Below are 69189 nucleotides of genomic sequence, written 5' to 3' on the forward strand. Positions count from 1 at the left end.
TTCCCACCTCAGCCCACCGGGCCCACGGGGCCAAGGGCAGGGGAGTGGGCCTTGCCCAGGGTGGGAGCGGCTGGGATGCCACAAGACCTCCTAGGGAGGGCCCCCCCCCCCCGCAGGTTCCCAGCCTCCTAAGTGTTTGCAGAAACGCTCAAGGCAAAGGCGAAGGTGGGCGACATTCATTAGCGCTTTTGTGACTCACTTCCCAGGGAGCAGGCCCCTGGATAAAGGTTCCCGGCAGCGTCACCTCCCCGTGGCAGGTGCCCGAGAGCGCAGCACGGCTCTGCCCCCTGTCCCACCCGGGGAGCCCTCGGCCATGTCTGCGCTCCCGGCCAGCGTATCTCAGCGGTGGGCGGCGGCTCACGGTCTTGGCTCCCAGCACAAAGCCGTCAAGTATTTAGGCCAGGACTTCGAGACCCTGAGGAGGCAGTGCTTGGACTCGGGGGTCCTGTTCAAGGACCCCGAGTTCCCAGCGTGCCCGTCAGCCTTGGGCTACAAGGACCTTGGACCACACTCCCCCCAGACTCGAGGCGTCGTCTGGAAGCGACCCCCGGTAAGCAGACCGGCTTGCAGCGGAGGGTCACACGGATGGAGAGTCCTCACTTCTGGTCGGAAGTAGTTGGGGGGGAGAAATCGTGCCCCTGGGCCCTAAGTTTCTGGGTCCCCTATTTTAGAGCAATCCCCCCCCAAGACTTTCTCAGAGGCAGTGAGGTATGGAGGGAACACCACACACAGGCTTTGGGACCAGAGGCGTTGGATCTGAGCCCGTGTGGCCGTGTGCAGAAACCTCACCTTTCTCATCTGTGGAACGGTGCTTCAGGGTGGGGGGTGCAGAACCGTCCTCCCCAAACCCAAGCCGTGACCTCCTGCTCCGGGACCCTTGTCCGGTGACTCAACCGGAAGGATGGGGGCCCCTCTGCAGGGTGAGAGCCGAGACCAGGGCTCCGTGCCGTGTCTGGCACATAAGGCGAGTCACAAGGGACCACGATCAGCGGCCCTACGCCAGGCGCCTCTGTTCTCGCCCACAACGGGAAAGCCAAGCTGTGGGAGCCATCTCCTCGGCAGGGGTGGGGAACGGAGCGCGAGGCAGGGACAGCGCCGCGGACGTGATCAGAACCGTCCTTCGGTTCCAGCTCCCGCTGCCCCAGGGTCTGCGTCCTGCCCGGTTTGCAGGACGGTCTCCTGGAGAAACCCGTCACCCCCACTCGCTCCTGCCAACCCGGCCCATCCTCCGTACCCGAGACCTGAGGGGCTAGTCGGGGGTGTTGGCAAAATCGAGGCCGGGAATCGGTTTTGGATTCTTATTTCGAGAGTTGACGGCCGTTTCGTTTCCAAGGACAGGTCGTCCAGCCTGAGTTTTGGGCCAGGCGTGGGCTCCGTCCCGGGGAAGGCGGTCGGGGAGACCCTGAGGAGGGAGCTGTGGTCCCAGCTGTGAATCGGGGACAATGGAGGCGCTGCACAGGGACGTCAACTGCGAGCCAGGGGACCCGGGGTGTCCAGAGGGGGCAGCCTAGTGGGGCTGGGGACTCCAAAGGGCCTGGGGAGGGGTGAACGGGGATGACGGGAGTTTCGCCGGGTGACCGAAGCCACGGGTCAGTTAACCTTTGCCAAGGTTTTCTCCTTCATCTGAGATTCTCAAAGCTCCTACCTCCCCGACCACTTTGCTCTGCCCTAAACCGAGTCTTCACCGGCTCTCACTGTCCACGTAAACACGGTCGCTGTAAAGCAGACGCGTGGGTTTGCGCGAGGCTGTGCTCACACACCGTGAGGTGTCACACATCCTCTGAGACCCTACCGACGTCACACAGGCTCCCGAGCTGGAAACGGCCCTGACCCTCCCTCCGTCGGGCACCTGCCCCGGTACCTGGGAAAACCAGCCCGGCCAAGAGGCTGGGCCCCATCCCCGGATGCCTCGGGGCCGCAAGAATGGGGGCGTCCCGACTGGAGCTGCACTGATGGGCCCCCTTCCCCCTTCTCTCCTTCCTTCTTTTTCTTGCTTCTACTTGTGGGAAAATACACATAGCGTAAAACCTCCCGTCCCAACCGCCTCTAGGCTTGCCCGCCGAGCACTTACCCTTTCATGCACTGCCAACACGCCATGGGCTCCCAAACAGCTTGTGAAACGGGGCCTCTGTCCTCACTAAACACTGTACGTGGAACCACACGGTATTCGTCCTTCCGTGACCGGTTCATCTCACTCTGTCCGATGTCCTCAGGGTCACCCCTGCGGTAGCAGGTGTCAGAATTTCCTTCCTTCTGGAGGCTGAGCCCCAGTCCACTGGGGGCGGACACCATGCTTCTCTCACTCATTCACTAATCGAGGGACGTTCAGGTTGTTTCCACCTTCTGGCTGTCGTGGGTCATGCCGTTACGAACACGGGTGTTCAAGTATCTCTTTGAGACCCAGCTTTCAATTCTTTTGAGTGTATGCCCCGACGTGGAACCTCCAGATCGTACGGTAATAGTGTTTTTTATTTTTTTTTTTATTTTTTTTTTAAATTTTTTTTTTTCAACGTTTATTTATTTTTGGGACAGAGAGAGACAGAGCATGAACGGGGGAGGGGCAGAGAGAGAGGGAGACACAGAATCGGAAGCAGGCTCCAGGCTCTGAGCCGTCAGCCCAGAGCCCGACGCGGGGCTCGAACTCACGGACCGCGAGATCGTGACCTGGCTGAAGTCGGACACTTAACCGACTGCGCCACCCAGGCGCCCCTTTTTTTTTTTTTTTTAATTTTTTTTTTTGTTTTGTTTTTGATTTTTTTTAAGGAAGTAAAATGTATTTTTTTTAGTTTATTTTTTAAAAATGTTTATTTATTTATTTTGAGAGAGAGAGAGAAAGAGTGAGAGGGGGAAGAGGCAGAGACAGAGGGAGGGAGAGTCTCCCAAGCAGGATCTACACTGCCAGCACGGAGCCCGACGTGGGGCTCGATCTCATGAACTGTGAGATCGTGACTTGAGTCGATATTGAGAGTCAGACGCTTAACCGACTGAGCCCCCAGGCTCCCCTTGTTTCTTTATTCTTTTGTTTTATTAATTTTTTTAATGTTTATTTGTTTCTGAGACAGAAAGAGACAGAGCACAAGCAGGGGAGAGGCAGAGAGAGAGGGAGAGAGAATCCAAAGCAGGCTCCAGGCTCTGAGCTGTCAGCACAGAGCCCGATGCGGGGCTCGAACTCACAGACTGTGAGATCATGACCTGAGCTGAAGTCGGACGCTCAACCACCTGACCCACCCAGGAGCCCCCCAACAAGTGTCCTCCTTAATGCCCATCACCCATTTAGCCCAACCCCCACCCACCTCCCCTCCAGCAACCCCCAGTTTGTTCTCTGTATCTAAGAGTCTCTTAGAGTTTGCCTCCTTCTCGGTTTTTATCTTATTTTTCCTTCCCTTCTTGTATGTTCATCTGTTGTTTCTTAAATTTCACATGTGAGTAAAGTCCTAGGACATCAGTCTTTCTCTGCCCGACTTCTTTCGCTCAGCGTAATACCCTCCAGTTCCATCCGCGTTGTTGCAAATGGCAAGATTTCCTTCTTTCTCGTGGCCGAGTAACATTCCACTGTGTGTGCATACAACGCCGGCTTTATCCGTTCATCGGTTCCTGGACACTTGAGTTGCTTCTGTATCTTGGCTGTTGTAGGTGATGCTGCGGTAAACACCGGGGTGCCTGTATCCCTTTGAATTAGTGTTTTTGTATTCTTTGGATAAACACCTAGTAGTGGAGTTGCTGGGTCGTAGGGTAGTTCAATTTTTAACTTTTTGAGGCACCTCCACGCTGTTCTCCAGAGCGGCCGCGCCAGTGTGTATTCCCACCAGCGGCGCACGCGGGTTCCCCTTTCTCCGCGTCCTCGCCAGCACCTGCTGTTTTCTGCTCTTTGACAGTGGCCGTCCTAATGTGCACGGGGTGGCCTCTCACTGTGGTTTTGGTTTGTGTTCCCCTGATGATGACGCTGAGCGTCTCTGCATGTGTCCGTTGGCCACCCGGATGTCTTCCCTGGAGAAATGTCTGTTCACGTCATTTGCTCATTTTTAAGTTGGGTGATCGGCTTTTTGGTTTCACTTGCTGCTTTGGAGGGTGATGCCTGACTCTGTTTGTACCAGGGACTTCACGCCAGCTGCCCGGCTGTGGCTCTAACGCCCCTGCCTCGCACCAAGCTGTCAACTTGTACCTGTCCTGCGGGGCACGAGGATGGGGTGGGCTGAACACGCATGCACATATGCTTTGGTTCTCTTGACAGGAGATGATGCTGGCTACTTAGATGTTTCCTGAAATCATAAAATTTGGCATCCTGACCCTTTCAGGGTCTTTGCCTGTTTTGTTTTGTTTTGTTTGCCTATTTTTACGCTGCTGAGCAGAAGGTCTGCTTGGGCTCTCGTCTCGGTGGTGGAAGACGAGTTTGCCCAGATTGAAGATCTCAGGGTCCAGCTTGTAAGCTCAGGATAAGCTTTGGCTATTCACGATCCGAGTGAGATTTTCTCCGCTGGGGCTGGACACGGACGACAGACACAACGGCGGCCGTGTGAGACCCGGGGCCTCCCGCCGCCCTCCCCACGCTGTCCACCCTCGTGTCCCCACGGCGCCCGGGCCCGCCGCCTGAGGGACGCCTGGCGTGCGCGGCCCAGCTGACGATGTTCTTTTCCGCCCATTTCTTGGCAGTTGAGCATTTGGTGGATCCTGAGGACAGACTCCGGGGGAGGGGGTGATGCCTGCTGCGTAGTGAGGACCCAGGGGAGGGGTGGAGGGCGTGGCTCTTGGGAGGTTGGGGTGCAGATGAGCGGCCGGGCCTCTCCCCGGGGCTGCCACATTCCCTCCTGCTGCTGTCTCTGGACTAATGGATTTGGCCGCATCTATTAGCACTGGTCACGCACAGATGCCGGTGTGCAGCTTATGCAAACCTTCTCTAGTGGGGGGCGGGCAGCGTGTGGCTGAGATCCTGGGTCTGGGCGCCAGGCACATCGGGATTACGGTCCCCTCGGTGCCGTTTCCTGGCCCTGTGACCACGAGTGAGATGCTGACCCCCCAGGACCCAGTCTCGACATCTGTAAAAGGGGTAATAACATCACTTACCTGGTGGGGTTATCCGGAGGCTTGGATGAGAGAGCGGGAGTGGGTTGAGCACGGCGGCGCTCGGGGCTGGGAGCACCCCTTGGCTCACGTCAGAGGGCGAAGTACAAATAGGAACAGAACACACGGGGCCAGGGCAGGGGCGTTAACCTGACCGTGGAGTCCGGGACGGTTCATCACTGCGGACATTTGAGTCAGAAGGTGGGGTTGGGAGCAGGAGCAGGAGGGCACGGGTGGGAGCGAGCAGGGCTGTGCAGGTGTGCGGGAGAGAGGGGGGCTGTGGGAGACAGAGGTGAGGCCGGGAGGTCAAGGGGGCCGGCCGCAGGGGTGGGAGCGCCAGGCAGGTGATGAGGCCGCCACCCTGGCGGTGGTGACCGAGGTGACAGCACCGTGGGCTCTGGAAGCCACGGCCGGAGATCCTGAAACTGTCAGACGTGGGCTGATGCCCCGGGGCGCTGTGTTTCCCCGTCACCGCTGTCACCGTCACCGTCACCTGGAGTGTGCCGTCCAGTCACTTCCTGCCTGGGCCTCCTCAGGGTGCCCGGGGGTCCCTGTGCCCTGCACCACAGGCTGATACGGGCTGGAGTAACGTATGTGCGTGTTGAGATCCCTGCCCCAGCGGCATTAACACCATTACGGAGCAGGGGGAGGGGGGGGACGCGTGCCTCTCCGAAACCGCCCGGGCCAGCGCGTTCCTCGGTATCTCCCGCCCGCATTCCGGCAGCAAGCCGTGTGGGGAGACTTCGGGAACGCGCTGCGGCCACGGCTCCGAGCCGAGACGCAGTCTGCTCACGGAGCTGAGGGTCCGCACGACCCGGGAGTCGTGGCGTTTCTTGGTGCCCGTTTCCGAGGAGGCGTCGTGAATGATGCTAACCGACGACGCGATAAACCAACGTCCCCTCCGCCTGTAGGCCACGCGGTGCCATTCGTCCGACAGGGTACGCCGCCTCCGGGTCTCGCAAACCACCGTCTCCCAGACCGAGCGCAAGATCTTAGCAGAACTTGGTCTGAGTCTGCTTAGATCTCAGTCTCATGAGCTTACGTCACAGGAACTGTGACTTGTGCAGCTGGGGACGTGGCCATCCTCCGTGGCTGGGGGTTGAAGCCAGGGGTTTGGGTTGGCGCGACTTGGGACTCGAACTCGCGGACCTCAAGAACAGGACCTGAGCTGCAGTCGGATGCTCAGCTGACTGAGCCACCCAGGCACCCCGAGAGTATGTTTTTAATGTTTGTTTTTGAGAGAGAGAAAGTGTGAGTGCGGGAGGGGTCGAGAGAGAGGGAGACGGAGTCCCAAGCAGGATCTGCCCCATCAGCACAGAGCCCGACGCGGGGCTCGATCTCCTGAACCCTGAGATCATGACCTGAGCCGAAGTCAAGAGTCAGATGCTTAACTGGCTGAGCCGCCAAGCACCCTGGGAGGGGACAGTCTTTCAGGAGGGTTTTCAAGGAGCGAGATTCTGTGAGACCCTGCTCGGTGCGTCCTCTCGTCTTTCTTCTCGACGTTTTTTGTCCCTCTCTTTTTAATTTTTCATTTTCCAAATCTGTCCCCCTTCTGCTCCCCAAGAGCTGACGGTCTGGAGGCCGGGAGCCCCCAGCACCTGGCATCAGCATTTGCAGCTCTGAGAACCCCTGGCATGGCTGACACCAGGGCGTCTCTCAACTGCCCCTGGAGGTGGCCGAGAGGGACCCGGACAGAGCTGCAGGCCCGCCAGCGGCCCAGCCGCATAACCTGCGGTTCTTACAGCGAGGTTGTGAAGTCTCCACGTGCTGAGAAAGCGCGGACAAGACACGTGTGATCGAAAGCCGGCATCTACCGCGACCTCCTGCCTCCCCCCTACCCCAGTCCTTCTGCCTCCTGCCTCCACACACACACACCCCATCCTCCTGCCTCCTACCTTCCCCCCCCCCCGCCATTTCCCCATGGTCGGTCACAGAAGGGTCTCTGTTCCTTGAGGGTCCACCCTCGCCTTGGACAGTCTGCCGGAGGCAACGCAGACCCACCTCTCCCTTGGGGACAGAGCCGTGGTCAGCCCCTCGGACAGTCTGCATCCTCTCCCACCCAGAGAGCCCCAGACACAGTCCCTCTCGGGTGTTTCTCGTTCCCCCCCCCCCCCGCCCCGAGCGTACGCGGCCTACACCCGGCTTTTCTCCAACTCTTCCGTGAGGGTCAGTCCTGGTTTCCCGAGCAAAGGCCGGAAGCACCTTGAGTCTCAGGACCGGTTCTCCCTTCGCTCCCGCCTTGCCCTCTTGCCCGCCTGCCGAGCTGTGCGTGGAGCGGGCTCCCGGACGAGTTGGACAAGCTGCTCGGGGGAGTACACTGGCCCCGTGGTGGGGGGGTTCACAGGAAGGAAGGACTTCTCGCGGGGCCCGGAGCTCCAGGCGGATGCCCCGCGGAGGCGCGTGAGCGCAGGGAGCGCGGCTGGGGTGTGTGGGTGCATCACCGCGAGCTCTCGCCTGGGGTCACACCCCACGCCCCAGCGCCTGGGTCAGTGCGAGGGGCCCCCTTCATGCTGTCAGGCGGTTAATGAGCGTCCGCGGGTGCACAGCACTAGTTGGGGCGAGGAAACGCTTCTGTAAGCCTCTCTGTAGGTAGGGGTGCTGAGAGGTGAGCTCACGAGTCACCACATTATTGCCGGGGCCACTGCCTTTCGTCCCTCCCTGCCCTGCATCTCCGCTCTGCACCCTGACCGCCTTCCCCCTCCGCACCCCTGCTCCGCACCCCGGCTGCCTCCTCCCTCCTCCCGGCTGCAGAGTCCTCGGCAGGTGACCGTGACGCTCCCTGACCTCCACTCCTTCCGGCACCGGACGACCAGTGACTCATGTTTTGTCCCCTCGCTTTCAGGAGCTGTGTGCCAGCCCTCAGTTTATCGTTGATGGAGCCAGGCGCTCGGACATCTGTCAGGGAGACCTGGGTGAGTACGGGGTCAGCCACAGCCCTCTTTGTCCGTGGTCAGGGCGTGCGTGTGGCCGTGTGCTGACTGACGCGAGATCAAGCTGTCGGACGCGCCATCGCCTGTGCGATTTTCTGCGTGGGTCTGCGTTTCTGGGCGGTTGTCTTCACTGTGAGTCTGCACAGCTGGGAGTGTCACTCCCCCGTGGGGTTCCCGCGTGGCACCCGGCCCCTCCCAACGCGAGAGTCACGAGCCGGGATGGCGGGCGCACGGTGGCGACCGTGCTGCGATGCGTTTCGAGGCTGGTTGCCTGTAAGTGGACGTAACTCGCCCATGGAATGGCCACGTCCGTATAATTGTGGTCTGTCCACGGGACAGTTCTAAACTCCGTAGGAAGACGAGGATCCCGTTTTCTCGCCAAGCTGTGTCTCGTAGCCTGGAATCCTGGGAGAACAGCGTCCACCTCCCAACCTCCCACGCTCCCTCCGAATCAGATGCACTTACACTTAGAAAATCGTTTATCCCAAGTTTTTGCTAAGTTCTGGCCTCGGGTGGGGGGCCGAGGCTCCCCTTGAAGGTGCCTCAGCGCTGCTGGCCTCTCAGCCGCCCCCGGCCCGTGGGGTCTGCGCACGGAGTCGCCCGACGCCGACGTCTCAGGGGACGGGGTGGCCCTCGGTCGAGCTCACTGGGCTCCTGACCGCCAGCCCGCGCCGGCTGCAAGGCCAGAACTGGAGATCAGGCACCGGGTGATCCAGTCCCACCCGGAAAACCAGCAAAGCAAAAGGAAGCATCCACACAGGCCCGGAAACCCTGTCTTCCCAGGAAGCCCCTCCCTCCTCTCCTGCTGGTTCCAGCCGAGAACACCTGCTCTCCTCAGCCTGCCAGGAGGTTCTAGGAATTGGAAGTTCACGGGGCATTTTATTTTAAGTGTTCCCGCATCCTGGCTGTTACACGTGGAGCAGACACCGCCTCGGCCGGAGCCCACAGAGCGCGAGAGCAGAGCGGCTGGGACGTGGCCGCGGCCTCCGTGTCCCAAGCCCTGTGACTTCTGTGCCCCTTGTGCCCGGACTCACGGCCCTTTTACTTCCAGCCAAATGTTTAACCTAATTAGCATGCGTCTCAGGGACACAGCTTTGAATGTCCACTTGTAACAGCTCCTCGTTATAGACGCGTTAACTTTGGGAAAGGTATTTAGTAAGTGCCTTTTAATCGTCGGCCTGAATAGAGGCTCTTGAGTAGTTTCGAGCAGGGAGAGGAGAGGTTTCCAGAGGAGGCCTGCGTGTTGCCATGGTGAGCGCATGCAAATGTGGAACCAGACATGGACCGACTGCCCTCAGAAGCCGCCTCCCGGGTAGTGAGCGGGGCCGCCAGCCGGTGCCCCGGGGGAGCCCAGCCTCCGCGGCGGCCTTTCGAGAGCGGCGCGTAAAGGGGCTGGAGGGCGCGTGGTGGGGGCCTGAGGGCCAGCCGGGCGCCCTGGGCCCCGGGTGGAGGCCCCTGGGGGAGGCTCCCCATCCGACCAGGAGCCCGGCGGTCCTGGCGAGTCAGGGCGCGCCTCCCACGGTGTTCGTCCAGTGCTGAGAGTCCGATATAGCACAGGGGGCCCTACTCTGGGTTTACTACGTTTTTATCACCATTGCTACCCCCGGTCTGTCATTTGTTATTTCGGATGCACGCCGTTCACCAGTGGCGAATCCCGGAGAGCGTGCGGTGAAAAGCTAGCTGCCCGCCTCCCCGGGGGCCCGCCGCCCTGTCACCGCCTCTTGTCCGGCCCGCTGGCTTATCGCGTCCTTGCGCTGGCGGCAGAAAAGTGTAGGCACCGCTGTTTGTTCTCTTTGCGCTTAACCAAGTGCTGGTCTTCCCACAACGTGTCGCGACAGCTGGGTCCCCTTCCTGCTCAGCGCTGTCCCGTCTTGACGTCGCCTGCCGAGCCGTCTTCCCCTTTGCTGTTACGACACGTGTAGCAGCGGATGTCCTTCTTCCTCGGCCCTGTCGCGCGTGGGTGCCTGTCCCTGGGCCTGCGGCACCGCAGGTTCGGTCCGCGGGGCGCCGATCTGCCGCCCGCCGGGCCGGGCCTGCCTCCCGGAGGCGTGAGCCGCTCCGCACCCAGGGGAGACTCTGGGCTCACCTCCGGTCCAGGGCCTGGCCTTGTCTGGAGGCACAGTTTTAGGAGAATCAAGGCTGGGAAGCGAGTGATGCTACCCAGCTCCTAGCGCCGCGGGCCAGGAGCGCAGGAAGCGCCCGTTCTGGGCCCCTGGGCTCCGCGACCGCGACTATGGGGCAGACGTCTCCGGCAAGTGGGTTCTGACGCTCGCTGCCTTCAGCAAATGGGGAGCAGAGACGTCCGGAGTCCAGAGGGAAATTAGATCACTCCTTTTGTTTTTTGTTTTAGGTTTATTTATTTATTCTGAGAGAGACAGAGAGAAGACAAGTGGGGGAGGGGCAGAGAGAGGGGGAGAGAGAGACTCCAAGACACACTCCCCACTGCCAGCGCAGAGGCCGACGTGGGGCTCGAACCCACAAACTGTGAGATCACGACCTGAGCTGAAACCAGGAGCCGGACGCTCAGCCGACCGAGCCCCTGGCGCCCCGGAATTAGAATGGTTTCCGAATCACGAATCCTCACCTGCAGGGTGAGGGAGAAGGGCCCCCTACGAGGCTCTGGTGGCTCTGGGGCCTCTGCCCTGCTTCCTCTCTGCCCGGCAGCGGGCGTGGGCGCTGAGTGTGGGCGTGGGCTCCCCGGGCGCTGCCCGCACCTCCCTGGAATCGCTGTCCTTTCTTCCTGGTTGTCTTTCTTCCGGGTCAGGCCCTGTGTTCTTGTGAAGGGGGCGTGGGTGGCCCGTTCCCCACGTCTCCACAGAGAACGAGCAACAGGTCCTAAATCCCGGCTCCTTCTCTGACGCGTTCCCCTCATGGATTTTTCCGCGTGAGTCAGCGCTCCCGCGAGGGGGCCACGGCGGACTGGTGTCTCCATCCTTAAAACGCTCTCCGGGACGCCTTAGATCTGTGGCCTCCTTTGAGGAGGGCGCGAAGAAAGTCAGTTCATCAGGACTGGTGACCAGGCGGCCTCAGCACGTAGACAGCCAGACCCCTCACGGACTCTGGTGGGCGCGGGTCAGGCCTCCAGGAGGCGCTCAGCCGCAGATGGCCGTTCCCGCAGCCAGGCCTGGGTGAGGAGGGCGAGGTTCGCTTTTGCCAATGGGGCCTTCTCCTACTTAGGGTGGTCCCCCTTCCCTCCATTTGATACCTAGTGCTCAGTGCCCCTGCGCTCAGACCCACTATCACAGTATCCCGTCTACTCTGAGGAAGGGGCCCAGGACAGTCATTTACACGTTAGTATGAATCTGAGCCACTGGTTACAGGAGGATTTGTGTGTCCTGTGTGGTCGGAATGGTTGCAGGCAAAGATGTGCAGCAGTGGCAGCCGCGGATCACATCACAGTGGCCGTAAATCCCTCAAAATACCGTTTCAATTTCTACTCATTACCACCTCGTAATTAAGCTGTCACCAGGCCCCACCCCAAACCTTTTACATCGAACGTTGGCAGAGAAACACAAACCTTCCTGTGTCGTCATTGAAAAAACATTTTAATAACGGTTTTGATACAGTTTATGATGTCCTGTTTTTCATGTTATGCATTCAGAAACATTATTCTATCTGTCCCTCACGGGCAGAGGTGCTGCTCAGCTCCGCTGGGGTCACTGGGTCTGAGGCCCGAGGCTCCCTGGCCCCCCAGGAGCCCTGCCCAGGGGCTGGGGAGTGACGCTCACCGAGGCCAGTGTAGAACTTTGGTCCACTAGCAGAGAGAGGCCGTCTGGGGTAACCGCTTGGTCTTCCAGACGCCTGTCCCCCTCCCGTCTCCTGCCCCCGATGCTGCTGGGCTGGCCTGGCCGCACCCGGCGGGGCATGTCTGCGGTGGGCACGGTTCCCGCCTGGGCCTTCTGCCGCCACGCGCCTCGGGCACCACGCTCCTGGCCTCTTGTGCTTTGCTGAGGCCTTGTAGGTATCTCTGCCCTCCCAGGGCTTGTCTCCACCTCGCCGGCTGGAGGCCGCTGGGTCCGTGCAGATGGTCCCTCCTCACCGGCTTCCGTCTCAGTCCCCGTGCCTGTGGGCTCTCGGTCCCTGTGCCCACGCAGCCCCCCGGCACCTCCTCCTTGCTCTGAGCTTGGAGCCCCTGTTCCCACTGATCCCCACCCGCCTTCCCAGAAGCTGTATCTGGGGATGGGGTCGGGGTCGAGGTACCCTGAGGACATTACGTCTGCTGTTAACCCCGCACACGCGTGCACCTGTTATGTCCCGATCCCCTCTGCCAGCTGGGGATTTATATTCATATGTATTCTTAAATGTTCCTCTTGTTACAAGTAAGTCCTTTCTGCTCAGTGCCAAATGACCCTGTGCAGTGAATCGTGAGGTACAAACCCATTTTACAGATCAGAAAACCCAGGACCACAGGAGTTAAGCGGGGGCTGCAGGTGGCTCAGCAGACAAGTCCGAACCCACGTCATTTCTGCTTTTCTGAGCTTGTAGGGACCGATTCTCAAAGCTCTGGTCCCAGTGTCCTGCAGACTGTCCCCCACAGTGTGGGGTTTGGTGGTGACACACAGAGCAGGGCCCCCAGCCTGAGGGCGGGAATCTCCCACAGGTGGGTTCTCCTGGAGGGGGGCTGGGACTCTCACCCTGTGACTATAAGGGCCCAGAATGTCCACGGAGGCTCCTGCTCGGGTCCCTTGGGGCACAGGCACTGCTGACTTGTTCGCTCGCGGGCCCCGTTCACCGCCCAGCCCTCCTGGGCAGATAATGCGGCCAAGTGGCAGTGTGGTCAGGGAGCAGGTGACGATGACCAGGGTGAACAGGAGACGGGGATGCCCGAGGTCGTGTCCCAGCTGCCATGTGTCCCAGGCTGCCGGGCATCTGGGCTCTGGGCAGAGCCTGGGAGAGGGCAGAGAGGTGTCCGTGGGGGCAGAGGCTGGCCCCAGAGGAGGCCGGGGCTCTGGGGACCCGGTCACCCGGTGACTCCGAGGTTTGGAACCGTCTGGCTTTGTCTCTGCTTGCTGGGGTGAGGGCTGGCATCAGCGTGCCTTGGAGGGAAAGAAGAACGGTATAATTACAGGGCTCGGAGGGCCTGCAGGAGGCCACGAGGCCACGTTCCCAAATGCGGGTGGGCCTGAGACGGGTCCTGCTGTGACAGCATCTCACGTGGGCACCCGGGTGAGACGAGACCCCTCTGCTGGCCTGGGCACCAAGCCAGAGCGGCGAGAGCGAGAGGAGGAGCAGGGGAGCGGAGCGGGGCTCCCGGAAAACTCTGTAGTGACAGGGTTAGAAGGATCGTTGTCACCACCAGGGACGTGTTGCCACAGAGCCACATCAAGCTCTCTTGTCCAACCTCCCTCCAGCGCAGACCCCTCCCGTGGGGCTCTGGCTTGTCAGCCCCCCGGTCCCCGTGCCAGCATGCCCCTCCCCCAACCCCGGGGACGTGTGCGATGTATGGGGGCCTTGTGGGTCGTCACCGTGGCCTGGGGTGGGCTGAGCATTCTGTCACACACAGCGGGATTCACTCAGGATACAGGGGCTCAGAGACCCACGTCTGCTTCTGGTCTTACCCGGCTGTCTCCGCTGTCCCCCGTGTGCAACGTCGTTGCACAACAGCTAAGGCGTGAGACCTTCTCCCCAGTAACCAACACACGGGTTTTCGAATCACTTCTGACAATTTCGTGCCAACCCACGTGATTTCATTCAGGTAGCATTTTATCCTGGGGTCTGCGAAAGCGTCGGGGCCCGCTGCCCGCCTCCACTGGGCTGTCCGTGCAGCCGGGGGAGGCTGGGAACTGTGCGGGAGGCCTGGAAGGCGCCAGACGCGGAGGGGAGGAGGCCCGGTTGGCTTTGCGCCAGCGGCAGAGCTAAAGCAGCACCGGCTGGTGACGGCCCGGCAGGCGGAGGCCTCCGTCGAGTCTTGACGGTGGACTTTTACAAGGTGGCGCAAAGCCCTCCACGCCCTGCGCTGTTCTCAGAGGGACCCTGGCTCCCTGACCACGAGTGGGGGGGGATCGCAGACCGTCCGATTACAGGGGTTCCGCCCTGTCTCTGAGGGGCTCCCATCTCTTTTGGGCCAACGCTCCTCGTTCAGTCGCCCTTTTGGGGGCGCTTTCTTGCTTCATAAAGGCCAGCTCCTCCCCAGCCTCCCCGAGACGCCTGAACACAAGGAAGGCCAACCGTCCCCTGGGCGGGGGGAGAAGGGCCACGAGTTTCTGACTGCGGTCCCGTGTGTGGCCTTCCCCCGGGCGGTTCTGCGACACCCATGGGCCGTCCTGTGATCCAACTCAGTTCTGACGTTGTCTAGGTGGCGTCAGACCCACCAGCCCCGGGCTCAGCCCTACGAGACCGTCCCCGCCTCGGACGCCAGGCTCAAGTCCACGGGCTGACCTGTGCTTCTGACCAACTGGCTGGGGGTGGGAAGGTCCCACGACCCCTCCTTGGGTCAATGTGCCGGAGCGGCTCTCACTGCGCAGGCAAGCATTTTACTCGCTGGAGCTGGTTTCCTAGAAGAGGATGCACCTCACGAACAGTGACGGGGGAGAGGCGCAGGGTGAAGTGGGGACGGGGCGGGGGCGCCGGTCTCCCCGAATCTGCATGTGTGCACCAGTGACAGACGCCTGATGGATAGGATCATTGGCTGCCGGGGGATGATGGGCTCCCAGGTCCGCGGGGGGGGGGGGGGGGGGGGGAGGGGAAGGGGGGACTGAGGGCTCGGTTCCCCTGGCAACCAGTTAGGTAGGTCACCTGCCCCGGGTGGGGGAGGGGGACTGAGGGCTCCGTTCCCCTGGGAGCTTTCAAAGCCACCTCATTACCGTAACAAAAGAGTGAGTGACACTGTCTCCCCCTGCTTCAGCCTGGGTTACCATAACCGAAGAGTGACACTGGGTTTCCTGAGCCCTGAGCCCAGAAACAGGTCCGAGACCGATTGTCATTCGTTACTATAAACGTCAGAGCATCACAGGCCGGCTGGTGCCAGTGTGGTCCCTGGGCTGGTCCCCGGACGTGGGACTCTGTACCCTCGAGGTTCTCTTGCTACAGCCCGGGGTTCCCACGCCCGACCCCGCAGCCACCACAGCTCTGGGGGGCGGGGGTTCACCTGCCTTGTTCCCTCCCGGCTCCCAGGGGGCGTCCCGGTGGCTGGGCCTGCTCCCTCCTCTCCACCCCCCCCCACCCCCAGGCTCTGTGCATCCTGTTCCCAGAGTCCCGGGGGCCCCGCCCTCTGCTGTGGCTTTGTCTCAGCCCTTCTGCTCTTTACTCTGGTTCCTGCCGTTCAACTTTGAAGGGGCCCCTGCAGGGGCTCGGGCACCTCACCTTTCTCTGTCCTTCCTCCCCCCTCCTCCCTGCGCCCCCGTGGCCCAGACGCTGCCCCCCTTCTCCCTCGGTGTCGAGTTCTTGACACGCAAGGTTCACAGTAACACTGGGTGGTCAGACCTCAGGCTTTGACGCTGACGTGTCAAGGGAATTTTTGATTTAGCGACTTCTGTGTCAAAAGCCTGACTCAGGATGGCTGTCTCTTCGCGGACTTAGAGCCTCTTTTGACAGAGCGCCTCATCGTTAGGGCTCGGGTCTGCCTGCTGCTTCGTGGCCCCGAAGCCCGTGGCTGCAGGGGTGGAGGGCTCCCGGGCGTCCTGATTTCAGCGGGATAAAAAAATCACTTTGTTATTTTAATAGACATTAGCCCCCTTACAGTATAACCTGAGTGAGAGTGGGAGGAATGAAGCTCAGGTGTCCCCGACTTCCCCTGAGGTCAGAGACCCGGGACCCCCCAATTCCAGCCGCCTCGTTGCTCCAAACTCTGCCCCTCCCGCGGCGGGACCTTGCTGGAAGGTGGCTGGCGAGGAGGGACTTGTCCGTCACAATTTCCCCCTCTTTCCCGCCCGCCTTGTTCGTCACCGAAGCCTTGTGGCTGCTTCTGGAAATGGGAACACGGCCACAGATCACAGCCGTGTCCCTCTTGAGATTCACGTGGCCCCGGCTTCAAGGAAGGTCCCCAAACAAGTGCTGGAAAGTTCTGAGCAACAGAATACATGTCCCCCCAGGAGCCTCTCGAAGGGGAACATCCTGGCTCGGCGTGTTCCTTAGAAAGAGCATCCGCTCACGCCTGACCGGGGCTGGTTGGAAGCCCAGAGCCTGTGAACCCACCGCGTGCACTCCGAGCTCTGCACGAGCACGAGGGGGGGCCCGCGAGATGTCAGGACTGAGGCAGATGAAAGGAAGATTAACCTCCTCGAGCCGGGCAGCCCCGTTTGATGTCAGCCACTGAGGGACGCTTAGTTTCCGTGACTTGACTTGTAATGTCTGAGGTGTCGGAGGCGGGCAGCCGGGAGCGAGGTCAGTGCCAGAGGGAGCGGGGGGGGGGGGGGCCGCGCCTGGCCGTGAGGGCACCTGCCTCCCGGAGTGGCCACCCTGTCAACCCCTCCCCGGGGGCACAGGCCAGGGTGACTTCCCTTGTTATCTCCCCCTGCCCCCAGGTTTAGGGGCAAAGGCCCCGACGTTGGCGGAGGTGGGACCTGTGGGCCCAGAGCGTGTTCCCTGGGGCCTCGCTTCCCCACAGACCCGGGAGACTCAGGAGCAAACACGGAAGGTGCTCCTGGGGATTTGCACAAGGACAAGATGTAACCCATTCATTCATTCCTTCGCTTGCTTATTTATTTTTGTTGAACACTCATTGAGCCCCTACTATGGGTCAGCCACCTGCGGGGGATGCCAGGCAAGGAATCCACATCCCTGCTGGGGCTCCAGGAGGGTGCGCCACCTGAGGGGGGGGGCGGGGTCACGCCTCCGCTGAGCACCTGTCGTGCAGAAGGAGCTCTGAGTCCACACTGGGTGCTGACCGTGACCCCGAGGTGCACAGAGCGGTTTAGATACGCTCTTCGGGAGACACAACGGAACAGAGTGACGTGTGGCTGGAGAGGGGGCGGGGGCGTTGCAGCGACTCGCAGGCAGAGGGACCAGGGACCGAGGGGTCAGCCACCCAGGGGGAGGCGAGGGCACGCTCGTGCACATCCGAGTCTGACCGGAGGTCAGGTTCTTGGTAGGAGAGGAAGGAGGAAAGCTGGAGACGTGGGTCACGTTCGCGTGTTTTCTGTCTTTCCACTGTCCACCCCACCAATTGGGTGCGTGGAGGTGAAACGGTCAATTTTCAGGGATGGGTGGGGAGCAGAGAACTTCCCAGGACTCCCAGGGAGGGTGCAGGGGCCGCCGCGACCTTCAGATGCCGGAGGACGGGGTCCATCTGACCCGGAAGGGTGGACTGAACAGGACGGTGAGGGTCAGAGAGGGCAGGGACCCTGCGGGCCGGCCTGACCAGCGTCCCTGTGTCACGGCACAGGTGACTGCTGGCTCCTGGCGGCCCTGGCCTCCCTCACCTTGAACGAAGAGCTGCTTTACCGCGTTGTCCCCAGAGACCAGGACTTCCAGCAGAACTACGCGGGGATCTTTCATTTCCAGGTATCGTGCTCTGCTCGTGGCCCTTGAACAGCGTGGGGATCGGGGTGCAGCCGGAAATCTGTGGATGACGTTGGACCCCCCCCCAGATGTCACTACTTTTAACTTACTGTCGACCTGAAGCCGTCTCGATAACGTAACCAGTCGATTCACACGTAGTTTGTGTGTTACATGTATTTACACACTGTGTTCCCAGAATAAAGTAAGTCGGAGAAAGGAAAATGTTACTAGGAAAATCATAAGGAAGAGAAAACACATTTTCAGGACTGTGCTGTATTTATCGAAAACAGTCCACGCGTGAGCCGTTCTCACTATGCAAACCGCGTGGCCCAGGAGCAGCTCCCGCCCAGACCCACGGAATCTGCGGGGGGCCGGGGGCCCGGCGGTCCCCCTGGGGGCTTCTGGCGCGCCCCTGGGTCTGAGAACTGCGGCCCCCCACGCTCCCCTGGGTCTGAGAACTGCGGCCCCCACGCATCCGCGCTGCCCGGCTTGTGGCCTTGAGGAGGAAGCCCCTTGGGGGGAGGGTCCCGGGGCGTGGGGTCCGGTCGCCCGCTGCGCCACGCGGGCAATTCGCGCCTCCTGCGTTTCCTGCTTTCTCGTGGGTGCGGAAGACCAGGGCTCGCCCTTGCGGGAGCTGGGAGCTCAGGGGGGGCGCTGCCCCGTGTCTGTGCGCCCGCAGTTCTGGCGGTACGGCGAGTGGGTGGACGTGGTCGTGGACGACAGGCTGCCCACCGAGGACGGGGAGCTGCTGTTCCTTCGCTCCGGGACGGGCGGCGAGTTCTGGGGCGCCCTGCTGGAGAAGGCCTACGCCAAGTGAGTGACCCAGGAGCCAGAGGAACAGACCTCGGGGCCAGGAGGTCACGGCTCAGTTCTGTCCCCCGTGACCGCGTGAATCGGGCGCGAGCCCCTCAGCCTCCGTGCCTAGTTTTGTCCTCTTTGGGCCCCACGCTCCCTTCTAGGTCCAGGCGTATCTTTACAGGAGTGATGAGGCCGAGTAGACGGGGCACTTAGACGCTGACCCCTGCCCTGCGGCCGCCCCCCTTCCCGTGGGCTCCCCACGTGTGATCTGACGCGTGTCACTTTCTGGCTCCCTGTCTCCAGCCCCCTTCCCAGAGCAGGCGCCTGGGGGACTCCCAGCCTGAGGGAGGGGCCCCCTCATCCCGGCCTGTGCTCCCTGCCCCCAGGGTCAGCCGTGCAGAGGCTGAACTTTGCTTTTAAAGGGGCAGGTGGGCGGCTTGGTGACAGATGACCTGACATTCGTTCCTGCGCCTTGCTGGTCCAGGGCAGACTCGGCAGAGGGCCCTCCCTTACCTTCTGGTCCACCCCAGCCCCCGCGGTCCCCTCGCTTGTGAATGGCGCGCTCTTTCCTTCTTTCACAGGCTCAACGGCTCCTACGAGGCTCTCACGGGAGGGTCTCTGGTGGAGGGGTTGCAGGATCTCACAGGCGGCATCTGTGAGTGTTACGACCCGAGGAAGCCTCCGGCCGGCCTGTTTCAGATCGTCCAGAAGGCCCTCCGCGCGGGGTCTCTGCTGGCCTGCTCCATTGATGTGAGTCAGTGCGGGCCCCTCTGTTCCCCTCGTGCGGCAGGGGAGGGGCTGGGCAGGCGAGCGGCCAGGAGGCCTTGGGCCAGAGCAACATCCAGGCTGAAGGGCAAGTCTGGTGACACATGGGTCCCAGCACGCGGGGGCGGGTTGGGACCTGGTTAGCGGGTAGAACGGGGGCTCCCGTGAGGAGTTAGTAACCGGGGAGCAGCCCTGAGAACGGAGATCTGCTCCCGGGTCCCAGCTCCCTCCTGTGCTCCCCCCTCTCTGCTGAGTAACCGTGGGCTGTAGGAAACAGATTTAGGAAACAGATAAATGACGGACACACTCGACGGGCTTTGGGACCCCCGAGGAAAAGGGAAGCGGTTCTGGAACCAGGGTGCTGGCCGTCCCGGCCCCGGGGCGGCGTGGACGGACGCACTTTTCCGCAACGTCTCTGCATTAGTGTGTCTTTGGTGGAGAGAGACGGTGCAGGGCCTGGAGAGAAAGGGGGGAGAACCAGGCTTGTTCAGGGCAGCCGTCCTGGATCGGCGGCACGGGGTCACCCTCGGGGAGCAGGTGACGCCCCAGTTTCCGGGGGCGTCTGGAGGCCGTGAGCCTGGAGCTGTGCGCCTGCTTGGAGGGGCGGGATGGGGAGGGCTCTGCTCCCTGAGGTCACTGCCGCACCCGCACCCCAGCACCGCACGGGGCCCGTCTGGGCGGCGTGTCCTTGGGAAGCCCTGTAGGGGCCACCCGGACAGGGTCAGGATCGGGGTCCTCATTCCCCCTCAGGTCTCCAGTGCAGCCGAGGCAGAAGCAGAGACCACAACCTCCCAGAAGCTGGTGAAGAGCCACGCGTACTCGGTCACCGGCGTCGAAGAGGTAGAACCGGGGAGGGGAGGGGAGACTGCACGTGCCCGGGGCGCCCTGGGAGGGGCCACCTCTGGGAGGTTCCCTGCCCCCCGAGGTCCCTCTCCGGCCGCCCCTGACACTCACAGCAAGGGCCCTTCTGGCCTCGTGGATGACGTGGCCTGTGTGAGCCACAGCTCCGTGGGCTCCGAGGAGATGCGGCCTGGGGGGCGGGGGTGGGGGAAGGCCCTGGAGGAAGTGTAGAAATTGTCAGATTCCACACTCATCCCAAGCGTGTGTATACAGGTGAAGGGGTGGAAACCCGCACGACCCCGAAGGGGATAGAGGCAGTGATGTCTGCTCTCAGGACGAGGCGTAACAGCGGGAAGGAGCGCGGGTTTTCCCTACTCTCCAACCCGAGCGGAAAGCAGGGGCTGTGGTTTTCAGTATTTTTAGTTACTGGACTCTGCCCACTTCCCTAAAAGGATTTGCAGCTGTTTACAGAGAAAAACACAGACACTGTCAAACCATAGCACGAGGGTAAATACATCAGACAGTCCAGGCAAAAGACAGCGCTACCGTTGAGAGATGAATTTTGCTTTGGGTTTCCCGCTGGCCAAGGCAAAAAGGGAAATGCGATGGGTATCTCAGTTTTTGTTATTTATTAAAATGAAACAGGTGTTCGTTGCATGCGTTTGTGTCCCACAACTATCCTCTTTAGTGAAGCCAGTTCTCTAGCACAGATTGAGCGTGAATGTGTAAGCACAGGGCTGGGTGTCATGGGAGATACAAAGGAAAGCAGGACACCGAGGACCTAATGATTCGTCGTGTCTGTGTGTGCGGATGCAAATGCTGGCATGAGGGCTCCTAGTGAGTGTTCAGTAACCACCAGGGAGGCAGGAGGTGTGGGCTTCATAGACAACTGCCCAGATGCCCACCCTCCCTCCACCACCTGCTGACCCTGGATGACTTAACCCTCTGAGTCTAGGATTTCTGAGCTGCAAAATACAGGTGCTAGCAGCACCCAGCTCGTAGGACCCCCATCAGGTTTAAATGAGGTGATAATGCCCTTGAACCGCTTAGCGCCCTGCTTAGTCCGGAGCACATGTTCGTGAGTACTGACTGCCATGCTGCTGGCATTTGTCTGGAGGGCGCCTGTCACCGTTAGGTTCGTTCCAGCCGATACGGACTTGTTAGACACACTACATGTCCAACCCAATTGTGGAAAACAGAGCAGTTGGCCGCATCCTGAAAATGTGTTAAAATAAGGGTGTGGTTGTTTAGGGGCGTTGAAAGTTGAGTGGGAGACCCCTCTGGGCAGACGTGGGGGTGGGGCAGCCCAGACACAGCAGCTCAGGTGCTCTCGCGCGCGGGGACCTTGCAGGTGGATGTCCGGGGCCATCCCGAGAAGCTGGTCAGACTCCGGAACCCGTGGGGCGAAGTGGAGTGGACGGGGGCGTGGAGTGACAGGTAGGCTCTCCCTCTCCGTCCTCGCCTCCCCCTGCAAGGGCGGCTCGCGGACACGGTCCTCTCGAGACCAAAAGCGCCGTGAGCACCGCGGCACTTTCTGTCCACGGGCAGCCTGTTCAGAGCGTGCCGCGCGGCTCCGGGCTGGGAAGGCACAGCTCACAGCACGTGGTGGGGTCTCTGCCTGGCGTTTGCAGGATCTGGCAGCTGGGTTGGAATTCTGCTTGTCACTGAAGTCTGCCTGTTTCCCAACTGCCACACCGCGGTGACCCCAAGGGAGGCCAGACCCTCAGGTCGACGCCTCCCGACCCACAGACCCTGGTCTCTGACAAAGGCCAAGCTTGGGAAGTGGGGGTCCATCCCCAAGGGCCAGCAGGCAGTGGTGGGTGGACGCGAGCGAGGCTCTCGCTCACCACGGGACTCCTAGTGGTCCTCCCGGCAAGGTCATGAAGGACCGGACAGGCTCCCCTCAGGCAGGCCTCCCGCCCTGGACGAGGGGCCACTGGAAATGGGAATGAACTCACCTCCCTCCCCTCAGTGCGTCCTTAACCTGGGGGGGAGGGGGGGCAGGGATCTGAGTGCTGTCCGAGCTCCGCGATCGCGCTGGGCTCTGGGGGGCCTTTGGCACGTGCAGCCACACGTCACCAGTGCCCACCTGCCTGCCTCCCTTCAGGTGTGCGCCACCAGAAACAGGTGTCCCTGGGGCCACAGATTCTGATGCCCCTGCCTGAGCCTGAGCAAAACCCAAAACCTCCCTTCCGCCAACGGCCCAGAAAGGGCAGAAACCGAACGAACCGAAGCTCCGAGTTTGGGCCGTTTTGGCCGACGGCTGTTTGGCCGGAGGGCTTGCTTGAGCCCGGCTCCTTGCCTGGCGGCTCTCGGTCTCTCAGGGGTTGGGGCAACTCCGAGCGGAGGCGTGGGCGCAGGTGAGGGTGCAGGCGGGGACCTGGCAAGGACGTGGGCGTGGATGTGGGTGCGGACACGGGCGTGGACAGGGGTGTGGCCGGGGCTGTGGGTGCAGGTGTGGTGTGGGTGTGGACGCGGGTGTGGACAGGGGTGTGGCCAGGGAGTGTGGGTGTGGAGAGTCGTGTGGACGTGGGTGTGGGCGTGGCCACGAGCGTAGACCGGGGTGTGGCCGGGCGTGGGCGTGGCCAGGGGCGCGGCCACGGGCTCGCATGCCTGACCGGCTTCCGCAGGCCTCTTCTCTCGACCCTCCTGTCCTCCGGACCAGGAGCCTCAGTCAGACACGGGAAGGGGCCCGAGAGTGAACTTAGGGCAAAGTCCCTGCCGCGCAACTGGGGTCGCCCTGCAGGTGCCGTGGGGTCCGTGTCCCCGGCCGGCGTCCTGTCCCAGGCGCGTGCCCCCCGCCCCCACTGTCTGTTCTGCCTCTGTCTGCTGGGCTTCAGCTCCCGTCTGTCTGTGGCCCTCGGGGGACATCTGTCTATTCTAAACAGCGTGCCCTGCAGGTGACCTTGCTTGGACGGCCACCTCGGCTTCGATTCAAAGTATTTCAGGGCGGCCTGGGGGCTCCGTTGGTTAAGTGTGGGACCCTTGATCTCGGCTCAGGTTCATAGATCGAGCCCAGCGTTGGGCTCTGCGCGGACAGCACGGAGCCCGCTTGGGACTCTGTCTCCCTCTCTGCCCCTCCCCCCACTCACACTCTTTCTCTCTCTCAAAACCAATAAATAAACTCAAAAACCTAATTTTATGATTTCCACCAGTGCACCAGAGTGGAATCACATCGATCCCAGGAGGAAGGAGGAGCTGGACAAGAGAGCCGAGGACGGGGAGTTCTGGTGAGTGCCGTCTGAGGGAATGTTCCGGAATGCGACAGGGTCTCCTCGGGGGCTGTTCTTCCCCCCTTTATCCCCCTTCCTGCGTGTCGTAGCATCGAAGACGTACTGTCTGGGCCTGTCCTCCCACGTTCCCGCATCCGTTCATCGGGCAGAGCGCTAAGCTGGGCTTAGCAGTGAGGCAGGGGGACTCCCTCATGGCGGGCGGAGGCAGGTGACAGGGACGCCATGAACGTGACGTGGCCTGGGGACGTGTCTGCAAGTCATTGCTTGGAGTTAGGTCGGAGGACGCCTGCTCAGGCTCCCAAGTGGCCGGCCCGGAGGCAGCACCCGCATGCGGATGGGTCTCTGCCTGGTCCTTACTGCGCCCGGGGGCGGAGGGGGGCTCCCTGATAACACGGAGGCGCCGACAGTAGCAGGGACTCGGACAGCACCCCCGCGGGTGCAGACAGGGTCAGAGCCGGCCGCAGCCGCCCCTCTGTCCTGCCCGCAGGCTCCCCCTTCTCTCCTCTCAGCCCTGCTCTCTTGACCCCCAGCCCTCTGCCTCTTCCGCCCCCAGGATGTCATTTTCGGATTTCTCGAGGCAGTTCTCCCGGCTGCAGATCTGCAGCTTGTCCCCGGACTCCCTGAGCGGCGACCAGCTGCACAAATGGAACCTGGTCCTGTTCAACGGCCGCTGGACGCGGGGCCCCACCGCCGGGGGCTGCCCGAGCTTCCCAGGTGAGGCAGAGGGCCGAGGGGGCCCAGGCCCTTCTGGTGCGCCCTCCCAGGGCTGGCTCCCGGCACGGGCCCCGCGTCTCCCTGGGCTTGGGGGCTCCGGCAGCCCCCCACCCGAGGCCTGAGCCCAGCTAACACCGTCCCTCAGCTTCTGCGTGTTCAGGGTGTCCTCAGGCCCCCCGCCGCCCCCGCCCCCCAAGGGCCTGCTCCTTCTTGTTTAATGTGCCCTTGGCCCCCGGTGCCAAGGCCCCCTGCCCTTTTCTTGGGCTCCTCCCGGCCCCTGGCGGACAGCCTCCCGACTCCGAGAACCTCTGCTGCTTCAACACGCCGCATCCCCCCAGGGTGCGTGTGCGCCTGGGCGGGCAGTGGACACGGAGGCGGAGGGGCCTGAGCCTGGGGGTCCGGACGGCCCCTCCGCCCTCTCCCGGGGCCACCGGAGCCCCACCCCGATGGGGACAGCCTGGTACAACCATCCACGTCTGCACCCCCGGGCCCTCGTCCTGCTGCGGGTGGGGGGCCCTCCTGGCTCCCAGGACGGCACCGACACACGGGCGCACTGAGAAACCCACCGCACGTCTCTAAGGAGAAGTGGAGGAAAGCAAAGCCCGCTGTCTGCGCCCCTCCCTCCCCGGCGCCCCACCCACCCAGCCCTGCCCGGTTCCTGCCCTCCCTGCTCTGAGGCCTACGGCCCCACCGGCTGGTGGAGACCATCGGCCCCCCCCCAGGCAGAGCTGGGCCAGGGCTGTGTCGTGCTGTGCACGCGGCCCCGTAATAAAGTCCCGCGTGCGTGCAGGCCACGTCTCCTCCTTCGTCACCCGCCTCCCAGACCCAAAGCCCCACTCTGGCGGCAGAGACAGCGGGCGCCCACCTGGTTGAACAGGTGCCGGGCCCTGGGAGCGTCGTTTGGGTTCCGGAGCCTCGTGGTACCGCGAGAACACCCACCTCGGAAGGCGCTTTGTAAACTGGGTAGTGTTCCGTGAACGGGGTGTAATATTTTTACGGCCCATTCTGTTCCTCCGGTTCCGTTAAGGAGTGAACAAAAAATGGAGGGATTGCGGTAAAGTTGCATTTGGGAGAAATTAAATATGCTCGCCATTAGCAAGCTCTCAGAGAATGCTGGGAGATTTACAAGGATCACTTAGGGGCTCAGAGCCATGGGGGACAGAGGTCTCTGCACACAATCCCCGTCACCTCCGCATCCTTCCCGCCCTTCTGCGATGGCTTCCTGAAGCCACAGGGGTTTGCCTTTGAAATCCACACACTTGTGCCCTAAATAAACAGTCCTGATGTGGGGATTGGGAAGGCGGGGTCGAGTACGTAATATCACCACTGATAATCCGCGATTCTTGGTCCCCTGCGTGGGCCGTGTCATTTCGTCCAGTTGGGCCCTTCCAAGAAGGATGTGAGAGCCCCCCCATCCCCTCCCCGCCAGGGCCCTTCCCAGAGGATGTGAGAGCCCCCCCTCCTCACCCCCCACCCCCGTCTTCTCCCCCCAGGGCGCTTCCCAGAGGATGTGAGAGCCCCCCTTCCCCTCCCCACCCAGGGCCCAGCCCCCCCCATGGTCCCCTCCCCCCAGGGTCCTTCCCCAGAGGATATGAGAGCCCCCCCATCGCCTCCCCCCCCAGGGCCCTTCCCCAGAGGATGTGAGAGCCCCCCACCGTCCCCTCCCCGCCAGGGCCCAGCCCCCCCAATCCCCTCCCCTCAGGGTGCCGCCTGGGTAAAGCGGTTGAGGCCCCGCGTGGAGATGCCCGTCGGGCCCCTCTTCGGTTGCGCTCTGCCACTTTACTCTGTCACGGAACGCTGTGTGCCCTTGGATGACCCATCTGACCTCTCTGTGCCTTGACTTGTGTAGTCGTGCGCCGAGAGAGTTTTAAGAGTCAAGTCGCAAGTGAAGCGGTCTTTCAAAATACCCGTAGGTGGTGACACAGGGGTGCTTCTCAGCTGCCGACCATTACCCCTCCTGCGCCATCGAGCGAGAGCGTGACCCCGGCCACGTAGGGAGGCCCCGGCCAGGGGATGGACGGTCAGCCCCCCGAGCTGCTTCGGGCCGTGATCTGGGGCAGGGGCCCCCTCTGCGAATGGACAGATGCCCATCAGACAGGTTGTCTCTATAGCCTGTCCTGGGGCGTGACTCCTCCCCCCAAACCTCCTTCCTCAAGGAGGTGGGCCTGTCTCCACAGGCCAGGAGCTGAGAACAGGGGGTGTTAACCGATTCCCCGGGGAAGGCACGGAGGTTACTTGCCAGAGTTCTGGTGTGGCCCCGGGGCCATCGGACCTCAAATATTCCCAGTCCAGCATGTCTGGGCCCCCGGTGGCTCAGATGCCCCCGTGCCAGGTTTCCCGATGTTACGGGATGTGTCTGCTGCTGTGTGGGAGGGGGAGGGGAGGGAGGGGAAGGCTGAGCACCCCGAGAAGACGGCTGGCGGACACCTGCCTACACGCGGCTGCCGTTCTCTGCGATGACCCAGCCCTTCCCTCGTATCCTTCCCTTCCCCCCCGCCCCCCCCATCTCCCGGTGACTTCCAGCCACTCACTGGACCAATCCCCAGTTCAAAATCCATCCGGACAAGGGAAGGGGGGCTCGGCGAGCCCCGCTGCACGGTGCTGCTGGGTCTGCTGCAGAAGAATCGCAGGCGACGGGAGAGGACAGGATAGGGCCTGCTCAGCATCGGCCTCAGTGTCTACAAGGTACTTCCGGAGCTGGGCCGTCCTTCATTCCACACTGGGGGGGTCTTTGCTTGGGATGTTTTGGCCAGTAATTGGGGTGCATCTTTCCTATCACTTGGATATTTCTCATCAAGCACTCTTCTTGCTCCCCCAAATGCCTCTACTGAGGCTTGAATTCCACCATTAGAGATTCATTCCTATGGCTTACACCTCTGCTGTTAACGTCGAGATGTGTAATTCCTTGAAGTTTGCTGGTTATCAAGGGCTCAGTGTTAATGCACTTACTGGACTCTCCCAGTACAGGCTTCTCAGGGGACCGGAGCCAAGAACATGGGGCATGAGGCGCTTGGGTGGGGGGAGGGAGGCTGGATGTGGGAGCCAGACACACCTTTCCTCCCATGCTGGGCAACCTTGAGACCCTTCTCAGAACCCACAGGCATGGCCGGGGTGAGGGCAGCCACCTGGCCACATTTGGTCCTGTCTCTGGGTTAGGGACACCCTCTGTGTCAGGCGGTGCCCTGCTCGGGTTTGCAACAGAAACCACCCCCTGTGACTCCACGGCCTCAGGGACATGTTAAAGCAAGGCCTCGCTGGGAACGAATCGGAAGCCGCCTTTTTACACAGGCAAAGACTCCTTGCCGCAAATTCCGGAGGGGTTCCTGGTGGTGGTTTTTTTTTTTTTTGTAATTTTGTTAAGAATGAATTTCTTGGGAAAAACGCAATTTCAGTCCGGAAGAACACGAGCTGGCTGGAGGCCCGACACCTCAGAATAAAGTGACGCACGAGAAAGGAAGCCCACTGCCGAGCTCCGACCACCCCCTGCCCCTTTCTTCCTCCTGCTTTGGAACGTGAGGGTTTGCAGTTCAGGGTGTGGTATGTGTGCGTCTTCTATGGCGGAAGCGTGCCCGTGGAAAGTGGCCGGTGGGCTGCTGGCCGGAGACCAGAATGTCCGGTAAACAGGCCCAGTGTCACCCCAGCTTGGCCTGTCCCCCCCCACCTAGAGCGTGCAGAGCCCCAGACCGGACTCCTTTTCTGCAGGGATGAAAATCGAGAAGGCGTTTACGAATGTGTGTCAATTGCACGTGCTTTAGCGAGCGTCTGCTTCGTGCCGGTGCTGTGCTGGCGGCTGGGACACGGTTATGCTCTCAGGAGCCGTTAAAACCCCAAATTCAGGGGCGCCTGGGTGGCTCAGTCGGTTGAGCGTCCGGCTTCAGCCAGGTCACGATCTCGCGGTCCGTGGGTTCGAGCCCCGCGTCGGGCTCTGGGCTGATGGCTCAGAGCCTGGAGCCTGTTTCCCGTTCTGTGTCTCCCTCTCTCTCTGCCCCTCCCCCGTTCATGCTCTGTCTCTGTCTCAAAAATAAATAAAACGTTAAAAAAAAAAATTTAAAACCCAAGTTCAGCTGAGTGAACGTTAAAGACCGTACTGGCTTTGTTCAGTGACTTGTGAATCGGGCAGCGTCCCATTTGGCAAGGAGGGAGGAGCCCTGGTTACAGGCACAGGGTGGGAGAGGGGAGTTCCAGGGAGGGGCGGATCGGTTCAGGCTGGGTCACCTTCCTTTGGGGGACAGCTGGGGTCTGTCAGGTGGGTCACCTCTCTGGTGCAGCCCAGTGACTACAGATGAACTGGGTTGAGATTTCATCCCTACAAGAGGATCAAAGTGTCGTCCAGTCAGGTATCAAGTGTCACTGGTTGTGGGAACACCTAGGGCTGCGGGGAGCACCTGACGTTGTAGGGAGCATCTGATGTTGTGGGGAGCACCTGGGGTTGTGGGGAGCACCTAGGGATGTAGGGAGTACCTGGGGGTGTAGGGAGCACGTGGGGTTGTCAGGAGCACTTGGGGTTGTAGGGAGAACCTGAGGATGTAGGGAGCATCTGATGTTATGGGGAGTACCTGATGTTGTAGGGAGCACCTAGTGTTGTGGGGAGCACCTAGGGATGTAGGGAGTACCTGGGGGTGTAGGGAGCACGTGGGGTTGTCAGGAGCACCTGGTGTTGAGGGGAGCACCTGGCATTGTAGGGAGCACGTAATGTTATAGGGAGCACCTGATGTTATGGGAAGCATCTGATGTTGGGAGCACCTGGGGTTGTGGGGAGCATCTAGGGATGTAGGGAGTACCTGGGGGTGTAGGGAGCACATGGGGTTGTCAGGAGCACCTGGGGTTGTGGGGAGAACCTGAGGATGTAGGGAGCATCTGATGTTGTGGGGAGCACCTAATGTGGGGAGCATCTAACATTGTAGGGAACACTTGATGTGGGGAGCACCCGGTGTAGGGAGCACCTGAGGATGTAGGGAGCACCTGGTGTTATGGGGAGCACCTGATGTTGTAGGGAGCATCTGATGTGGGGAGCACGTATAACTGACTTGGAAAGCTCTGTGCGTGTGCAATCTGGAGACCTGTGTAGTTTGAAAGCTGACACTGTTTGGGAAGCAGCCCTGACACCCCGAAGGCTAAAGAGCCCAGGTGTCCGTTCTCTCTGTCCCCTGTTACCTTCCTGCTGTGACAACAGGCTCAGGCCAGGTAGGCCTGTCATTTGTACCCAGGATCCTGCATCTCTAAGGTGACCGTCCCTCTCCTTCCATGGGCCTTGCTTTTCCTGGTCTGTGCTCTCCGTGCCAGTCTGTGAGATATCATCTGCCCCTGGGATGTCAGTCCTGAGTGAGGGACGTGGGGTCCCGGCCCCTGGGGTATCGGTCCTGAGGGACGTGGGGTCCTGGCCCCCGGGGGTGTCAGTCCTGAGTGAGGGACATGGGGTCCTGGTCCCGGGGTGTCAGTCCTGAGGGACGTGGGGTCCTGGCCCCTGGGGTGTCAGTCCTGAGGGACGTGGGGTCCTGGTCCCCGGGGTGTCAGTCCTGAGTGAGGGACGTGGGGTCCTGGCCCCCGGGTGTCAGTCCTGAGTGAGGGACGTGGGGTCCTGGCCCCCGGGTGTCAGTCCTGAGTGAGGGACGTGGGGTCCTGGCCCCTGGGGTGTCAGTCCTGAGGGACGTGGGGTCCTGGTCCCCCGGGGTGTCAGTCCTGAGGGACATGGGGTCCTTGTCCCCGGGGTGTCAGTCCTGAGGGACGTGGGGTCCTTGTCCCCGGGGTGTCAGTCCTGAGGGACGTGGGGTCCTGGTCCCGGGGTGTCAGTCCTGAGGGACGTGGGGTCCTGGTCCCGGGGTGTCAGTCCTGAGGGACGTGGGGTCCTGGCCCCTGGGGTGTCAGTCCTGAGGGACGTGGGGTCCTGGCCCCTGGGGTGTCAGTCCTGAGAGACGTGGGGTCCTGGTCCCCGGGGTGTCAGTCCTGAGGGATGTGGGGTCTTGGCCCCTGGGGTGTCAGTCCTGAGTGAGGGACATGGGGTCCTGGCCCCTGGGGTGTCAGTCCTGAGTGAGGGACGTAGGGTCCTGGTCCTGGGGTGTCAGTCCTGAGGGACGTGGGGTCCTGGCCCCCAGGGTGTCAGTCCTGAGTGAGGGACGTGGGGTCCTGGCCCCTGGGGTATCAGTCCTGAGGGACGTGGGGTCCTGGTCCCCGGGGTGTCAGTCCTGAGTGAGGCACGTGGGGTCCTGGCCCCCGGTGTCAGTCCTGAGTGAGGGACATGGGGTCCTGGTCCCGGGGTGTCAGTCCTGAGTGAGGGACATGGGGTCCTGGCCCCCGGGTGTCAGTCCTGAGTGAGGGACGTGGGGTCCTGGCCCCTGGGGTATCAGTCCTGAGGGACGTGGGGTCCCGGCCCCCAGTTGTCAGTCCTGAGGGACGTGGGGTCCTGGTCCCGGGGTGTCAGTCCTGAGGGATGTGGGGTCCTGGCCCCTGGGGTGTCAGTCCTGAGAGACGTGGGGTCCTTGTCCCCGGGGTGTCAGTCCTGAGGGACGTGGGGTCCTGGTCCCGGGGTGTCAGTCCTGAGGGACGTGGGGTCCTGGCCCCTGGGGTGTCAGTCCTGAGAGACGTGGGGTCCTGGTCCCCGGGGTGTCAGTCCTGAGGGATGTGGGGTCCTGGCCCCTGGGGTGTCAGTCCTGAGTGAGGGACATGGGGTCCTGGCCCCTGGGGTGTCAGTCCTGAGTGAGGGACGTAGGGTCCTGGTCCCGGGGTGTCAGTCCTGAGGGACGTGGGGTCCTGGCCCCCAGGGTGTCAGTCCTGAGTGAGGGACGTGGGGTCCTGGCCCCTGGGGTATCAGTCCTGAGGGACGTGGGGTCCTGGTCCCCGGGGTGTCAGTCCTGAGTGAGGCACGTGGGGTCCTGGCCCCCGGTGTCAGTCCTGAGTGAGGGACATGGGGTCCTGGTCCCGGGGTGTCAGTCCTGAGTGAGGGACATGGGGTCCTGGCCCCCGGGTGTCAGTCCTGAGTGAGGGATGTGGGGTCCTGGCCCCTGGGGTATCAGTCCTGAGGGACGTGGGGTCCCGGCCCCCAGTTGTCAGTCCTGAGTGAGGGACGTGGGGTCCTGGCAGATCGTTCAGTCAGGACACAAAGTAAAAACCTAGAGGCTTTCCCCCTTCGGATTTCTGGGGTTTGGTGGTCCAGACGGCCTTCCCATCAGCGACTTTGCAGTGTCAGAAATGCAGTCTGTCTGCAAGTTGTGGGGAGGGCCGCGAGGCACGGAGGGGGGCCCTGCTCCGGCGGGTGACCTGCCCTCTTCTTCTGCCCTGCAGGTCCCCAAAGACGTAAGCCAGCACCTGCAGAGGCGTCTTCCTCCCACACCATCCCAAGAGCTGCTGACCCTGGCAGGTGGCAAAGACCAGGTCGGCTCCCGCCCTGCCCCCGAGGCGGGGGGGGGGGGGCAGTGGTGACCTTTGCTCCTGTGTGCCGGTGACCTGATCTGAGCCAGGTGATTACTGAGGGCACCTCCTTATCTAGCTAGCAAAATGAGCACCCTGATCGCTGATAAGAGGAAGAGGCACCAACTTTATCTTTTTGGCTCCCGGCTTTTCCTGCGCGTCCTCAGTGACACAACATCGTTGTCACCCTCACGTCGGGGTTCCCCCAGCTCCCCGTGCGCTGGGCCGGCCGCAGGCAGAGCCCCAGACAGACAGCACCTCCGGGGAGGGGCCGGGCCTGGCTCCACGAAGTCCGGCCCCTTCCTTCCGGCCCCTCCCGTGAGCCCCTCCTTGGCTGCCCTCGGCCACCCCTGGGCAGCTGTAAAAAATCGTCACGTCCAGGCCGCACCCCAGACCGCCTACGCGGTGACCCCAGCGTGCAGCCGAGCTTGAGAACCACGGCTCCGTCTGGGGGCCCTCGGGGTCACACGGAGGTGCGTTTTCCCACTGCATCGCACCCCCACTTTCCTGGGGCCGTGAGCCGGGCCGGCTTCTCAGGCCCCAGCCCGTGCCTCGGTCCAACGCCGCAGACCCCGGCCAGGTCCGCCCGCCTGCTGGCTCCCAGACGCGGGTCACTGGTTGTGGGCGTCACGCGGGACCAGTGCAAGGTGGGGAGCCCGGAGCTGTTCCCATGAGGAAGTAACTAAATCCAGATCTGTGTCAGGTCTGGGGACGCTGGCTCCCATCAGACACGTCCCCTTCAGGAGAGAGAGAGAGAGAGGTCACTCGAATGCACAGTGTGCATCCTGGGGCCCTCCACGGTCACCATGGATCCCTTGCTCTGCAAGTGTGGGCTCCTCGGGGTCCCCGGGGTTGTGAGCACGCGGCCACCCCAGGAACTCTGGGGCAGGCTGAGACCGTGCACTTCTGACACATCCCCAGGGACGCTCCTGCCGCCCTGGGCCCACCTGCCGTTGACATGCACCGTCACTGGGCCACGCCTTGATGGCACGTGTGGGCCAGGGACCCGGTGGCCCACACCTGTCTGGGGCCCCTGGAAGGACAGAGGGGCCCCTGTTGCCTCAGTGTCCTCCAGTTCAGAGGCCGTGGGCTCTGTACCTGCCCCACTGGCTCTAGGACCGTGTGTCCCCTTCCTGACCCGCTCTGAAAGAGTGTGCGTCCCCAAGTCGGCTTTACTGCTGGTGCCCTGCTCCCCCCACTGCCGTCATCAGGGACGGCGACAATGACGCTCTGCCCTTGGCTGTGGCCCTACTGGCTGCACCCCTAGCGTTCTCTGGCCCAGAATAGGACAGTTCACGGGGGCGGGGGGGTCCTAAGAGCGCCGTTGACCTCGGACCCAGGTCGGCAGGGCCTGCCTGGGGATCCCTGACCGGGCAGTAGGGGGCAGGTGGCCCCGCTTTCCACCCCCGCTTCGCAGACCTGTGATCCGAAGAGGGTCTGGAGACTGTGGGTGGACACTGTCCCCGCCGGGGTGGGCGCTGCAGGGCCGGGTCACATAGAAGGTCGCAGCCCTGCAGCGTCACGTGCAGGCGTGAAGACACCGAGCGCGGAGGCTGAATCACAGCGGTCCCAGCGGTCCCAGCGCCGGCACCTGCGGCCACTAATTAGCCTGTGACACACACCAGCCCCTCCCACCACACGTAGACGGGTCACCGGGTCACCGGGGGCAGCGTGCTGGGCCCGGGGGCGGAACTGGCAGCTCGCCCCACCCCCCCACCCCGTCAGCTTGCAAGACGGTTTCCCCCAGGCCAGCAGGCCCTCTTGGCTGCTTCTGTTCGCCAAGCAGGATTTAAGCGCCTCTGGGGCCAGGCCTGAGCTGGGGCCCAGCACTGCCCAGTTACAGCCGCAGAGAAGGGTCAGTGGGACGGGCGGTGGGTGGTTTGCGAGGTCAGATCCCCAGCGGGAAGCGCGGCGCACCCTGGAGACCCCGCCGTGCTTCGCCGGGGAGGGGCAGGGGTCTGCACCGAGGCCCCAGCAAGGCAGACCCTCAGACGGGGCCCTAAATACATGTGGGGACCGACACGGGTGAGTCCCCAGCAGAGTCCGGGCCTGCCACTCCTCGGGTCAGCCATCCCCAGGTCCCCAGATCAGACCGGGCGACCAAACTCTCGAACCCCGTCCCCCACGATGCTCCCCAATTCTCCGCACACTGACCCTACCCCCGCTTTGTGCAACAGCAGAGCCCAGCCGACGCGCCCCCGGTCCGGGACTTCTTCCTGGGCCGCCAGCCCACGGCCGGCTCCGACTGCAGCTGCCCCCGGGGGAACCTGCTGGTGCGGCCCTTCCAGGACGGCGACTTCTGCCTGAGGGTGTTCTCGCAGGGCAAGGCCACAGCCCTGTGCGCGTCCTGTCCCTCCGTGATGCCGGGCAGGCGGGGTTCCCGGGCGGGGGCGCACAGGGCCGACAGGTGACAGCCTGGCTCACCTCCACTGGCCCCAGAGGACTCTGTAAACTCCCTGTTCCCCGGGCCCTTTACGCCGTCTACAGGGTATATACACCCCATAGACTGTTTGCTTAAAGACGGTCAAGGCCGGAGAGAAGGGGCGCCAGTAACATCTGGGCCCAGGGGTTTCTTCAGCAGAGAGGCCCCTGGGCCCAGAGAGTGGGAGCCGGAGGGAGCACGGCCTCCTCCACCTCCTACACGTGCATGCGTGTACACGCATGCACATGCACACACACATACACACACATGTATACACACACCCACTCCACATGCGTACACACATATGTGCACACACAGACGGGCACACACATACCTGCACACACATGCACACACACATGTACGCACATACATATGCATGTGCACACACACACATACACGCACATGTATATACACATGCACATGCATGCATGCACATATGTATACCCTCCACAGTGCACACACATACATACACACATGCATATGCACACACACGTATATACACACACACACAGAAACCCCCACTTGTGCGCACACACACACTCACATACATATACACATATACACACATGTATACACACACATGCACACCCCCACATGCGTACACACATGCATACACACACGGATGTGCACACACATGCACACACACATATACACACATGCACACACATACATATGCATGTGCACATACATACATACATATACGCACATGTATATACACATGCACACACATGCATGCAAATATATACCCCCACACGTGCACACACATACATACACACATGCATATGCACACACACGTATATACACACACAGATACCCCCACACGTGCACACACATTCACATACATATACACACATACACACATGTATATACACATGCACACACATGCACACCCCCACACACATACACACACGGACGTGCACACACATGCACACACGTATACACACATACATGTGCATGTGCACACACATACATACACATACACACATGTATATACACATGCACACGCATGCATGCACATATATATATACCCCCCACGTGCACACACATACATACACACATGCATACGCACACACATATACACATGTGCACACACATACACACATATATATCCCCGTCCACCACACACACACACCATACCACACACCACATACATGGTTGCAGGTGCACACGGCTGTGGGCTTGCCGGCTCCTTGCCCAGAGACAGTGACTATAGGATTCACAGAGCTGGGTCCCCAGAGAGGACAGAGGGGACTGGGTGGGGAGAGAACTCTCCACGACTGGGGGCCAGCAGGGCCGAGATTTCAGAATTCACGAAGGGTCACCGAGCTGGGCGTTTCTGTCTGGTGATGACCCGGGTGGGGAGGGGACCGAGGTGGGGGAGGAAAGCTGGTAAAGATTCTGTTTATGCAGTTTGGGTGCCAGTAGGGTCTGAAGGTCTTGGGCGGGAAGCCCATCCTGCAGAAAAGTGAAATACTTCCTGAAAGAACGTGGCCGTCAGTGGTGCGTTTCACTTACCGGTATTTGTTTTTCCTCCTTTTGTGTTTCAGGGAGACGGGAGGTGTGGTAGCTGGAAACCCACAGGAGGTAGGAATCTCTCGGAACACCGAGCTCTGGCTCGTGGGGCTTTCTTGTTGATTCGTAAATGTTCTTTATATGTTAAGGATCATAACCTTTTATTCATCAGGGCCACAACACTTCCTAGGTTCTGGCCCTTCCTGCCAAAGACCAGGCGGCGTCAGTGGGACCCAGGTTTGGTGGCACCTCCGTCCCTCGGGGGGGGGGCCGGGCCGTATGTCCCCCACGTGCAGTGGGCAGGACCCTCAGACAGAACAGCCTGGGCCCTTCTGTGCAGGGCAGAGAAGGCGGTGGGTGAGAGGTAGGCCCCAGGCTTTCAGGGACAGATGGTGGGAGCGAATGAAGCCGCTGAAGGAGAGCTCATCCAGAAACGCCAGACACGGGCCACTCCCTTTACCCTCTGTCCTCACCCCGTCCTCCGTGCGCTGTCCCTTTTCTCCCGCGGCGCGTGTGGGGGCAGCACGCGGAGGGGCTGCTCCGTGAGGGGTCGTACTGTCCGTGTCCCGGGCACTCGGGGTGGGAGGGACGGCCTCCGGGGCACTGCCGCCATCTGCCCCGCGGCTGGGGTGTCTGCAGACGCGCACGGGTGCCCCGCGGCTGCGGGTTTGGGTCTCGGACCGAATGGGGCAGACGTGCTCCGTCGCCGGCACCTGTCGAGTTTGTGAGCTCGTGTTTCTGCAGGGGGAGGAGAAGCCGGGGCTTCGCTCGATCAGTGCCATCCTTCTGTTTGAACTCCGGCAGGGTCCACGCACGCTGTGGGGCTGGTGTCAGGTGAGCCGTGGCGTTTCTGTCACGAGTTCGTGAGGCACTGTCCGCGCTCGCATTCCGGTCACCGCCCCTGCCAGGGCTCAGCCGTCGCACCTGCCCCGAGGCGCTTTCCCGGCTGGCGGCTCTCGGTCACCGGAGCTGCCCGGGCCCCACCCGCAGCAGTGGCCCAGCCTCCTGGTGGACCTCTCCCCAGCCCCCCGCCGCCTCTCTCGCTGCCGTCCCGGGGGGGTCCGAGAGGCCGCTGTGCCCGCGTGGAGGGAGCGGGTCGGAGCCCGCAATTCAGGTGGTTGGACCCATCCTTCACTTTCACCCTTTTTGGTTCCTGTTAAATCAACTTAGTCCTGGCCCTACGCCCCCCTGCATCAGGCGGGTGGGAATTCAGCCCAGAGACTGTGGGGGCTCCCCGCGGCCCCCTCCCGTGGTCTTGGGGTTTTCCGAAGCACAACACAACGGAAGACTCTTCCGGTCCCGGGTGCTCGCTGCTGTCCCCAGAGACGCCCCGTCAGCTCACGGCGCTGCCCCAGGCCTTCTGCGCGAGGTCTGGGGCTCCCACCCTTTGTGAACCAGGAGCCCCCAGGCCTGGGGCCCAGCCTTCCCTCCTGAGGTCCCACGGAGCCGTGAAGGGCTCCCAGGACCCCAGGGTCCCCGACGCACACGCACACGGGGATCACGTCTGCAGGGGACTCAGGACTTACAGAAGACAGGGACAGTCCTTGCCTTCAAGGACTTCCCTTCTCCTCCCTCCAGTCATGACAGTCGGATGTTCGAGAGCCCGACTGTCCGCCTGGAGGGGGGCGAACAGACACTTGGGATTTAGGTGTGGTCTTGGTCTGTTGGGTGACACGCTGACCACGGTTTCTGCGTGGGTAAAGCGTGGTAAAGCAGGTAAAGCGTGGGCAGGGGTGAGGCCGGCCATGAGTGGTGAACGAGATGCTGGCACGCAGCCCGTGGCCATCGAAGGACAGCGTCGCCAGCACTCTGGCACTCTCTCCAGCGCGGTGTTGGTTCGTGCTTTTCCGAGCGGTGGTTCTAGAACACCGACTTGGCTTTCTGGAAACTCCTGGAGACATCCGGGACGCGTGTGACGGTTGGAGGAGAGCCCGTGTCAGGCTGGAAAGTCTCTGGACAGACCCGTTCGTGGAATGATCGGTCATTGTCATGGGACGTTGACACACACCAGCTCGCATGTGCTTCTCTGACCCGCCCCCCCCCCCACCGCCCCGCAGGCCCAGTCATTTAACAACAGAGGGAGGAGGGAAGGGGGCTCGGAGCCTGAGCCCGAAACCACCGAGCGACCCCTGTGGTGTTTGAACTCCCGTCTTCCGGCTCCGACTCCCGCTCCTCCCACTGGGCTGTGGCCTCGGCCAGTCTCCGATCCCGTGGCTGCTTGAGAGCCTGCTGGATGCTAAGAAAACACATACAGACACTACATACCCGAGGGTCTCGGCGGGGGCGGGGGAGGGGGGGCTCTGGGATGGAGATTCTCTGCTGTCAGTGTTTCTGTCCTTCTCTGAGAGCAACTCAGGACTGAGACTGGAAATTCAGGGCTGGTGGGATCACTCCCCACAGCGGAGAGGGGACGCGCCTGCCCGTGGCGCGTGTGCGGTAGGAACGGGCAGCGAGGGACGTGGGGTCTTCACTCTCCCAGCGACCCCGGCCTAACCCTGGTCGTGCTTCCCGCCAGCCGCACCCCCGGGAGGTGGGCCAGGAGGACAGCCAGCCCGGGAGCCTGCTGGGGAAGGTTGCGGGGAAGGTGAGCGGGGCCCCACGACCTCCCAGACAGGCAGGGGGTGTCCAAGAACTCAGGCCACCTCAGCCTTTGTCCCCTAGAGTCCCTGTGAGCCCAGAGGGTGGCTCCACCCTCATGGCCTGGTCACCTCCCACAGGCGCACCTGCTGTTAGCATCACACTGGGGCTCAGGCTCCAACACGCGGATTTGGGGGCACAGACGTTCTGTCCTTAACAGGAGGAGAAAAACAATATTCTCCACCCCCCGGGGAAGTCCAGGGGCACTTAAAAATTTTTTTAAATGTTTTTATATTTTATTTTTGAGAGAGAGAAAGAGAGAGAGAGTGGGGGGAGGGGCAGAGAGAGAGGGAGACCCAGAATCCCAAGCAGGCTCCAGGCTCCGAGCTGTCAGCACAGAGCCCGACGCAGGGCTGGAACTCATGAACTGTGAGATCATGACCTGAGCCGAAGTCGGACGCTCAACTGACTGAGGCCCCCAGGCACCCCTATTTTTTAGAGCGAAGGATGGAATAGAAGAAAATACAGAGGAAGCCTTTGCAGGAAATGAAGCCTGCCTACGCTCCCTTTGTGTAGCCATTCAGGCTGCTTGTGCAAAAATGGGTCTATTCACGTTTTTGACGGTCACTCGGACCAGTACTTTACTGACAGGGCCTCGTTGCCGTGGCCGCGGAGGGATCGTATCTTATTGAGAACGCAGACAACAGTGAACAAAACAGCCTGTCTCCCCTCCCCTGCTGGTGGGGCCGCGCTGGTCGCTGTCCCTGCTGTGCCGGCTGAGGGGCCTCCAGAGGGACAGGCCGAGGTCTGGACACAGGCTCTCGATACCCCTCCCTTTCCTGGCAGGCAGAGGGTGGTGGGGTCTTAGCGCGGGCGCCCGGGGGGGCTTTGGGAGCACTCCCCTTGTCCCTGGGAGCCGAGCCAGGGCCCGGGTGGAGGGGCTGCGGGGTGCACACGGTGACACCACACGTCACCAGGGGAGGAGACGCGGCTGAGGTCACACGGCCACCGCAGCCCAGCACCCTTCTCGGCACCTCGTGTGTCCCCTGCTGAGGCCTGTCCCCGGGTGAGCTTTAAAGGACGAACGAACCTTCCCTCTGGCTCCGGTGTGTGCCCTTTCCTGGACAGCTGGAGGAGTGACCCTTGGGGTCAGACCTCGTTAGGTGTCCAACCCTAGCCCTGTCCCTCGGTGGGTGTGAGGCCACATCACATGGAAAGCCACGTCGCATCGTGACTGTAGGTGTGGACGGTTTACAGAAGCACACGGCACCACGGAGGCCGTGTGGCTCTGGGGGTTTGAGGACGCTGGACGTTGGGTGTGTGGCTGGGTCCGTGTCAGCTCCTGGTCCCGTCCCTCCCTCACTCCTGCTAGACTGGGGCAGGGGTGGGGGGGTGGAGCCGGGAGGGTGGAGGTGGGCCCGCGGGTGGAGGAGGGGCCGGCACCCGGCTGAGCGGGGGCAGAACCCGGAGGGCAGGGGAGGCGGTGGCCCAGCGAGGGGAGCCCTGGGGAGACGGGCTGGGGCCGATCAGGGCGCGGGCAGCGGCCTGACAGCCCCCCCCCCCCCCCGCCCCGCTCTATGCTCCAGGCCTGGCTTCTGCCTCTGCTGAGGAAGGGGTGAGAGATGGGGGGACGCCTGCGGGGCCTTCGGCTCCTTCCTCCGTGGCTCCCGGGGTGCAGGTGAGGTGGAGGCCCGGGCGCAGCTCCAGCAAGGTGCCCGTAACGCTGTACGCCCGCTCGCCCCTGCCGTTCCGGGTGGTCTTGAGCAAAGCACTCGACCTCTCTGGGCCTCAGTTTCCCTCTCCACAGAATGGGGATGCGGGTGGTTTCGCCGGGGGCGGGGGCGGTGGTCGTTCCGAGGACACGGAACAGGGTTGCCCGCATTGGCGGCTTGGCTGAGAACTCACCGTAACTCTCGTTATCCCGCTTAATCACCGAGCAGCCTCGGGGGCGAGTGTTCCTATTAGTGTCATTCCCGCTCCATGGGGGAGGGGACCAGAGACGGGCTCGGGGAGGTCCGCTCCGCTGTCCACATCCTGATTCCCGCCCCCCCTTCCATTCCAATGTTTAGAAACAGACGTAAAATTCGGGGGATTCGACATCAACACTTGCAGGGAGATGATCAGCTTGATGGACGGACGTATCCTTTGATGTTTCCCTTTTCCCGGAGTTTGACGACTCCCGACCTTTCCCAGTGAGAAGGGAGGGAAGGGCCTAGAAGGCGCGGAGCGCGTGTCCGTGGGCTGCGCGCAGTAAGGAAGAGTGCGCCTGCCCACTCATTCCTCCGGAAGCCCGCCACTCTCTGCTTCACAGGTGGGAATGACAGGTGGGACACTGACAGGTGGGAAATGACAGGTGAGGACACTGAGGCACAGTGGAATCCAGAGACAGCAAATGCCCCTGTGCCTTTCTCCTGTTAATCCCACCTTCCTAACCCTAATCCTATCCCTACCCCCTCCCTTCCTCCTCCTGCCCCTCCCCCTCTCCTCCCTCCCCTCCTCTCCCCTCCCCTTTTTCACCTGTCTCTCCCTCCCTCTCCCCTCCCCTTCCATTTCTCCCCTCCCCCTCTTCCTCCCATCAACCCCTCCTTTTCCTCCTCCCCCTCCCTTCCTCTCCCCCTCCTTCCCCCTCCTTGCCCCTCCCCTCCCCTCCTCTCTCCCTTTGCCTCCCCCTTCTCTCCTTTTCCCCTCCACTCCCTGCCTCTCCCCCCTCCTCCTTCCCTTTCTCCTTTTCCCTTCCCCTTCACCTCCTCTACCCTTCCTTTCCCTCCCCCTCCTTGCCTCTCCCTTCCCCCTCCCCTCCTCGGTCTCACCTCTCTCCCCTCCTCTTCCCTCCTCTCCTTGCCTCTCCCCTTCTCTCCCCCTCCCTTTCTCTCTCCCCTCCCCCTTCTCACCTGTCTCCCCCTCCCTTCCTCTCCCCTCCCCTTCTCACCTTTCTCCCCTCCCCTCCCCCCTCCTTGCCTCTCTTCTCCTCTCCCCTCCCCTCCTCCCCTCTTCTCTCCTCCCCCTCCCCTCCCCACCTCTTCCCCTTCCTTCCAGTCCTCCTCTCCCCTCCCCCTCCACACCCCTCCCCTCTTCTGTTCTGTCTCCTGCAGTAACACAGCTCTCCCATGGCCACCACCGCTAGTTTAGAATTATCGCAGGAGATAAAATCCGTTTGTCTTCTCCTGGCCTCAAGTAACCTCACTTTACACTGAAGACGTGTGGGAGTTTTCGGAAGGAATGGGAAGGGTGTTCCAGGTGGAAGGAACGGCGTCCGTGAAGGCGCAGAGGGAGAATGGTCCAACATCTCCTCCTGGAACCTTGCCTGGGGCCGCCGTCCTCCAGAGCGTGGAGGTCAAGGCCCTTTCTCTGAGGCGGAGGCTTGGCGCGTCCTCAGTCTTCGGGATGGGTGTGCGCAGCAGTCCCGCAGAGTGGTTAACGCTCGCACAGTAAATGTGCGTGGTCCACAGAAGAGAGGTCCCCCCAGAGCTGAGCAGTGGCCCCTGGGGAAGCTCCGAGCCCCTTCTAGGCGCTGACACGCACTGCTGATGACTTTTCTGTTGACATATGGCATTCTAGCCAACTAGTTGTTACAATTACCAGTTACAGAGATAACCGACTAGTTGTTGCAATCACAGGTCACGGAGATTTAAGTCTGGAAGCGACTTTCCAGGGCCTCTAGACCAGCGCTCTCAATAACCAGCACGACGGGATGTTAGGTGCTCCTTAGCGATGCTGCTCCAAGGTCTTTGGGCTCACGACCTGCCCTTTGCTCTGCGCCTGACCTCAGAGGGGGCCGTAGTGGGTGCCTGACTCTTTAATCTTCATTTGAATTGGTTTCCCCCCACCCTACCCACCGTGGTCCCCCCGGGGCCCCGCTCCCTGCACACGTGGGTGGCTCACTGAGGCCTTACGACAGGACCGTCACTGTGGTCACAAGAGAAGGTGGTCCTGTGGACTGTGGGCGTGTTGGCCTTTACGGAGCCCAGAGCCATGGAAAGGGCACCCTGGGGCTGGCAGAATTCAGGGTGATCTGGCTGAAATTCAGAGGTACCTGGTGAGTCTTCCCTTCTGGGGTGGGGGCTGTCCTGGGGGGGGCCTCCTGGGTCGTGTTTCCAGCCCCTTGCCCCCCAGGTGGGGACTGTCCTGGGGGGACCTCCTAGGTTGTGTTTCCAGCCTCTCGCCCCCGAGGTGGGGCATATCCTGCAGGGGGGCCTCCTAGGTCCTGTTTCCAGCCCCTCGCTCCCCCTGCAGGTGGGGGACATCCTGGGGGGGCGCCCTTCTCAGTCCTGTTTCCGGCCCCTCGCCCCCCCAGGCACTCAGTCCTGGTCTGTTTCCCACCCTAGTCTGCACAGATGCTGATCACGGTCAAACCCAGCACAGAACCCGGACATGTGGTTCAGGAGGGCCCGGGACGGCAATGAGGTGCCAGTGCCGAGCCCTTCGAGGAACGCCCTGCCGTTCAGGGGGCAGAGGGGACATCTCTGGCCCTCAGCCCAGCTCTCACCTTTGTTCCGGAAGCTTCTTGGGGGTCAGGGAAGCCGTGAGTGGAGGGCGTAGCTCTGGCAGGGCCCCCAGAGGCTCTTTCTACCTGGTTTCTCTTCTGCTCTAGTTGGTTTATGGGGAAACCGATCACACCCACTCGGGGGCCGTCGACGCCCACGACCTGAGGGTGGCCCTCAGGAAAGCAGGTGAGGACGTGCGGTGCAGACGAGCCTCGGGGACGGGCGTCTCACTGTAAATACTCCTACTGGGCTGGCGATCATGGCGGTGACTCTCCTCTGTGGGGCATCCACGTGACGGTGGCTTGAGCGCCTTCCCCCCCAGGGGTCTGTTCAGCGCGACATCCAGGCTTCTCCCGGGGCCCTCGCGGCTGCTGGGAGGGTGCGGGGCAGAAGGCGCCCTTTGTGCCGGGGCCACGGGCCTAGTTCAGCGCCAGGCTTGTCCTGAGGCGGGGCGGCTCCCAGGATTGCCATGGGGTGACTACGAGACCTTGGAGGAGGCCGGCCGTGTCAGTCCGAGCCCCACCCTGCCGTGACCCAGGCCCTCCCTGCGGGTTTCACGCTCAGCAGCCGGGGGCAGCAGACCCTTGCCCTGTGGTACACCACGGCAGATGCTGCATCGACTTCGATGGCTTCTCTGCCTGTGTGACCGGCCCGGAGGCCCTCTTCGGTGAGTCCCTGTCCCTCAGTCCCTCCCAGTTCGCTGCAGGTGCGGGCGGCGGTGGGGGGGGGGGCAGGGGCAGGTTGGTCGGTGGAGCCAGGAGGACCTCCTGGGGGAGGTGGGGCCCACTCAGGCCACGCCCAAGGTCAGAGACTGCCTTTCTTGGAGACTCCAAAAGCTGCTGCCGCATCAATAGTTTGCCCGCTCGCTCGTGGTTCAGGTTGTTGACTGCTAAGTGCAATCACTGGGCCAGGCTGATGGCGTCCCCGTAGTGGTGAAATGGCTTTCACCGTCTGTTGTCACCTGTGCCTCCCTGGGGATCATGTCAGTGGGGCTGGAGACCGCTCGGATGGGCAGTGAGTGGGCTCCCTCCCCGTCGGGCTGTGGCCTCACGACAAGGCGTCCTGCTAAGGGAGGGGTTTCTTCACTGAGGGCCGGGAGGTGGTTCTAACGGGAGCGGGCGGGGCAGCCAGACGCGAAGCTGACAGAGGGGGTCATCCGCCAAGGGGGCCACCGTGGTCTGTCCGCAGTTCCCTCTTCCCTCCACTGCCTGGAAACAATGGCAGGTTCCTAGAGCTTCGGAGGGTGGAGAGGACCAGAGACCGTCTCCGCTCACAACTGCGGTTTGTCCCCTGGGGCAGGGGGCCACGTGCCCCCCAACCCACCCTGCGCGCTAAATCTACGCGCAGCTTTTCAGAGTCCCTGAGGCAGGCGGGAGCTGGGGGGTCAGGGAGGGGCTTCCTGGGGGGGGTGCACGGAGGCAGCTCTCTGGCGGTTCCGAAGCCCAGGACCGCCCCTAGTCTCCTTCCTTCTCTGGTGCTCCAGAACTGTTCAGGCTGCTGGACGAGGACCAGAGTGGCAGCTCTTCCTCTTTGAGGAACCGCTTGCTGGTGGGGCTTGGAGGTTCCTGGACGTAAGGGGGGCTGCGTGGAGCGCATTCACGGTGACCTGTGCTGAGTTCTCGGGCGGGCACCGCAGGGAGGAAGGCTGTCGCCGTGCAGCCGTCCGAGCACGTGTGTTGATTATGACCGTGAAGATAATTTCGGGGGTGCAGCCCTTCTTAGTGTGAACGGAGCTGTGGGTGGTGGGCCATCTAAGGCCTGACTTCCAGGACCGGACGTCTCAGATTAACACGGACCAGGGGTCAGAAGCCAGCGACAGGTGGGAGTGTCCGTGGCTTGGGTCCGGGGACCTGGGGAAGGTCTTCCGGGAAACATGCCCGAGGAGGTCCACCTGGTTCACCTGGAAGCCAGTGTGTACATGCGTGTGCTTGTACACACACGCACGCACACACCTGTTTGGGGCAGTTCCTCTCGGGTCTAAGCCTTCCCTAAGTCACGTCTCTGCTCGTGGGGGCGGGTGACTGAGCTGAGGGCTTCCTTATCGGGCGGCGCTCGCTGGCGCGTGGACGTGTCGCGGGAGAGCGTCTCCGGCAGGCACACGGCTCACCCTGGTGTCCTTCTCTTGCCGTGGCTCAGCTGTGTGTTGGTCTGACCCGGGCTCGTGGCCATCGGGGATGCTCCGCCCGCCCGCCCGCGCTTTCCTCCCCATCCTCGCGGTTCTGTGAGCCTCGGTCCCCGAAAGGCCGCTCTTCCTACCTTCCTTGCCTGTCACTGTCCCCGCGTGGACCCCGGCCTGTCCCACCCGGCAGTCTGGGGGCCGGGGCTCAGTGTTCAAGCCGACCCTGGAGCCCAGAGGGCAGACGGAAGTCAATTAAAGTTTGGCCCAAACGGTTCCTGGCTTTGTCTAGTGTTGTGCAGGGTGGGGAGGGCTCTGCTGGTCCTCCTTCAGGAGAGGGGTTTTGGGAAAACTGAGCTGCAGGGGTGGAGATGGGGGGGCTGCCTCCGGGGTCCGCAGGCCGGACGGGGACGAGGACGCATGGGTGGCTGCTTCCTGCCCTTGTGAGGAAGGAGGGGGGGTCTCCCTCCCTCGCTGGTGGCCGGGAAGTCAGCGCATCCTTGCCGGCTCTCCCCCCGCGGTCTCGGGAAGGGGGAGGAAGGCGTGAGTCTGCTGTGGCTGCCGTAGCCGTGGATCCAGGGGCCCACAGATCCCGGGGCCCGGACGGCCAAGATCCGCGCGCGGGTGGCCGGGCTCCGGGGAGAGCCCCCTGGGCCGCGATCCTCACTGTGTGTGCGGGCGGAGAGCAGGGAGGGGGCAGGCTCTCTGGGGCGCTCGCAGGGCACAGACCCGGTCACGGGGACCCCACCTGCTGGGGCTCATCAGATCCTGGTCTCCTCCCGCGGGCCCCGCCGCCTACAGCTGGTGCCTGGGGTCCAGCTTCACGCGTGGATGCGAGGGGGACAGCCACTCAGCCCCTGCCAGCGAGCTGCTGGAGAGAAACCACGCACACGCCTTGGCCCCTGCGGCTCTGGTGGAGGTTAGTCTTCCGCTTCTGGAAGCAGAGCTGGGTGCACACCCCTCCCAGGAGCACGGCCGGAGGGCACGGGCACGGGCCTTTAGCTGGGGCAGGGGCTCCGGGTGTCGCCCCTGCAGGCAGCGCTCCGTCCTGACGGCGGGGGAGGAGGCAGGTCTGTTCCGGTGGCCGTGTTCTTCCTTGTCCGCCCCGGGGTGACATGGGGCGGCCTGGGGCCGGCACCTGCCTGTCCCCCAGCCCTGCTGCTGTTGGTCAGGCGCTCGCTGACCCAGCACAAGCCCCACCCCACCCCGTTCTTGGAGGACAAGGGGATTTGGCCTGATTCTTCCTTACACTTCAAGTACAGAATGGCTGCGTACGTTTAAAGTGACGTGAGGGGCACCTGGGGGCTCAGTCGAGCCCCAGGTCGGACCGAGCGTCCAGCTTCGGTCAGATCATGATCTCGTGGTTCGTGGGTTCGAGCCCCACGTGGGGCTCTGTGCTGACAGCTCGGAACCTGCCCGGGATTCTCTCTCTCTTCCTCTCTCTCTGCCCCTCCCTTGCTAGCGCTCTCTCTTTCAAAAATAAAGATTAAAAAGAAAATAAAGTGCTGTGTTGTAATCAACTTGCAGTAACTTTATTTTATTTTTTTTTACAGACTTTTATTTCTTAATTATTAAAAATGTTTTAAGTATTTATTTTGAGAGAGACAGAGCGTGAGCAGGGGAGGGGCAGAGAGAGAGGGAGACGCAGAATCCGAAGCAGGCTCCAGGCTCCGAGCTGTCAGCACAGAGCCTGAGGCAGGGCTTGAACCCACGGACTGCGAGATCATGACCTGAGCTGAAGTTGGACCTTTGGCCGAGCCAGCTGGCCACCCCCAGGAGGTTTTATTTTAAGGCCCTCAGGCTTCAACTACTTTCGCGGATAGTCTGGTAACCAAAAAAATAGTCTCATCATAAAATGGTGTTTGCTGTGGGGTCTCACGTCCCCAGTACAGGTTGTGGGGGACGCCTCACCCGTGCAGCCCAGGAGGTGGGTAAAGGTCCCAGCAGTACAGAGCGCGCCTCTCACACCCCTGCAAGCTCACGTTATGCTCCTGTGTTCCCCTGGACCGAGGCGGTTGGAGACGTTGCTTTTCGATGTGACCTCTTCTTCCCTCCTGGGTGAGGCTGCGTCAGCCGGTCGGCCTCCTGGAATCCGGGGCTGCACCGCGTGGTCCCCGAGGAGGTCCCCGTGGTGTCCTGTGCCTCCCCTATCTGCGCGCTCTCCACCGACCCGTCACCGCGTGCTTCCGCAGCTCCCTGGAGCCCAGGTCAGCGCCCGGCACAATGTAGCCCTCTGAAAACTTGGTCCTTCTCTTTGCCAATGAGGAGGCTCTCCCAGCGGGAAGGGGGCGGGGGGGGGGTTGCAGTCGCTCCCAGTAAGCCGTGGTAGCCGAAGCAGGGGGACTGGGGTGCGGGTACATCACCGCCGGGCCTCTGTGGAGGTGTGGAGGGCAGGGGCCTGGGGAGACACGCGGCCCCTGCCCCGCTTCATGACACCAGGGGCATGGGGGGGGGCGGCCTTTGATTCGTGCAGAGGGTCCGTGTGGGCTCTCAGCGTCCCCACCTCCTCTGTGGGAGACCACACGGCGTGGCCGGCCGGGCAGCGGCTTCGGGTCTGGCCCCTTCCTCCGTAGCTCCGGTCCCCACTGCCTGCAGAGCCCTGTCACTGCGCCCGGAAAGGCCTGCTGCATTTCCTCCTGGGAACGTGGGAGACACGCGCCCCCACGCAGTCCCCAGACTCAGCCGAGACCCCTGGGAGCGCGGAGCCAGCGCTCGGGTGGCAGGCATCAGGTGCGCTGGGTACTCGGGACGGCTGCAGCCCACCAGGCCCATCCTGCCCGCACACAGGGCTTCCCGTCAGCTTCGTCCCGGGACGGCCCTCTTGTGACTGTGTGCGCGGTCACCAGAGCAGCTTGGAGCCCGGGAGCAGACCGCGGCCCCACCGTGGGCAGCAGGGGCCCCTCCCGCGAGCTCCCGATGTCCTGCCGTGTGCCCCCCGCCATCGGCAGCCACCACGTTACGGGTGTGGGACTGCGGTCCAAGCAGGGACGGGGACACGTGTCCTGGAACCGTCCACCTTCAGTCCCGTGGGACCGGCCACATGCACGTCCGGCTTGGGGTCTTTGCAAAGGATGACATCAGCCACCCGCTGGCGGACGGCCCGCCACAGGGCTCTGCAGGGTGGAAATAAGGGACGTGGTCTGGGCCACCGAATCCCTGAGGAGTCCTGCTCCAGAGCAGGTGCAGGGCTGCAGGGGCGGGGCTGGGGGACGGGCAGGGGTGGGGCTGGGGCGGGGACTGCATTTCCACTTGAAAAAATTTATGTTACTGATATGTATGCGTTTATATTTTATACATTTTCTAGACACATTATCACTTATTAAGTTACATATAAATTCATGTATTTAATGGGGCGCCTGGGTGGCGCAGTCGGTTAAGCGTCCGACTTCAGCCAGGTCACGATCTCGCGGTCCGTGAGTTCGAGCCCCGCGTCGGGCTCTGGGCTGATGGCTCGGAGCCTGGAGCCTGTTTCCGATTCTGTGTCTCCCTCTCTCTCTGCCCCTCCCCCGTTCATGCTCTGTCTCTCTCTGTCCGAAAAAAAAATAAACGTTGAAAAAAAAATTTTAAAAAAAATAAATTCATGTATTTATTTACACATTGACATATTTATAAAATATTGATTTTGTATAAATCTGATATAAATAAAGGTGAAGGAAATGTATACTGAAACTCCATATACGACCATTCTTTGCTGAAGAATTTTGCTGAAGTAAATCACCGATATTGTGACATTTTACCCTAAATTATGCGCTTCTAGAAAGGACATTTTATTACACAGTCACAATACCATTATCCCACCTAACAAATTTTGTTTTATTTTATTTTATATTTTATCTTATTACATTTCATTTCATTTTATATTTCTTTATTTTATTCTTATTTTATATTTATTTTATTTTAACTTAATTTTGTCATTTAATTTAATTTTAATTTTCTTGTTTTATTTTATTTTAAAGTGGGCTCCACATCCCGCATGGAGTCCAGTGTGGGGCTTGAACTCACGACCCTGAGATCAAGACCTGAGCTGAGATGAAGAGTTGGCCGCTAAACTGACCCAGCCACCCAGGCACCCGTATATCCCACCTAACAAATTAACAGTAATTCTTTAATCACACCTAAAAACCAATCTATATTCAACTCTCCGGGTTGACTCCAAAATGAACTTTTCTGGTTAGTCTGTTTGAGGGGGGACCTCACCTTGCCCCTTCTGGTCTCGAGCCGGGCCACTGGACGAAATAAATCTCACGCCAAGTGCCCGTTCCTCCGGTCTCCTCCCTCTCCCCAGGGCCGCGTACGCTGGCTCGCAGGGCACCTACGGGGAAGGGGCCTAATCTCCCCCCACTGTGGTGGCCACCTCCACGTGCGGTCCTTGGAGGCGGGGTCTCTGCTCCCGGCCGTGGCTCCATGTCGAGGCTCGGGGGGCTTCCCTGGCCTCCAGGAGCCTCCCCTTCCCAGTCCTGCCTCCTGTACCGAGGCCCAGCTTTCAGGGAGGAGACGCCTGAAAGCGGGTTCCGTCCCCGTTTGTCACATTCGTCCACTGAGCCAGAAGGCACCCGGCTCGGCCACCGACTGACAAGGGGGGCAGGAGACTCACAAGGGGAACGGTCGTGAGGCCTCAGCGCACCGGCCTGCGTGTGCATGTGGTGGAGAAGCGGGAAGGGCACAGGGTGCCCTCCAGACCTCTCCAAAGGGGTGGGACCCCCTGGGCCGGAAGTTCAGCATGAATCACCACTGCTCCCCACCTGTAAGCACGTTTCTGCTCATTTCCCGGACTGTCGTCGTCCCGCAGGCCTCTGTGCCTCAGCTTCCTCGCCTGTAAATGGGGCCACAAGAATACACACCTTACAGGGTTATTGTGAGGGTAAACGGGACGCTTCACGAACCACACGGAGCAGCGCCCACGTGCTGGGAAGCAGGCCGTAAACGCCGGCAATTTTTACCGGTTTGGGGCTTGTTTTTGTTGTTTGAGGCACAGTAGGGGTCTTGTGACTGTGATCTGCTTTTAGGCCTGGCTTTTGGGCACAAGTGACCTGAGGTTCAGCCGTGTTCCCAGAGTCAACATGCCAGCAAGCATCCCTTCTGGCTTGAGGGTGGGGCGGCCCCAACGACACCAGGCAGGGAAAACACGGCCAATGGGACCTGCGTCTGGGTTTTCACCAGGGGGCATGGCTCTGTTAGCAAAACACCGGGAGAGCAGAAGGGAACTCTCCAGATTTTAGGAGGTGCTGGGGCAAGCCTTCCGTTCCGGCTTGGATGGAACTGAAACCAATGAGGAGGAGAGGACTGGGAATTGAGCGAAGTTACCTGGTGACGAAATTCAAGCCGACAGGTTCCGAGGTCAAGTTCATCGGTTTACACTCCGGAAGGCGTTGGGGAGGAAGGAATTTCCCTCTGTCCAAGGCTCTTCCGGCTCATTGAGAATTAATTTGACAAGAGGGAGATTAACAGGAAATAAAATTTAGTTTTGTACGTAAGGGAATCCACACCCTTGTGAGATTTCAAGTCGGGGAAGTGAGGTGCACGTGCTGTCCTGGGCTAAGGAGAGGGGTGGGGGCCCGGGGACACTGCGGGGAGGACGGCCCTTCGCGGGAGGTGAGAGGTGCCCTGCTGCACAGAGAAGTTTCTGAAGGTAAAATGGAATCTGTGGATGGCACTCTTCCAGCTATAGGTCCTTTATCAAAATTCCTCTTTAGGAGCGTGGTCGGGGGGGAGGGTGGGTGCGATTGTTCAAAGTTTCTTCCTGAGTCCTTCGGGCGTTCATTGATTTTATCTTAGAACAACCTACATTTCACTGTAGACTGTCTTGGGGCAGCCGGCCCGTGGTCCCTACAGAGAGATTGAGGCGGAGGGTTCCAGAGGCCCATGCGTGGATGTGCCCAGGACGCCTACCCAGTGGGCACAGGGGCTCCTGTGTGGTCCAGCCTCCTCCTGGTGACCCGGAGGGGCATCCCCTCACCATCCCCAGGCAGTGGAGCAGTTCCACTCAGGAATTTAATCCATACACGTGTCTCAAACGTCAACTACGCGTGAGGCTCAGTGCTCACCCTGGGAGTTGCCGGGCAGCGTGGGAACATGAGTAAGACAGGTGCCCGCCTCTGACAGCTTCCTGTCTAATGGGGCAGACAGATTCATAGACAAGTAATGACAGCTTGAAGGAGCATGACATCAATGTTTGGGGTGCGGAAAAGTCAGGCCACAAGGGGATGGAGTGTTCCATGCTGCCTCAGGAGGGGGAGCGGGCTTCGTGCAGGTGGGTGGGCAGCTGACAGCTGGAACTTTCTTCATTTGCTCAGTAAATACTTATTAAGCATGAGCTTTACCCCAGGCATTGTGCAACCACTGGACAATGAGAGGGGAGCAGCCCTGGGTGCAGGGAACAGCATGAGAGAAGGCGAGAGCCCGGGAGAAAGACGCAGTCGTTTGGAGAAGCCTCTTCTGGAAGGTTCTGTCACTCCAGCCCCGCGGGACCCTTCTTTGCTTATTCCCATCTTCCTGCCACGATCCTGCCCAGGGCACGGTTCCTTTCTGTGTCAGAGGCAATACTTCCAGACTACTCCGGATAGGGCACGACCCTTGGCCTCCTGAGGCTCAGGTCGCTTAACGGTGTGGTGTCCTTGACCTCCATCCTTGGGCAGGAGGACCGCCTGCAGACCCCGGGGATTCTGTGGCTGCTGCCACTGGTGGGGGGGTGAGGGGGGTGGGCGGAGCACCCTGACAGGCAGCCAGCTGGGGCTCCGAGGCGCATCCTGACCGCCCAGAGAGGAGAAGAGGCCCCGGGGACAGTCCTTCATGGGGAGCATCCCTGGTGAGGCCGGAAGTGCTCCCCTGCAGCTGAAAAGCGATCCGGAAGCTCAGCTGGCAAAGCGCACGGGCTCCCCACCATACCCGCGGCCCCGGAACATTCGCCGATTAATGATTAAGTTCTGAATCCCACTCGGCGCGCTCCCTGATCACATAGGGGACCCACCGGCAGCTCTAAAGGGTTGTTGTCTGTTGCACAAGTGATTCTAACAGACGCTCTTCCAGAAGTGGGGGGGGGGCGCGCTGGGGGGAAGAGGAGGAAGAGGAGGGAAGCCTGGCTGGCAGGGCCCCGCTGGGCTGGGGGCTGCGGGCCAGTGGGGGAACTCAGGCAGGCGCGGCTTCCTTGGGAACCCGCGACAGAGCAAACACCAACACAGAAATGTAACCGACCACACGCCCGCATCGCGGCCGGGGGGGCCTCTCGGGGCGCTGGCCGCGTGTCAAGCCTCGAGTCCCGTTTCGCGCTGATGGAAGCAGACTCTGGTTTCTTCCTCTTTTTCTGTTCTGTGGGGTTTTTACCGACACGCGGACCTTTCGCCTTCGTTTTCTTCTTTGGTGTTTATATGAGGTTGGACAGTGCAGACAGGTGGCTTCTGTACCGTGTCGGCATAACCGGATTACCGGACTCTGTCAGGCTCACTATGCATAACGGAACACCTACGACGTGCGGGGACGCATGCTAGGCGGTGGCAGGGCCACAGGCATGAGTGAGATAGGATCCTTGCCCTTGGGCGTGCGGCTACAGCGTGAGGAGAGCTGCAGGTGTGAGACAGGTGGCCCCGGCCAGAAGCTATGGGCAGTGGTGGAGACGGGTAGGGGGGCCACCCCCACCCCCGCGCCGGCGTACAGCTGCGAGGCTGTGGGCAGTGGGGGGTCCTGAGTGGCGGCGTTGGCCGTGCACTGAGGTCCAGCAGGATACAGGAGTGGCGGCAGCTGTCCGAAAAGAACGATCAGTGTGACACATTGTTGCTGCGACCGTGGTAACCACTCAGTAAATGCAGCAAGAGTGCTCATAGCAGCTGCCACTGCCTGTGGGGTCCACGAGCAGAGAGGAAGGACACGGGAGCTTAGACACTCAGAGGCGAGACCCCGCCGAACTGAGACTCAGCCCCGCAGGAGCAGGTGCCTCGGGAGGGGAGCCCGTGCCCCAGGGAGGCCCCCCGGGTGCGGGAAGAGCTGCAAAGCGGGCTCCGCCGTGGCTGGCGCCCTGGTCTGCAGATCCCGCTGTGGCGGGTCACGTAGACTCACGAGGGGCTCGTCCCAGACGCTGGAGGCTCACTCATTCAGCACGGGTTCCCGAGCGGTCGCGGGACGCCCGGCACCTTGTGGCCTTGGAGAAAACGCATGGCGAGGTGAGGGGAGAATCGTGGGGCACCCGGGAGACCAGACGATCCGAGCAGGAGCAGGAGCAGGAGAGAAGCCGCGGGGGCTGGACGTCACAGCGGTGACAGGGACAGTGGCTCGGCTCAGCCTGCTGCCCGTGAGGGGGAGGGGGCCGCTGGGCCGCTGGGCTCGCTCCGAGGGAGGGCGGTGGGGTCTGTGGTTGGCCCACATGGGCAGGAGGAAGCGGCCGGAGGGTCACAGCACCTGTGTCACCGGGGGTTTCATTGCTTGTTTAATGCTGGCACGTCCCGTGGCGGTAAGTCGGGGAAAGCCGCGCCTTCACGCGCCGGGAGAACGTTAGCCTGAAGAGTGCGTCTCAGTGCCCCGGGGCCGCATGGCATCCGCCACTCCGAACGGGCACACTTCCCTGCTCACTCCCCTCCTGCCCATCCCGGCGCCCAGGGGGCCCTGCCTGTCCCCCCCCGCGCCCCCCGCCACGAGGCCATGTGTCCCCTCCTCAGCTTCTCGCCTCCTCCTTCCCGGTCTCCTCTCTGCTCCTTTCTGGCGGTCAGGCCCGGACCCCCAGCCCTTCTCCAGGCTGACCGCCTCTGACTGTGTCCTGGGGGTCCGGCTGCCTTCTGGGGATCCGTGCACCGTCGTCCTGCAGGGTCTGAGATTCTCCCTGTCCCCGGGTCCTCTCCCCGTGTACCTGGCCCTCCCCCCAGGTTCTTGGTGCCCCTCGGTCTCGGCCCAGCTTGCTGATTCCCGGCCTGTGCCCGCCTCTGGGCTCCCCCTCCCCTCCCGCCGCTGGATCCGGGCTCCTTCCCTCTCCCGTGGCCGGCCCCAGGGGGGGCCTCCTGAATCACCCTCGTTGGAGCCCCCACGCTCTGGCCCTGCAGCGAGAGGCTTCCCAAAGGCGGCCTGCTCTGTCTCTCAGAACTTTCTGTGTGGTCTGGTGTCGGGAGAGCATAGTGTCCAGGACCCCGAATGGGCCCCACGGTCCCTCCTGACCTCGCCCCAGCTTCGGGGCCCAGATCGGCCTCAGGCTGGCTCGGTGCCCCCGCAAAGGCGTGAGCTCTTCCCTCACCTGTGCCCTCCTTTCCTCCTCCCCCCGCACCCCTCCCCCTTGTTTCCAGCACTCGACCGTCCCCCGCAGCTGGGGCCTCGCAGCCTGGCGGACAGAGGGCTGGGGCCCTGGCCAGAGGGGCCGGGTGTGCGGTGCCCTGAACTTGGGCCCCAGCACGGCATCAGCACAACGGGAAGGATGGCGCCTCTGGAGAAGGAGACGCTTCTCTGTGGCGGGCGGTCACCCGGGAGGACCCTGTGGTCAGCCACGTGTCTGAGGAAACCACAGGACGGCAGAGGTGTCTTTGGGCGGCTCTGGCCTCGCCTCTGCTCTCAGGAGGGACGAGGGTCTCTGCCGAGCGCCCGGTGTCCCAGGATGCCCGGCCCAGGGCCCCTTCCTGGATCTCTCCCGCCAGCTGGCCTGCCCCCCGACCCCCACTCCGATCTGGGCCCACAGCCTCCGTGGTTCTTCCCCGGCTTTTGTCTCCCGTGTGGGCTCTGCGAATGTTTCGTTTTCCTCCCCCACCGACCCCACTTTCAGGGGAGGCGTCCAGACCAAGCAGACCGGATTCGGGCCAGCCCTTGGCCCCCAGGGATAGGCCCGCAGGGCCCCCCCAGGACAGTCCATACAGCCTGGTGCTTCCCTGTCCGCGGGCTCATTTGCTCGTGGCCTGTGGGGTCTCCCAAGGGGACAACTCTGGGCTAATGGAGGCTGAGTGGCCGTCCTGGGGGCCGTGCTGGGAGGACCCCGTCCTGCATGAGTGTCCTGGTTCTGGGGGGCTGTGTAGGAGGGCATACTCTGGTGGCCCCTGGGGGCAGCGGCTGGGTCGTGCCGGGCTCGGGCCACTTCCCAGACTGCCTCCTGCCCCGCTGTCCCCTCCAGGCCCCGCCAGGTCCTGCGTTTCCAGCGTGTGGAGTTGACTGTTCAGTGTGAATTCTGTGCCCACACATGTGTCACACGCCGAGACTCTGGTGCCCAAAGCGCGGATTCATGGAAACCAAGAGGCGGACGGGGTGCGCGACACCCAATCCGCACCTCGGACGGCGGGCCCCGCCTCCCTGCCACTCCCGCACCCATTCAGGGACTCCTCCGGGCGTCAGTGTCCTCGTCTGCCATGTGAGGGAGCCCGGCCACCGCCCTGCGACTTCCTGCCCTCGGAACGCAGCGCTCTGTGTTTGCGGAGTTCGAGTGTCACGAGGACGTGGTGTCAGTCACGGGGTCGGCCACACGCCCCGTTGGCGGGCAGGTCTGGGGCGGCGGCGAGAGCGCATAGTAGGGACGTGGCCGCCAGGGTCCTGGATTTCCGCGTCCTCACCCCTGCTCGGCCCCGCCCCCCCGGCCCACGAAGGCCCCAAATTAGCAGCAGTAACAGCTAACGGTGGCCGAGTTTTTCCAAAAGCCAGGACTTCTGTGTCACTCCATTCAATCAGCAAGTGTCGTGGACGTGACCCCCCAGCTCTGCCGCTCGCAGGCGGTGCGGCCATGGGCCACGTGGTTGTCGCTTACCTCTCTGTCCCTAAATTTTCTCATTTGAGAACGGGAGGAACGATCGTACTTACCGCAGGGCTGTGGTCGGCGTGAGAGGACCCGGCCACGTGTTCAGAACAGTACGTGGCGAGTACTCGTTAACGTCTGGCCCTCAAGGCTGCAAACATCCTGGGAGCGGGCACCTCGTCCCCCTGGCTGCTGAGGAAATCGAGGCTCAGAGAGGGGAGGGCAGAGGCCGTCTGGGCACCGCGGACGGGCCGGAGAACAACAGACACTCACTTCTCCCGGATCCGCGGGTGGGACTCTGAGGTCAGGGTGCGGCATGGCCGGGGTCTGGGCAGAGCCCCCTTCCTGGCCGCAGCCCCCCTCCTCGCTCTGCTCTCCCTGCCAAGACAGGGGCTCCACCCTCAAGGCCGGGTCGCCTTCCACAGGCACCACCTGCAGACACCATCACACTGGGGCTCAGGCTCCAACACGCGGATTCGGGGGCTCAGATGTCCAGCCCATCGCGGCGTCCTCCTCACACACCCCGGCCTCCTGGGACGGTTCTCCCCAGCCTGGTCCTCAGCGCGGGGTCCGGGTCCCCGTCCCCTCCCTCAGATGCTCCTCGAGACTCTCAGATTGAGAGGACAACAGTTGATGTGACAATGAGCAGATTTCCCAGGGAACCGCGGGAGAGGCAGGCCGAGGACAGGCGGCGAGGAGGCCCTTCCCGGCGGGGTCCTCTCAAGACGTCACCGGGACCGAGGCCCCCTCGAAGGCCGGGCGCGGGGAGCGTGTCTGCGCCCGGGGCACACAGGCTGGCCCATCCGCAGGACTGATGGACTCTGCCAGCAAGATCGTCAGCAGGAACGGAGAGTCCCCCAGAGCGATTCCTTCCGGAGTGCGACGGAATTAACACGACTTATTTAGTGCAGTGGTGATGACGAGGTCCGCGTGGTCTCCCCAGACGACAAGCCGACTAGCCGTTTCCCGGGGAGGCAGGGCGGTCAGCGGGAGGACCTGTGGGCCGTTTGCCGGGCGGCCTCCCTGGCTCCCCGGCCGCTGCCTGGCGCTCGGGGTCGGCCGCTTCTCCCCAGGACGGTGCCCTGTGGGCGGCCCGGCAGCCGGGGGTCCCGTTGTGCGCGCGACAGGTGACACGGCAGGTGGCCGGCTGTGCCGCTGGTTCAGGGAGAAGAGCCGGGTCCTCGCGAGTCACAGTCACACCGGAAGCATCTCCTGGCTGAGCGGACCTGGATTTACCCCCCATCCCAGCCTCCCAGTTCCTCACCAGCACCGGGACACCTCGAGCCACCGCTCCCTGCCTTGCTGGCCGCGGGGACGTTAGGGACAACGTTCGGCCCCCAGGGCTGGGACCTTGCAGCTCTTGTGCTGTTACCTCTCCTTTTCCTTTCGCTTCAGCCCTTGATTCAGGCCGGTGGGTTTTCTGCGTGGACTCCTGTGGCTTTGAGCCATTTCTGGAACGGAGTGGAAGATAAATAAATTACGAGTAGAGGTGAGGGTTAGCGACCCGGGCAGAATGAGAGCCTTTACAGTGGCCCTCCCTCTCTCCCTGCGGGACCCCACTGTCTGCATCCCACTCTTGCTGTGGGGAGGCCACTCCAGGAGCCACCAGGACGGGGGGGGGCCAGGAGGGGGGCCAGGGGAAGGAATGAGCAGAGCCTGGGGGCCAAGGTCAGAGCTGAATAGACGGTCCGAGACCCAGGTCGTCAGGAAGCCAGTCGATCGGGCAGAGCCGAGGAGTGGAGCGGGGCTGGTGGGCAGTGGTCAGAGTGGGTGGTGTGGGATCCTGAGCAGACGTGCCCATGGGGGGCCAGTTGGGGACACTATGGGCCGGGACGGAGAAGGGGGTGTCTGGGTCCCAGCCCCTGGCTGAGCCCAGAAATTCAGCAGGCACCATTCAGCAGGCGACCATTCAGCAGGCACCACCAACATCACCCTCAGCCAAGGAGTCGAGGGGGGTCCGGCTGGCTCAGTGCGGGGAGCGTGGGTTGGGCGTAGAGATGACAAACATAAATAAATAATTCACTTTTAAAAAGTGGTAAGAGGAAGAACTCTGGGAAGCACGACAGTCGGGCCTCTAGGCCTTGAAGCTCTAGGCGGCTCCGGCACATCCGGCTCGAGGCACCTGGGCTCCGCGCAACTCGGTTCCGCCCACCTGGACTCCGCGCACCTGGGCTCCGCCCACCTGGGCTCCGCGCAACTCGGTTCCGCCCACCTGGGTCCCGCCCACCTGGGCTCCGCGCACTTGGGCTCCGCCCACCTGGGTCCCGCCCACCTGGGCTCCGTGCACTTGGGCTCCGCGAACCGGCAGACAAGCTGGGAGGCTTCTGGTCCAAGAGATAAACAGGTCTGAACACAGATGGTTCTTTCTTCAGGTGGAAGTTTAGTTTTCTCAAACCTGATAAAAATGAAGTATTAGGAAGGGCAGAAATAGAGAAAGTCCGGACAGAATTCCGGAAAAACGTCAGGACGGATGTTGACTAAAACCCCAGGCTCTGAGTCCGACAAACGTCAGATCCCCAAATTCCTAGTCATGCGGCCCCGCCCTGGCCTTGGTCTTGTCATCTGTAAAACGGATGGGCTGGAAAGCTGGGAGACCCCGGGGCATGGGGCCCAGCTCTGGGGTCGGGGACAGGCCCAGTCCCATTCGGAGAATCCCCAGAAGCGTGCGTGTTCTTCCTGGGGTGACGTCGGGAGCTTCGACACAGCCAACGAAGCCACGGGACCCCAGATCCGGCTTCCACCAGCGCTACTGGAAACAAAATTACAACGCTTTGAAGCAAATTCTATCGCATTTAAAAATACTCTGTGTCTAGGGACTCCTTTACATCCAATTCACCAGATATGATCATTTTATTTTTTTATTTTATTTTTTTATTTTTTATTTTTGGGACAGAGAGAGACAGAGCATGAACAGGGGAGGGTCAGAGAGAGGGAGACACAGAATCGGAAACAGGCTCCAGGCTCCGAGCCATCAGCCCAGAGCCTGACGCGGGGCTCGAACTCACGGACCGCGAGATCGTGACCTGGCTGAAGTCGGACGCTTAACCGACTGCGCCACCCAGGCGCCCCAGATATGATCATTTTAAATGCAGATGAGTTAGGCAAAATCTGTTTTTCTTTTTCTTCACACCTACAGGAGATTAAAAAACAAAACTTGCTTTGGGATCAGGGTCCCACGTCCATGCTTAGGTGCTGGAGTTAGGAGGTCTGGGCTGCGGTGGGGGCGTTGGATAGGGGGGCGGGGTGCTTCATGGGGGCCTTCTGCATGAGTTATTCTGATGGGGGAAGGGCGGCACACAGGAAAGGGGCGTCAGGGTGCTGGGCGCGATGCTGGAGTTGGGAAGGTGATGTGTTACAGCAGGGCCTCTGGGCCGTGTCTGTGGGGACAGGGACACGAGGGCCCAGGGACGCGAGAGCCCGGCCTGGAGGGAACAGAAGAGAACGGGGTGTCCTCCCGGCTGTGGGAGCCCCTGGGGAGCAGGCGTCAACCCAGCGTGTCGCTGAGACGGCGCACCCAGCGGCCATCTAGGGAGGTGTCCTCGGGGTCTTCTGGGCCGTGGCCTCGGGAAGGAGGAGACCCCGCTTCTCGTGATGTACGTCTGCTCACCAGTTGTCCGTCTCGTTTCCAGCGTCCAGACTTAGAGCTTTTTCCTAAACTAAACCCCTTGTGAGGGCAGAGCATATACCACAAATCTCTATAATTTTGCTGTGCACTTAAAGCCTCTTTAAAAAAAAAATTAGATCTTGGAAGAAACAGAGTTCAGGGGAAACGGACGGCAGTCCACACGAAGGGAAAACTCCTTCTGTACTTCCAGGGGCTTTCGGGAAGGAGCACGTCCCATCCGCCGTCTCCACGGGAAGTGCCTTCTCCTGTCCGGGTCAGTGATTCACATTGGGTCGTTTCCCGAGTTTTCAGCGTCATGGCGCAAAGAGGTTGTGCGTTTTCTCCTGATACTTAAATCTCTGCTGTATTTGCAACGGTGGCTGCTTCTTTCCCGTTACGTTTACTCGTGTCTCTCTGTCTCTGGGCACATCTCTGTTTCCTTGGCGACTCGGAGCGCCGGCCCGTCCGTGCCCCCCGTGCACCCCGCGTTAGCACAGGCTGGGCTGGCCGCCAGGACGGGGCCCCGCATCTGAGTCCGTCTGGTTTAAGCTCAGCGGGAGGATGTCACGTTGTCCTGCGGAAGGGCCGCGCGCTCACTCTCACACGATCCCATTCTGTCTCTGCGGGTTTTCCGGACCGCATCCCACTGACCCTGCACACCAGGCTCCTGCAGAAGAGAAAACTCCCCTGGGAGGCTCCGTGGTGCTTAAGAGTCGGCATCTCCTCCCTTCAGAGAATTGAAGACAGTAATCTGTAGAACCAATGTCCACGTCGGGGTTGTTTTAATATTTTAAGCGGATTCCACTGCTGGTGATATTTTTAAATGTTTACTTATTTTTGAGAGAGAGAGAGAGAGAGAGCGAGAACGAGCAGAGGGCAGAGAGAGAGGGAGACACAGAATCCCAAGCAGGCTCCAGGCTCTGAGCGGTCAGCACAGAGCCCGACGCGGGGCTCGTACTCGCGGACCGCGAGATCGTGACCTGAGCCGAAGTCGGACGGTCAACCGACGGAGCCCCCCAGGCGCCCCTCGCTGCTGGTGATTTTTAAACACACGCGCACAACCTCTGCTGCCCCGTGTGGTGTCGGGGACACGGGGGCCGGGACAGGGTCGCTGCTGACGCTTGATTCACACGCCTCACGCCCAGACCTGCTTTCCTGGCACGGGCTGGTGAGTCTCTGCCTCCAGGGGCAATTCTCCCTGCTGTCCGTAGCGTTACACGTACGTGACGGTCACTTACCTCAGACTTTTTACGTGGCACTTTTGCAGAGGGCTTTACACACACAGCCCCCCGCCCCCCGCCCATTATCCCTCCCAACCCCCGCATGTGGGAGACCTGTCTGCACATCAGGCTTCAGAGCATCAGAGGCCTGGCGCTTCCCCCTCGGGTCCCGTGAGGAGTCACAAAGCAGGGCCCCTGGCTGCCAGGCCTGCCCGCTGGCTCCGGTGTGCCGGAAGCTTCCTCTGCAGGGGCCGTTTCCAATTCGAGTGGGAGGTTCGCAGGCTCGGAAGGACGGTGAGGGCAAGGGAGCTGGTGTTGGCCCCGACGTGGTGCCAGGACACTCTCGGTGCCAGAACCCCAGGAGCTCGGGGGCAGAAGGACGCCCTCTCTGCCAACAGCGCCTTCCCTGAGGACACGCTCCCGCGATGGTCACCGAGATCATCGCTCCTGTTGGACGGTCACCGAGCGGACAGACGCTGGGCAGGTAGCTGGGACCGTGCGGGGCCCGCCAGCCCTCCCGGGGGTGATGACGTGGCCGGTCCCTGAAGGCCCCGAGTGCGGGCGGGGTGGGTGTCTGTGAGGAAGTGGCAGAGTGTCGTGTCCCCTCGGCTCAGGGCTTCAGTCTCCGGGGGGATGAGACGCCTGCCTTTCCTTCCTCTCCCGGGATGGCCGGCACACCCGTGTTCACGCCATCCGCTGAGGCAGGGCCACCTCCCGCCTCCTCACCCCACGTGACCCGTCACCCCACGTGAGGTCTCACGTCTCTGGCTTCGGGAGGGAGCCGAGTGCACACGGGACGCTGGCTCGAGGCCCCAGGGCCACTGCGGTCACCGAGATTTCCGGGCAGGTCGGACAGGCTGCGGATTTCAGGGAGTCCCCGCCTTCGTCTTGAGGACAAAGGGGGCGTCCTGACCACAGGTCCCCGGTCCCCCTGCCGGCCGGAGGGGCTCACCCTTCCACCCGATTTGGTGAAAACATCTCCCACTTTCTGATCCAAATGCTGCCTGTCGCAGGGACAGCCGAGCTGTGCCCTCCTTCACCCCAGGTCAGGATGGAAGGGTCTTACACGGATCGGCCAGAAGCTCGATGTGGGACCCCTCAGTTTGGACATGGAGGTCCAGGGCTGAGCCCCCCGGACAATCTAGAAGGTGAGGGACAGGCTCACTGGTTTGTGAGGAAAAAAGCACAGGTTTCTGCCGCCCGGGATCGGCCCGCTCTCCCAGGGCCAGGCAGGTCGCAGGGCGCGGTGAGCCCCCTGACCTCCTTGCATGAGCGGGGCCAGTGTGGACAGTCGTGGGTCCTGTCCAAGTGGGCTGCTGGCGGGGGGCCTCGGCTGACAGAGGGCTGGGAGTGGGGAGTAGGGTGGGGACGGGCTGGTGCAGGGGGCACAGGGTGGGGACAGGCTGGGAGTGGGGAGCACACTGGGGACACGATCTCCTTCACGCACGTCAGGCGGCTGGCTGGTGGTATCTCCAGTGGAGCCACGAGGGTGTAAGAGACAAAGTCCTCCCCCCAGCAGAGGGGGTCCGTGCGGGGTCACCCAGGGTGCCGGGCAGGGGGACAGTCGAGCCTCCTCTCCCTCGTTCTTTCTCCACCGCTCCAGTTGCGGTGGGTCAGCGGAGGGGGGCTGGAGAAGGAGCGGCCACACCACGCAGCCAGTCTTGCTGCCCCGCAGGTCGGCAGGGGTGAGGAGAGGCCTCCGGGGCCATGGGCACTGTGTGTTCCTCGGGAGGGACAGCAGAGCCCTGGGGCCGGCCGTGTCCTCACCCGGGGACAGGGGAAGACGAACAGAGAGAAAATTTGAAACACAAATAAGCTGCTTGTTGAGAGTGGTGGTGATACAGCCTGCTTTCTCCCCCGGACGGACGGACAGTCGGACAGCCGTTCTGTGTGGGGGTGTGCGCGCTTCTTCGTCAGGTTATAGCCACGCGGTCAGGGTCTGGGATACGGGCGCTGCTCTCTCAGTCAGCCGTGGATTAAGTAATTCTGCTTACCAAGCCGTCCACACTCAGCGGCCCCAACAAATGCCGCGAGCACGTATCTCCCGCTCGTCCGCCTGTGGTTGGGCCGCTCTTGGCTGAGCCAGTGGGGCCTGACCGCAACCCCGAGCGGGCCGGGGGTCCACCCCACCCGTGTCTTGTCCCCAGCCTGGCCCGCTTCCCTCAGGGAGAGGCGGGACCGTCAGAGGGCATCCCACACGCGGTGACACGGGCCTGCTCAGGTCCTGGGGGGCCGTGAGGAATCGGGAGCAAGAAGTCAATCGACTGCAGGCACCACGTGAAATTTCTGGCCCAGACTTCCTAAAACTCCGGATGACCACAGGTCGTTCAGTCACGGTGACCCGCGGGCTCCACTGAGCAGGAGCGCGCGTGGGGGTCGTTGTGGGAACAGTGGTCGGGGACCTCTGAGCCCTGGGCCTCCCTCTGCCGATGGCTCCAGCCGAAAATGACGCGGTTCCGGAATTCTCGGGGCCAAGACCCGGCTGCAGAACGAGGCCGAGGCTGGTTCTGTTCCGGCCCCACGGGCAGAGACGTGCTTCACGCTCTGCTCCGGCCGCCTTGAAATACGGTTTCCGTTCTGTGCTGGCCCCCAATGCCCACGTCGCCGGACCTGCGGGGGGCCGCGGGGTTCCTGAAGAATTACGGACGTGATCCAGCCTTGGGGGGGACCGCGTCCTCGGACCTGCTGATTCAGCAACAGCGAAGGCGATGACAGCCACCATCAACCCCCCACGGCCACTGCCAACGCTAACAGGGCCTCGCAGGCCTCGCCCCAAGCCTCACGTCAAGGAGACTGAGCGCCCTGCTAACGTGGAGCTCGTCCGACGGCCAGGCCCTCACCCCACCTCCCCTCCGCCCCGTGTCCCTGCGCGGACGACTCTGCCGTGGACACACAGCGCGGCCCCTGCCCCACGGGGTCAACCGTCTCACCTACAGCAGCAAACACCTACGTGGCGTGTGCCCGTTGCCACTCACCGTTCTAAGCGGCTCATATACACCGACTCACCTGGTCTGCCCCAGACAACCCGCGGTAGCGGTAGGTGCCGTTACTGGCCCCATTTATAGACGGAACACGGAGTATGGGGGACAGGGGTATGGCCCCAGGTCAGATGGTGGGGCGGCCCGTGGTCTGGGTCTGCCCTGAGCTACGTGGCCTCTCGCCCTGGCCCAGCCAGCCCCCCTCTGCCCTGGTGACCAGGGTGCCATGCAAATGAAGGGGTTCCCACGCTTGGCAGGTTCTGGGGTGGACAGAGAACGGGCACAGCCCTGCCCTCGAGGGCCTACCAGCCACACGGGAAGCAGAGGGGGGACTGGGGGCATCTGGGAGGAAGGTGGGCATTAGCCCAGAGGGGAGAGGAAAGGGGGGGGTGTGGAGACGCCCCTGGGGCCCGGGTCAGCAGGGCTGGAGGGTAGGGCTGGGAGGTCTGTGGCAGGGGTGCAGCCAGCTAGGTCTGCAGGAGTGGGGGCGGCTGGAGGAGGGAGAGAGGCAGGAGCACAGAGGCAGACGGTCCCATCAGAGGAGACCCTCGGGCCAACCCGTCCCGTCTGCTGGCGTGGGTCTGCCCAGGACACAGAGGGGGTGGGCAGCCTGAGACCCGGCCCCTCGAACTACAGCCTGGTGGGGGGGGAGGGGGGCGCAGGGGGCAGTGCAGCCCACGAAGCCGCCCCAGTTCCACGCACAACCCTGGCTCGCGGGTCCATTCCCTGTGCCCTGCCTCCACCCGGGTGCCGGGACTGGGGACCGGCGGGGCCCCTGTCACCCTTAGGTGACTGCCACCAGGTGAGAGCACAGGCGAGGGAGGGAAGGGAAGCCGGACCCAGAGACTGGAGGGGGGCGGGCCGGGGGCTGCGGAGTGAGGGGTGCTGGGCAGCGTGTCTGGTCACTTGGAGGCCGGCGTGGGCACCGAGCTTGCTGCGTGGCTTTCGTGGTTTCCCGTCGAAGACACTCATGATGATTTTATGAGGCCTCTTGCCCTGGTCACTCTCGTAAATGAGAAGTTATTCCCAAAGGATCTTATCGGGTACAATAAAGGGACGGAATTATTGAATTTATTAACACGTAGATTAAAAAGTCTGAGACACACGGAGTTTAATTAATCAGCTCGCGAACAGCCCCCCCCCCACCCCCCACCCCCCGTAAGATCGCAGTCTGGCAACAGCAGGGATTGGAGACGTGTTACTTTTGGACGATAATAGTATTTTCAGGGCGGCCCTGATCTGAGGACTTCCGCGCCGTCCCATCCGCGGTCATTCCTTAGAGACTTTCTGAAGCTGGGGGGGACGGCCACTGTCTTCTGGGGCCTCCTGGCGGGGGGGAAGGTGGGGGTCTGTGCCTGCGGTGGGGGGGATGCAGGGCCATGTGCGTCCTCCGACCCCGCTCCTCCTGGGCCCCGAGCCTGTCTGGCTCCCGCTCGGGCCTGTGCCCGCCGCCCTCCGTCTCCCTGTCTCCCGCCCGCCCTGTTGTTTGCACCCCCCCCCAAGGGGCCCAGGTGAGCCGGCGCCTCCCCCCTGCGTGGTCTCGCACCTGTCGGGAAACCTGCCCAGGGCCTCCTGCAGCCGCCCGCCTGGCCCCGCGTCCTGCCCTACGGCTGCAGTGTCCTCTGCCGTGTCCTCTTCTGCCTGCGGGTCTGGGGCCTCGCACTTCCTGAAGGGCCCAGGGGACCCCTCCTCTCTCGCAAGCTCTGTGAGGAGCCGGAGGCGGCTCCCCTACCGTCGGGGCGACCTTGCTGCCCTCCCCCAACCCCCCCCCCCGCTTTGGAGCTGACTGGCCTGAGCCACTGCGCCCACGGGGAACCCCGGGCGTGCTTGCTTCTCGGAGAACGAGGCGGGAAGCTGTGTGCCCCACGTAGACCACAGGTCACAGAACGTCCCCATATTTTACGTGGCACGTCACCGGCGCCCAACCTCTCAGGCAGGGAGAGGCGGGCAAGACTGGTGCCACTTGACAGACTGGGAAGGAGACCGGTGCCAGACGATTTGTGTGCTACCCTGTTACCTTAGGTAGTTTCTTCTTCTTTAAATAAGAAAATGATGCTCAGAGAGGTTAAGAAACGCAGCCCAGGCCACACAGCTAGTAAATGAAAAAGCCAAGATTCGCACCGAAATCGTCTCCGTCACACCTGGGCCCTTCCCGTTGCCCTCCGTAGATCGGGTGGGTGGGGGTCCTGTGACCTTGGAACCGCCAGGTTAGCGTCCTGGCAGCGCAACAGGGGCAAGAGGCCTCGGCTGATGCCCCCACCTCTACACTGTGCACTGTGGGATGAGGTCGGGACCCACTGGTGGTCACCCAGCCATCCAGGGAAGGGAGCTGGCGGGGAGAGCCAGGGCCAACTCATGGCGGCGGGAAGTGGGGGGGGGGCCTCTTTAGTCCCTGTCTGTCCCCGGGGGTCCTGCTGCCCCTGCAGGTGCATGAGGACAGAACCCGCGGCCTGGGCTCTGGCTGCCGCCGGCCAGCTGTATGCCGCCCCCTCCCCTCCCGGAACCGTCCCAGAGCCCTTGGGCCTGAAGAGCCGTCACGTCCGCCGTGGCAGGAGGTGACCCCGGAGCCATCGCGGTGCTTCCCAGACCCAAGCCCAGCCGTGGTCACAGACCTCCGCCCCCCGGGACGTGCCGCCAAGAAGGGGAGCGAAGCGGCTTCCTGTTCGGTCGAGTGCGCGTGCCTGGGGGCGTGCGCGTGCCCGCGCCTGCCTCCTGCGCGCCTGTGCCTGCGGTGTGCGCGCTTGCCCTTCCCTCGCTTGCTGTGTGAACTCGGCGCGTCACCGAGCTCTTTCTCGGGCTCCGGATCCTCACAACGACCACCGCCCAGGGCCGCCGTGGGGCCCGCGGGGTAACGTGTTCACGGCGTGGACAATGCACGTGTCCCCCCCCCCCCCCCCCCCCCCCCCGCACAAACCGCGGCCCTGCTCTGTTCGGAGCAGTCACGCCTCTGGGACCCCGTCCTCATCGCCAGGCCCTCGTGGTCCGTTCCCTGGACCCCCGACCGCCCTCCTCCACAGCGTGGTGCACCCAGGCGGTGGAACAGGCTCTCCGCGGCCCCGGGTCCCCGCCGTCCGCACTCCCCCTTCCCGCGGACTGAGATCCGGGGCCCCTCCCGTGGGGCCTCCCTCCTTGGGTCATCCTGCCTCCAAGGCTGAGCATCTCGCTTGGTCACCCCAGAGCCGGTGTCCCCGGCAGGGCTCCTGCCGTCACCCTGACCCCAGAGCACACCTTCTGTTCTGAAAAACCCATTTCCAGGCTCCTTGGTGGGGCTGGACAGGGGTGGCCACCAGCAACCCCCCCCCCCCCGCCCCCAAGCCTGGCTCAGAGGCTCTTCTGGAAGCATCCGTCCCGTGGGCGCCAGCACTTCTGGCACAGAAACTCTCCTGCTACTATTGCTGTCGTCTACACTGGCAGAGACGCTGTGAAGACACAGGAGACGATATGTACAAGTGCCTCAGGCTCAGGAGATGGCCCGTGTCATTATGGCTGCGGGCTCTCTGCTGAGGGTCCCACCCGACCATTGGGGTGCCACCTGATGATGGGGGTCCCACCTGATGATGGGGATCCCGTCTGATAATGGGGGCCCCTCCTGACCATGGGGGTCCCACCTGACCATTGGAGACCCACCTGATGATGGGGGTCCCACCTGACCATGGGGACTCAGGGAAGGGGACTGGGGACGTAGAGCCAGAGACAGAGACAGAGACAGAGAGACAGGGACGCGGTAGCACGCCCACTCTGGAAGGCTGGCGGGACCTCGGCCTGCTTCCACATGGCAGCAAAGTCTTATGTTTGCTCCAAAACAAAACAAAGTAAGACACCCACAGAGCTGCTGGGGTTCCGTCTCTGCTACCTGCTCACAGGAAATTCGTCTCAGTCTCTGAGGAAGGAGGATTTCAGTGAGTTACGAGTTTTGAATTGGGGCCGCCCGGGGCACGGCTCTGAGCCTCCCTCCCCTTCCCAGCGTGGTCAGGGGACCCCTGAGTGTCCGTCTCCCCGTCTGTGAGACGGCCCACACCCCGGCCTCCCGTGGCAGTGTGAAATAAAAGGGGAGCCCGGAGCACCCCACTGTATGCAGTAAGTGCACAATAAGTGCCACGTGCCTCCCGCTGTCTGGGGTTGGGCTCGTGGCCGGGAGTCAAGCCTAAGTCTGCAGTTCCGTGGTCCTGACGACCGTGTGCCGGGGTCCAGGGGAGGCACGCGCCCTCACTCACCCTCATCTCCCCAGTGCCTGGTGCACACCCGAGAGTGCTCCTTTTGTGACCAACTGTGCCTGGCACTCGGTGGTCCCTGTGGAAAATAAGGAAGCCAGGCTGCCGGGTCCTTTGCTTTTCATTCCCCAGCACGTCCGTGCCCCCGCTTCCCCACCCCCCACCCCCATCTCTGAGGATTCGGCGCATCTGGAAAGTGGGAGGTGGGAAGGGTCCCCACCCTCTCCAGGCACGGCCGGCCGGCCCCTTCACGGCTTCCTCCTCCACCGGCCACCTTGCACACCCCAGCCCCTCGCGCGGCCGAGGCCACCCTGGTCTTGGGCTGATCGTGCGTTTTTTCTTTCTTAATCGCCACTGAATACACAAAGATGAGTCATCTCAACCGTTTCCAAGCACGCACTCTGTCGGCTCCGGGACGTCCGGTCTTTCCCGACTAAAGACCGAAACCGTCCCCCGCACCCCGGCCTCGCAACAGCCCCTCCATCTTCTGTCTCCAAGGATTCTGCAGCGGATTGTTTCGATGGCACAGAACCTAAGGGCGGCCTGGACCCGGGTCAGGGACAGGCCACCGGGCACCACCCGCGACTCCCGGTTCCAAGGTGTACCTGGCTTGAGATGCGAGCGCGACTGCGACCCAAAGCTGCACCCAAGTCCGTCTGACTTGCGACAAGCTGTGAGTTTGGAAAGTTGGGATTTGGGGGCCTCTCAAATCGGTTGCCTCTTTGTGAGATCAGCTCTAGACGCAGCCCCTGTAGCGGGTGGTGGCCTGAGCCTCGAGCACTTGATCGCGTTCCTCAGGTTGGAACCGGCACAGGCCCCCCAGGGTGTGAGGAGGGCGGGAAGTGGAGTCCGTGACCCTGACCGGGCTGCTCCCAGCTTCCACCCCACAGTGTCGGGGGAGCCCCAAGTACGTGGTCACGGCCTCTGACGTGGCTGCATGTGGCACTTCCTGGGGGTCAGCGTGGGCCGCTCCAGCGCCCTGTCCCCTCTCTCCTTCCCTAGCGGGCACCTGGGACGTGCCTTCAGGACTGTTTCTCGGGGGGTCCTGCCTTCATGCACCGTTTTCACCCCTGCAGGGGCGTGTGTGCGGATGGGGTGAGGGCAGGGAGGTACAGCCCCAGGAGGGCCCTGAGGTCACGCAGGCGTTTGGGAAGGACCCCGCCTCGGTGACCTCAGCTAAGCTTACCGCCTCCCTAAGGCCCTGCCTCCAAGCACCGACATATTGGAGGTGGCGGCTTGACCATGAATGAGGCCTTCTCCCCTGCCCTCCGGCCAGAGGCTCCCCAGGAAACGGGCCGAGTCTCCCGGAAAACACTGGAACCAGCAGTGAGTGTGGTCAGTGCTACGGATGTGAGGCTGACAGAAGCCCCGGTGAGACCTGGCGGTGTCTGCATCACGTCGTCACGTTTATTCCGAGCAGGAGTGGCTGCACATTCGGCCGTGTCAGCGGAGGGGACCCCACTCGTCCAGACGAGGTGCAGCTGCGGAGGGACGGAGTCAGCTCGCTGCGGGGGGTTAAGGGTGCGCCCGTCAGAGGCCCTCTCTTCCCCTGGCTCCAAGCCCAGTCCTCTCTGGGAGTTGCCCTCGGCCAAGACTGCGTCCTCTCCCGGGGCGGCCTCTCTGGACGGAGAGGTGCCCGGTCCCTGAGGGTAGGGGGGCCTGACCCTTTGCCCCAGCTGCAGAGCTCCCCGTGGGGTTGCTGGGTGGCCCTGTTGGGTCTGCATCGGGGGTCGGCTGCGTCCTCCCGCTGGTACTGCTTCTCCCTCTCTCCTGGCAGAGTGTGGGTCTCAGTGAACTTCCTGCCGGCTGAGCAATGCCTCAGGGCCTGCTCCTGGGACCCTGGGCGAGGCCCCCCCCCCTCCCCCTGTGGTCTCTCCACCCCTGTAGGGCCTCTGGAGGGGGAGGAGGGATGGTGGCCAGGGCCGGAGCTCTGCATGCCGCCGTGGGACCCTTACGTTCGAGGCCTGCCCTGAGCGCTTCTCCAGAGCCTCGGAGGTGTGCACGTGATGCAGAGGGCAGCCCAAGAGAAAGCGTGGCGTCCTGTGTCCTCGGCCCCGTGGCGAGTCTCGGAAACACAGAGGAAGCAGAGTCCAGTCTGACCTGCAGACGTCTCGGACGCTTTGCTGACCCAGAGCCCCTGGCGTGGCAGGGACGAGCCGCAATGGACCTCACTTCCGGCCGGAGAGGGAGGTTTATGAAGA

General features: G+C 62.3%; 1 protein-coding gene across 1 annotated transcript; it reads left to right on the forward strand.

The window, feature by feature from the left end:
* The first annotated feature begins 313 nt into the window (after window positions 1–313).
* Window positions 314–51218, forward strand: LOC124509889 (calpain-8-like). The gene is given in 27 exon segments (XM_047076480.1): window positions 314–550; window positions 7901–7970; window positions 17311–17429; window positions 18106–18239; window positions 18806–18974; window positions 19740–19829; window positions 21181–21266; window positions 22985–23059; window positions 23616–23776; window positions 26300–26339; window positions 26341–26461; window positions 31055–31144; window positions 33358–33587; window positions 35150–35186; window positions 35754–35948; window positions 37630–37698; window positions 39370–39562; window positions 39761–39829; window positions 41655–41711; window positions 41714–41727; window positions 42283–42361; window positions 42673–42774; window positions 42777–42842; window positions 43659–43746; window positions 45093–45210; window positions 50927–50979; window positions 51050–51218. Coding segments are annotated over 27 exon segments (2931 nt in total).
* The last annotated feature ends 17971 nt before the right edge of the window (window positions 51219–69189 follow it).

The sequence above is a fragment of the Lynx rufus genome, unplaced genomic scaffold (assembly GCF_022079265.1).
Source record: "Lynx rufus isolate CCGP_SWC_20201006 ecotype Redwood Valley unplaced genomic scaffold, mLynRuf1.p SCAF_15, whole genome shotgun sequence".
Classification (NCBI taxonomy): Eukaryota; Metazoa; Chordata; class Mammalia; order Carnivora; family Felidae; genus Lynx; species Lynx rufus.